Consider the following 70,125-nt stretch of genomic DNA (forward strand, 5'->3'; position numbering starts at 1 on the left):
AGTTTCCACATCCTCAGCTGAGGCATTAGTGTTGGAGATTTGGAATTTTCCAGTGGGGATCCGGGTGGTATGTTCAGAGACATCGAGTTACCCATTGGGGAACTATTGACTTATCCCATACCTGTGTCCCAGAGGGAAAATTTAACAGTAATAAAAGTCAACCAAAGCCCAGAGATTAAGATGTCACTTAGACTCCTGGTAGCTACTTCATCTGGACCCAAAGGAGAATGCTCTCACTAGGCCCCACAAGAGCCCTGGGGAAGGGGAATGGAGGGAACCTCCCACCAAATTATCAAAGCCTTATTTTGGACCTTGGTTGTGGAGGACTAAACCTCCTACCCTGTAAAGCCTGGCCAAACCTTATCTAGGAAATCGGGGGTCCTCCTTGCCAACTGGAGTGATAAACCTACCAATCTGCTGGGTTTTGTGGGAGTTTAGCTGAGATGGGGTATCAGGAAAAGTGAAACTGTGAGGTTGAGGAAAACCTGTGTAAGTGTCCCACGTGGCAGGAGCTATTGCCATGAAAAAGAAATGTTTTTCTTAGATGTACCTTTGAACCCCATAGGAATCCCATCTTTTGGAATAGGTAGTGAGCTGTAGGCAGATGTACTTACCTGGGTGGAGTCTTATTTGGTTCATTTGGTAGATCTGTGGGTTTTCTGTAGCTTATGAGGTTCACAAAAGAGATAACAACATGAGTTAACAACATGAACAATCTTAAAGTTGAGCTTTTTGTGGGGCAGAAGGAGCCAGAATTATATATTTGGATCGTATAGGGGAAAGGGAACTTTATCAATGAGAGGAAGCATGAAGCATTAGTGGATGCCGAGTTTAGGTAAGGAAGTAAGTGATCATATTCTATAAAAGCCTGTATCAGAACTGGTTGTTAGAAAATAGAAGTCTGTTTCTTTGGTTGCAAGGCTACAGTTACCTTCGCTGTCAATGTAGTCAGAAATCTGGATAAGAATAAATAATCTATAATTTAGCAGTCATATACTAATTAAAACTGACAGAGTCTATTAGCCAACAGTTCCCTGTGGTCTTTGTTGTCTTCACAGCAACCTGGACCAGTCAGTCTGGCTTTCAAGCCCAGAAGCTAAACCACAATCAAAGGCAGTAGCTAGAAGCAGGCAGAAGGAGTCCTACACAGAGAGAGCCAGGACACGAGCAAGGTGCAGAGAAACAAGTCTCATAAACAGGGTCCTGAACAGGAGGCGAGGAGTGGGGCCAGACCTAACGTACCTGCAAACCAGCACTGTAGAGGGCAAAGCAGAGGGCAGAGCACAAAGACTGGGCTGCAGAACGATCCCTTCTGAGGACTAGAAGCTAGTCCTCCTGACAGAGCCCCTGGCAGGAAGCATGGGTTGGGGCCAGAACTACTCTTCATGCAGTGAACTAGGCAAACGCTGTAGCACTGGTGGAGGAGCAGTGAGGGGAAACCCAGCCTCCAGATCACTAGCAAAGGAGTGCCAGAACAGTGACCATGTAGACACTGCTTTCTGCTTACTGTAAATTAGACCAAACCATCCCATGAGATAGGGACAACCAGACGGCAAAGACCTATAGATCCGTGAGTGAGAATAGGGATTTATTGCCCCTGCCAGTAAAGGGGCTACACTTAGAGCCGTGATCCTGAACCAGAGAGCACTTTCCCAGGCCTGGCATCCTCATCAGAAAGAAACTGTCTCAAAACGAAGCAGGGAAATCTCACCCAAGGGCAAAGATCCTAGAAAGAGGATCAAAGAAAGGATCCTTACCCCTGGGGGAGCTCTAAGTTCAGTAAGTCTTCCCTTGGGACCATGTGGATGTTTGCTATGACTAGTGGGGGAGGGAAGCTTACCAGTTATACGAAGTTTAACCTAGTGAGCATCGGGATGCAAACCTGGAGTTTCTCAATTCGGGACCAATGAAAAGATATGTCCTGGGTTTTGGCACCAACCTTAGGTAAAAGATGGGGAGTTATGCTCCATGGAGGTGCAGGGAGGTGTAGGGAAAAGGGGGATGCCTCTGGCTGACCCATGGTGGGAATCCCTTCCCTGTAGGGACCAGCCACGACTATGATACCAGATTCAGTATCATATAAAGTAGACTTTATTCAGAGAATGGGAGGAGAGTTAAGAAGGTTGTGGGAGCAGAGAAAGAGAAGAGGAGGAATAGAGAAGTAGAGAACAGCCATAAGCACGTGGAGAGAAATGGGGGAAGGGTTAGTGAGAGGAGGGACAAAGGGGGTAAGGACAAGAGGAGAGAGAGGAGGGGAAAGCAGCCTCTTTTATAGTTCCAGGACACTTTGGGGCGGAGCTTACCTGGCTGTTGCCATGTAACTGTGGGGTGGGGTTTACAGAATCCCAACAAGGGGTGTAGCAGGTGCTCATGCTGAGGTAGGAAGCAGCTGAGACAGATGAAGATGATGATGTTTCTCTCTGGGAAAAACAAGAAGTCAGACGGCAGCAGGAAACTGTGCTATTGCAAAGCTTCTCCTGCAGCCTGAGCTTCCTGTCTGCGCACCAGCCTCTGTCTTTCCACCACCCTCTCCAGATTCCCTCCACTCTCCCCAGGCTTGTCTGCGTGGGGCACTTTGAGGTCTGTGTGTTGTCACTAGGGAAGAGAAATCAAGGAGTGTGTAGGTAGATGGTGTGACACATGTGGGAAAGAAAAGGATGTTGTTCATCTGTGAGGTTTGATTTCTTTGAGGTTTTGTTTGGTTTTGGTTTTGATTTAGTTTGGTTTGCCTTTTGTTTGTTTGTTTGTTTGTCTGTTTGTTTGTTTTGTTTGAGAAAAATTTTCCGATGTAGTGCTTGCTGCCCTGTAACTGGATAGTCCAGGTTAGCTTCAAACTCAGAAAATGCACGTGTTTGTCTGTTCCTACAGCAGGGTTCACATAGGAATTCAACATGAATCCACAGCAGGACTTGGGATTAAGGAGCCAGCAGGTGGCAGTGGTGGAACAGGGCACAGGGGCAGCTGGGATCCTGAGGAGCCCACCAGAGCCTGCTGTGTAAAATGTTGTGGTCCAGCACATGACATAGGGCAATATTGTCAGGTCCAGCCCCTTCCTGTGTGACTTAGCAATTGAGTCACTGTTTACCAAGAGAGCCCAGAGATTAATGGAAAGGCAGATGTAATATGGAGGTAAGGACTCCTGACCAGGAGAGCATCCTCACACACCTCACTGCTGCTAAAAGATAAACACTCAACGTTAAGATTTGGTTCATGTGGAAGAGTGCTCACCTTCTGGGCATGGGCAGAACCCAAGGATCTATGTCCAATGAGAGATAAAGGGGCATGATGGTGCACACCTGTAACCCCAGGTCATGGGGAACCAGGCAGGAGGACCTCTTGTCATTCACGGTCATTCTCAGCTGCACAACAGGTTCAAGGACCAAGTTAGGCAACTTGAGATCGAATTTACACACACACACACACACACACACACACACCACATTCACACACACAGCTCCCTAGACCTTCCATATGAAGCCAACTCATCACAAAGGTTCTGTGCCTCAGTGTCTCCAAGGGTACTCTGGGTACAGAAATCTGTCTGTGAGTGGCTGGCGGTGAGGCCGTAAGAGATTGTTCCTGACTGGGGTCTCGGGATCTGAGGACCAAGAGACTGTGAAGAGGACAGAGAAGCAGACATGAGAGAGGACAGGCTCATAGCCAGCTGAGGGAAGGGTGGACAAAGCAATCAATACCAGAAAGTAAGGAAATGGGAAGTTACCTCTGCACATGTCACTCAGGGAGGATGATGTCACTTTCTCTGGTACAGACATGTCTTCCTGCCTTTCAGGGAGCCGATGGCACCATGTGCTGGGGAAGGCTAGAATAAACCTTAGAAACAGTCCTGATGTCACCACAGCCTCTGTCCTAACCACTCATGTCTCCACCCAAGACACAGGCCAGCTGTGTCCACTGTCAGACACATCCCAGGTCTTATGTCTTGAGTGAGACATGAGTGCTCTGAGCTGACCAACAGAAGTCTCTGTGTGGAATGGAAGACTGCAAGAACTCAGTGTGACTAAAGTCCAGTCAATCGGCCATGTTGGTGTCATGTGACATGTGCCAGGGCTTCTCTGATCTCTGCTTTCATCTTCTGAGTGAGTGTTATGGTGGGAGGAGGGAAAGCAGAAAGGCTTCCTTAGAAACTGGAGTAGCTTTAGAATACAAGAAGCCAAAGAAGATGGAGACTGAGCCACAAGGATCCAGACAGAGTCCACCAGGCCTTGGTTCTGCCTAGGAACTGTGAAGATGTCTAAAGAACATGAAATGCCAAATTGCCGATGTGAGCAGGGAGGGGGAAGGAGGAGCAGGGTAAGGAGGTCACCGTGCTGAGGCTGGGGACTGAATGTGTTTCCTCATCACCACATTCCTAACTGTGTCTGACGTGCTTTAGAGACTGACAACTTCCTTACAGGAGATTATCAGAGAGAGACCCACACAGCCACCAAGGTGGGAGACATAATGAGGAAGAGACTGAGGAGGGGGAGGGGAGGAATAGAGGGAACCCAGAAGAAAGGAGACTTGGAGAACAAGCCACTTAGGAAATGGAACATTACACATACAGAAGGTCAAGGTGTCAGAGAGGAGAAACAGCCATGCCAAGGTCTAGGCATGTCTCCCAGACAAAAATGGGGGCTGGGCCCAAGGGCCTAATGTTGTCAGTGACCACAGTGCGGATCTTCTGCAACATGGGAAAAGAAGAAGCCAGAAGAATAAAGGAAGTTGCTTGCCACAAGGAGGTGGAGATGGAGAGGGCCTGCCCCCAACGCAGTCCTCCACATGAGACGGTCTGAGCATGTGTCTCACTTTACCCTGGTTCTCTCTGGACGTTGGGCACCCCTGTGTCCCTAGGCATCCCCTTCCTGATGGCTCTGCTGTTTGTGCTTCCTGGAGGGACTCTGGCCATGGCTCAGATCCTGCTTCTTCTGCTGTCAGCAGCATGTCTGCACCCTGGTGAGTGCTGGGGACATCACTAGCAGGGACTGAACCACAGGAGGGGACAGTGGGGCTCAGAACAGTGGGTATCATGTGGACAGGTGTCTGCTAGAGAAGCCAGCCAGGCTATTTACCCCAAGAAAACTCATCCCTCAGAGAGAGCCAACCCAACCTTCCCTCCCTTTCTTGTCCCACTAGCCTTAGGGACAATTCTGTTCTATGTCCTACACCTGCCTGTGGATGATGGCCCAAGTTTTTCTGGATTTTCCTTTCCATCTTCCTCCTGTCACTGTTCTTTGCAGTGGCTTCAGATTCTCCCCATCTTTCCCAGGGAACTCAGCTGGATCCAACAGAGAAAATAACTATGGGGTCTACCAAGAATATCTCCTCTCTGGAGTCCAGGGCGGCTCCATCGAGATCCCCTTCTCCTTCTTCTTCCCCTGGAAGTTGGCAAGGGATCCACAGATGAGCATTGCCTGGAGATGGAAGAACTTCCATGGGGAATTCATCTACAACTCCTCCCAACCTCTCACACATGAGCACTTCAAGGACCGGCTCATCCTGAACTGGACACAGGGTCAGACATCCGGAGTCCTCAGAATCCTGAACTTGAAGGAGACTGACCAGGCCTCATACTTTGGTCGTGTTCATATGCAAACAACTGAGGGAGTGAAGGAATGGCAGTCGATCCCTGGGACCCATCTCAAAGTGATGCGTGGTGAGTTCATCCCAACCCTGGCTTTAGTGGCCCCTGGCTTCCTCATACCGTAGAAGTTATTAGAGAACCTTGACTTCTGATTTTTCCCAAAGATTTTTCTCATGTGTTCTCTCCCCTCCTCAGAGCTCTGCCATCTTTGGCTTTTCTCTTTTCCATAATCATCTGCAAACCTTAGCAGCTTTCTCTAAGCTGGCCCCTCAGTGCACCCTTAGATTTCTGCCCTATTTCTGGGCCTCAGCTCTTCCCAGATGACCCAGTTTCCTGCTTCTTTCTCCAAACTGGCACTACCTTCATCCTGCCCACCCCCACCCTCACTGCTAGAAATCCATGTGCATCTGGCTTCTCTAGGATGGTGCAGCCTTCCCTTGGTCCTGTGTCAGAGGATTGGTTAGATCAAAGGCTTACACCCTATCTCATGGCTTCCTCAGTAGGTAGCTTTTTGTCCCTGTGCACCTCTGGCTCTCCCTACTTCACCAATCTCTAAGGCTATGCCCTACCTCTCCCTCAGTTTCTTTTTCTCCTCCCTCATTTTCTTCTTCTCCCTCCTTCCTCCTCAACACCCCCCACGCCCTGTCTTTCCCACCTGGACCCTCATGTTCTTTCCATGGTCTGGTTTCCTGTTTACTTCACCTCCTCCACTGTAGCTGTAACTGCATCGTGAAGGGTGCACACAGGCCCAGCCTACCTACTGTGTGGGCATTACCCCAGTCTCTGCCAGTCACCACTGCTGGGCACTCACATGGTCTATGGACAGAGTGAGACCCAGAGGCCAGCAGAGCTCAACCCCTGCTCAAGGCCACGCTGAGGATGCCCAGACCTTGAAAGGGACCATTTTCCCCCAAGCTTCTCTTAGCCAGTAGATGAAAGACTTCTGCTTGAGTTCACTCTATTTCTTGCCTCCCTTCTGTCTTAATTTTGTAGAGCATGCATATCATTTAAGTTGTGTGTGTGCTCTGTGTGTGTTTGTGTGTGTCTCTGTGTGTGTGTTCTGTGTGTGTGAGTGTCTCTCTGTGTTTGTTTCTGTGTGTGTGTATTCTATGTGTGTGTCTCTCTCTCGATCATGCTCTCTATGTGTGTGTTTCTTTGTGTGTGTCTCTCTGTGTGTGTACCCTATATGTGTGTGTCTGTGTGTGTGCACTCTGTTTGTGTGTGTTTCTTTGTATGTGTGTGCTCTGTGTGTGAGTGTCTGTGTGTGTGCTCTGTGTGTGTGTGAGAGTGTCTCTCTTGTGTGTGTTTGTGTGTGTGTGTGTGTGTGTGTGTGTGTATACATATGCACCACTTTGTGCTTATGGAGACTAGAGGTAGACATTGGGGGTCCTCCTCTAGGAAGGCCCACTTCATTCCTTTGAGGCAGGGTCTCTCACTGAACCTGGAGCTCACTGGTTTGGTCTAAGACTACAAATCCCCACTGGTCCTGTCTGCATCTCCCATGGGTTGTGGGTTACAGGTTCTCACATGGCCTGACTTACAAAATAAGGTATATAATGTCTAAAGAACACCCAAGGTTGACCTCTGGCCTTCACACACACACACACACACACATACACACACATGAACATATATACACACACATGAACTCATATACAAATATGTATGTGTGCAAAATTCAATAAAACATAAATTTATGGAAAATAAAATATAAAATTAATTGCCAAATAACAATTGATCATCAGTAATTATGTTGTTAATGTGATAAATAGGCTGTCCCTTCTTCTAGGTTAGACCCACCCGCCCTCCCTGGCAAACCACTGCCCTCATCTTGACCCCTGTGCTGGTTCAGGATAAACTCCACAGCCAAACTAGCTGGGCAGCCATACATCTGTTTTCTGTGCCTCCTACAGGATTCCCTAAATGGCCTTTTCTGAATTTCCATTCTTCCCAATCCCCTCTCTCTTCCTCCTTTGATGTTCTCTCCAGACATTTTGAGATAACCCATTAGGCACTTGGTATAACAGTCACTGTAAGGCAGCCATGTCTCTCTCTGCTTCAGTCAGACACACTATGTTTTTTCTGTTTGTCCCCACATGCACACTAGACTGGCTCTGCCAATTCATTAATTAATTCTTTTAATTAACTTATAAACTTAACATTTCTGCCTGTTATTTTATTAATACATACATTATTAAAATCCACTAGGGCAACAAAGGAAATATTTCATTGAAGAAAGTTCTGGAAGCGAATAGAGATGGTAGAATCACCTCAGATGAATGCGCTCTAAGCTACTGAACCGTGTACTGCATAGTTCAGATGCTTGTCTTATATTAATATATTTACGTCAATAACACTACGTTTTTTGAAACAGTCTCAGTATGCAGTCCTAGATGGTTTAGAGCCTGCTATGTAGACTAGGCTGGCCTTGAACTCACAGAGGTCTGCCTGCCTCTGCCTCTCAAATGCTGGGATTAAAGGTGTGTACCATCTCACATGATTTTGGGGGGTGGGACACACCTGAAATCTCAGGACTTCAGAGTAGAGGCAGAGATCTGAGGTTCACAGTCGTTTTACCTCCACAGCAAGTTCAAGGCCTGTCTAGGCTACACGGGACTTTGCTTTTTAAAAGAAAATGTTAAGAGTGGTTTAAGTTTTGTGACTGTGAAGACAGACGCTCAAAATCACAGTACCCACATAGGAAGCTGGGTGGCCTGCACATGCTTGTACATTTGTAACATTGGAACGTTGGTTCCAAGAAGGTGGAGGCAGGAGGATTGCTGGTGTTTGTTGGCTTTCAACATGGCTGACACTCGAGCCCTTATTTCATGGAGAGACCACACCCTGAGGAATAGCTGGAGGATGCTGGAAGAGACACCACAAGCCTCTTCCGGTGCACATCTCCACCGTGTGTGCGCTCGTGTGCATGCTCATGCTTGTGTGCATGTGTGTATAGGGAAGGGTATGTACCCTCACACACAGCAATAGGTTCTTACCGTCTAGTTATGGTGGGTCATCGAGAGCAATGGCCATAGCCTATGATGCATTGAGGGCCCTGGGGCCTCCCTGACCAATACCGCATAGGCGGGTAAGCTGCGCCTATTTTTGGGTAATAATCCATGTCTTTAGGAACAATGTTGCCTGCACTTGCAGCTGCTTCTGTTCTAATGAGAATTGTTTTTAGAAAGAAAGTGCTTTGATGTGTGTGACTTAGAGATTGCTCTTTGTGACTGATGAGGGTCTGAGGACATCCTACCAGGATGTAGCAAGTCATCATTGCTCTCCAGATTCTCAACCTCTGCCCTTGTTCCCTTCTTCCTGTGTGAGCCTCTGAGAGCTGTTCCCCATCCCCCACAAGAGACAAGATAGCCATGTCTTCAATCCAAGAAGAACCCACCTGTCCCTTGATTATAGAGTCAAAGCTTGGACCCCGGAAGCTCTGACAAGCTAGGCCTAGCCATCTGTCCTCAAGGAGACAATTAAAGGAACAGGTCACAATGACAAGCAGAGGAAAGAGGTTTGCTCAACATGGCCAAACTGGGAAGAGGAACAAGGAGGTCCAGTGCCACTGTGCTAAGTCCATATTTGGGGTTTTGACAGATCCTGGCCTGAGGTTTAGACTTAAATGGAAGGCATAGCTAAGCAGGCCCACTTGGCCCCCGCATGGCCCCACCCACCAGTGAGCCACCATTGTCTCCAATCTCCTGCAAACTGCTCTGAGGAGTTGTCAGAACCCTGTGAACTAACAGTCTTTCTGGGAGACCAGTTCTTCCTCTGGCTGGCTTCGGGCTCCAACCTTTTTACCTTCTCCCAGCATCCCTTGGGTGGTTCCAATTCCTTGGAGTCCATTGCTTCAGTAGTCTGATGGGCAAAGAGGGCAGCAGAGGCACCTTTAGATCTTCACTCTTGCCAGGAAGTTCCATGCTGACTTCCTTGCTCTCTTCCAGCCACCACCAGCACCCCCACTACACTTCCGAGCATCACCGCTGCAAATTCTGCATTCACCCGAAATGACATCACAAAAGGCTCGAACGATGGAGTCAGCAGTGGCCCGCATCCGCAAGCCACAATTGGGTTGGTAATGGCTGCTGCTGTGTTCCTGGCTGGGGTTCTGGGATTGATAGTGTTCCTCGGGTGCAAGAGAAGGCAAGGTAAGTGGTCCAAGACTGCACCGCCGATCACACTTCCTGGGTGTTTCCACAGAACAATCTACACCAGAGTCATCGATGGCGATTGTTTACAGTGCAGATCCTAGGGCTCCGGAGATAGCTCACTCGGTAACTGTGCTGGCCGCGAAAGCATGAGGACCTGAGTTCTGACACCAATAATGCATGGAATCCCAGTGCTGGGGGTGTTGGGGTAGAGACAGGATGATCCCTAGAACTTGATGGCTAGCCATGCTAGCCCAATTGGTGAGCCTCGGGTCCCAGTGAGAGATCCTGTCTTTAAAAAGTAAATTGATGATGGTGGTGGTGGTGGTGATGGTGGTGATAATGTGGTGGTGGTGGTGATGGTGGTGATAATGTGGACAGCTACTGAGGAGTGAGGAAAGGTTGGCTTCTGGCCTCCTCCCTCTCTGTCCCTGGGGTGCAGATCTATGGTCTTTTTGTCAGCGTGGTTTTGGTTTGGATGGCTGCAGGTGTGCTCATGCCCCTCAGAATCTGCTTTAAGCGAACTCAAGTGAAACGTCTGCAGGGTCAGGTTTTCGAACCGCCCCGTCCAGTCACATCTCGGTTCTTCTCTGTTGACTTAGTCATCTGTCTCCAGCCCACTCCTTTGGCTTTCAGAGGAGAAAGGACCTGCCTGGGAGAAAGCCAGGGGGAAAGCAGAGCAGACAGGAAGTTGCCTCAGCTCGGCTGTGTCCCTTCACTTCCCAAAATCTGACTTGAAACTGGGGGATCACAAGCAGATGAAGCACCAAGTCTCTAATTCTGTGGGGGAGGGGGGATGTCCTGAGGGCTGAGTGTTCATTCTGGAAAGAGCTGTGGTGTTGACAGATGCAGTCAGAGGAGAGGTGGGTAGTTAGATGAACTCTCAAAGGAAGACAAATAATATAGAGTCAAAGAATAAATAATGACAGTCAGAAGCAGTGAAATGGCTCAGGAGGTCAAGGCACTGGCAATGACCAAAGTGTGTGTGAGCACACACATACACACACACACACACACACACACACACACACATACACACACACATACACACACACAGACACACATACATACACACATACATACACACACACATACACACACACACACATACACACACACATACACACACACAGACACACATACATACACACATACATACACACACACATACACACACACACACACACACACACACACACACACACACACACACCATGGCATGTGTATACTCACATACATGGTAAATAAATAGATATAATAAAATAAAAACAATGACAGCCAATGGTGGTCCACCCCTGCAGTCACTACACTTGGGAGGTAGAGGAAGGAAGATTTTTGAGTTCAAGACCAGCTTAGACTTTATGAGAATTTTTCTGAGCCCTGCCTCCCTTCCACAAAAGAACCAAGAAGGTGCCAGGAGCCACATAGAGGACACTTCCTGGCCTTCCAGACATACCAAGAACTCCTGTGGTGTGTGGTGCTAGTAGAGGAGACAGATGACAGGAGGGAACCTTATAAGTCAGGTCCCAAAGCCTCTGAGATCAGGTGCAAAATGAAATAAATGGCCGCCTCGGCTTCCTGCTGTGATGGCATCAATGTGTGGGGACGTTCTCAGATGGGGGTTCAAGAGGGTTACTGAGGCAGACTACTGGAGAGGAAGGAGTTTCTTTTTATAGTTATCCATTCCATGGACAAACAGAAAGATGACAGCATGTCAGGGGGCTCTAAGGAGAATTCGGGCCCCAATGTGACAGGGGCTTTAATGAGAACAGCAGGGTTTCTTTGCAGCTTTCTGAGAACTCGAGTGACTTCATAGCACAATTCTGTACCAGGAGGGAGATAGAAATGTGCCAGGGAAGGGCAGGATGTGTGGCCACTGATACCCTGTTTGATGTAAAATTACTTCCCAGGTGAGAAACCTCGGGCCTAGCTGGAAGTCTGTCACCTGGAAAATCACAGCGTCCCCCTAGTGTATCCGTGAGAGGGAACAGGTTGCTGTGGGTGCTGTGGGTGAAACAGCATCCGGAGTCTAACATTACATTCTTACGGTGTGGTGAATGGGTTGGAGGTGGGTCAGTCTACAAGGGTTTAACACAGTAGGGCTGCACAAGGAGAGGAATGGCCAGAGCCAGGAAAAGCTTGAGACAAAAGCACCCAGACATTGTGACTGGCCCGACGTGGTTCCGTGTGTCTATAACCACAATGTGTGGAAGATGCAGGAAGGAGGATCAGCGGTCCAAGGTCATCCTTGGGTTTGGAAGACCTCAAAGAAAAACAGAAATCAGTGAGTAGACTCTTAGGAGAAGTTCAGGGGAAGTGCACGAAGACATGGGACCAGAAAGCAAAAATACGTCTCAAGTTTGTTGAAAAACAGTGATGAAACCACCCAGCCACACAGGGACCACAACCACCCAGCCATATACAGACCGCAACCCCCCAGCCATATACAGACCACAACCACCCAGCCATATACAGACCGCAACCACCCAGCCATATACAGACCGCAACCACCCAGCCATATACAGACCGCAACCACCCAGCCATATACAGACCGCAACCCCCCAGCCATACAGGGACCGAAAGAGGAAGCCTGTCTGAGGGTATGTGAGGATGGTCACTTTCCCACTGCTGCATCAGGACCAAGTATAACTTGTGGAAAGAAGCGTTCGTTTTAGCTTGCGGTTCCAGGAAGAAGGTGAATAATGGTGAGCAGCTGAAGAGGACACTGGGCAGTCACATCTTCGAGCTATGCAGAAAACAGAGAAAGCTGGAAGTGAAGCGGGACAATAGGACCTCAAATCCCACACCCAGTGGCACATACCTCTTCCAGAAAGCCTGCCCCTCCTAAATGCTCTATAACCTCCCCAGCCAGGCCAAGTGTTCAAATAGATGAACCTATGGGGAAGATTTCTCATTCAAACCTCCACAGGGGCAAGTTCACAGATGAGTTGGGCATATATTACACTTGTGATGCCTATATGGATCTGACAGCTGACCTTAAAAAAAAAAAAGCTTATATTTTAAGTCAAAAGAAAGAACATAGAGAGGTGGCTCAGTGGTTAGGAATACTTGCTGCTCTCGCAGAGGATCCAAGTTTGGTTCCCAACACCCATGCGGGGCAGCTCACAACCACCTGTAAGCCTAGCTTCAGGGGTTCAGTGCTCTCTTCTGTCTTCCTTGGGCATGGGAACCCACATGATACACAGTCACACAATCACTCATACTTACAAATAAATCTTAAGCCTAAAAAGGTAAAGTAAAACATTTAGGAAAAAGGCTAAACTGAGGAGCCAGCTAACTTGTTCTCCAAAACATAGTGGGTGGCATTGTTGAAGGAAAGAAAAAGGAAAAAGCAGGGAGTAGGAAGCATCTCTCTCCTTCATAAAATGGGAAAATTAGTTAAGATGTTTATGCTAAAGGGACTGGCTCACGTGGTTAAGAGCACTGGTTGCTCTTGCAGAGGACCTGGGTTCGAGTCCCAGCACCCACACAGTGGTTCACAGTTGCCTGTAACTCCTGCTCCAGGAGATCTGATCCCTTCCCTGACTGCCACAGGAACCAGGCACACATGGGTGGGACAGACATACAAGCAGGCAAAACATTGGTGCAAGAAAAATAAGTAAAGGCATAATGTTCAAAGCATCTGCATTTCAACAACCACCAGTGGGCTTGAAATAATTCCCGTTTAAACTACAGTGGCAGTTCTTCTCCAGTTACTCCACTCTCGAAAACAAACAAAACAAGACGAAATGAAACAACATGACACCACCAACAAGATGGCCGATAATGGGGGCCTCCCACTGCCTTATCTAGGAAATTATTAAAAGTTGCAAGAGGGCTTGGAGGGATGGCTCAGGAGTTAGAGCACCGGCTGCTCTTGCAGAGAACCTGGGCTCTGTTTCTAGCAACCCTCCCCCCACATCGCAGCTCACAGTCGCCTGTGATGGACTGAAGCGTTAGGGGTATCTAACGCCCTCTCCTGAATCCTGCAGGCGTTTGTTCTCATATGCATATGCCCCCACACAGATGCACACAATCTAGAAATTCTTTTTTTTTTTTTAATTGTTTTAAGGGCTGGAGAGATGGCTCAGTGGTTAAGAGCACTGACTGCTCTACCTGAGGGTCTGAGTTCAATTCCAGAGATCTGATGCCCTCTTCTGGTGTGTCTGAAGACAGCAACAGTGTACTCATAAAACTAAAATAAATAAATCTTTTTTTTAAATGAAGCTACAGTTGTACTCAAAGGGTAAAGGAGTCGATCTCCAAGCCTAAGAACCTGAGAACCTGAGTGAAGTTCCCTGGGAGCCACTCCTGCAAGTTGACCTCTGACCTCCACACAAACTAACTTATAATAAATAAGTAGCAATTTCAAAAACCCCTAAAATCTATAGTAATTAAAACAGCACAGTATGCACCAAGACAAATAGACCAGTAGAATGAAATACAATCTAGAAAGAGGCAGTTTCTAAAGGAGCAAAAAGGAAGTGTAGTGTGAATCTGGTATGAGATGAGAGGGATCTCCAAGTAAGGTGAAGGACCAGGACCAGGATGGGAAGGAGACAGGATGGGGCATAGACCAGGCAGAGATTTGGGAGGAGGGGTTGCTAGTAAGACAACAGCCTTGCAGAGCGACTTCCAAGCTTTTCCTTGACTGCCACAGGCAGTTTCTTTGCCCAGCCCCATTCTCTGAAGGTGATCTGAACAAGAGGGCAGCACCAATGTCACACTGACACCGTTTCTTTCCCACAGGCCAGAGAACTAAAGCTGAGACCCCAGCCAGGTGAGTGCCATCTCTGCAAGAGCAGCCAGTCATCTTTTCTCCTGGACTTTTTATTTATTTACATTTTATATGTTATCCCTTTCCCGGTTTCCCCTCTGGAAACCCCCCTAATCCATCCTCATCCCCCACTGCTTCTATGAGGATGCTCCCCCACCCACCCACTAACTCCCACCTCCCACCCTGGCATTCCCCTACACTGGGGTATAAAGCCTGACAGGACCATGGACCTCTCCTCCCATTGAAGTCCAATAAGAGCCATGGGTCCTCCCATGTGTACCCTTTGTTTGGTGTTTTAGTCCCTGGGAGCTCTGGGGGGGTCTGGTTGGTTGATATTGCTGTTCTTCCTATGGGGTTGCAAACCTCTTCAGCTCCTTCAGTCCTTTCTATAACTCCTCCATTGGGGTCCCATTCTCAGTCCAATGGTTGGCTTGCCTGTGTGTGGGCATGTGTTCTCAGATGCCATCCGCTTTTTAAAAATAATTATTTGTATTACATTTTTTGTGTGCACGTGTGTGTGTGTGTGTGTGTGTGTGTGTGTAAGCTTGACATGGCATGTGTGTAGAAGACTAAGGACAAATTCTGAGAGTTGGCTCTTTCCTACTACTTTATGGATCCTTGGGGTGAAACTCGGGTTGTCAGTCTTAATGGCAAGGCCTTAACCACTAAGTCACTGCACCAGACCCCAGTTGGTTTTGTTGTTGTTGCTGTTGTCATTGTTGGAGACAGAATCTTCCACTGGTCTGGAACTCACCAACTAGACCAGATTGATTGGCCAGCGAGCACCAGGAGTCCTCCTGTCTCCACCTCCTGAGTACAGAGATTACATGCATATATAATCATGCTCAGTTCTGTATGTGATATTACATGTTCCTGTGTGTTCATGCATGTACAGATGTACATGTGCCTGTGTGTAGAGGTCAGAGGTCAATGCCATGTACTCCTTAGTCATTCTCCATTCTATTTTGTGTTCCTGCATGTATGTTGTGTTTGTCTCATATGTATGGAATCATATGTCTATGTGGTGACTCTCCTCAGTTTCTCCCCTCCTCTCACTAACCTGAAGCTCATCAGTTCAGCCAGCCTGGCCAGACAATGCGCTTCGGGGATCTACCTGTCTGCACTCCCTCTTCAAGGCTCACTTCAAGGCCCTGAATCTTTTACATGGGTCCTGGGGATCTCAACTTGGGTCTTCATGTTTGTGAAGCAGCCACTTTTACCGACTGAAGCATCTCTCTGGCCCTCTGCGTTATCTTTGAGACAGGGTCTCTCTCTGAATGGAGCTCATCAGTTAGTCTGAGCCACTTGACCAGTGAGCCCCGGGATTCATCTGCCTGGCTCCACCTCTCTAGCTTTATGTGGGTGTGGGGATCTGAACTCAGGTCTTCATGCTCATGTGTCAACCACCTTACTGAGCCACCCCAGCCCCAAATGTCTTAATTTCTTGTCCAGCCTGTAATATGTTGCCCATCTTGTTTCTATGCAGGGAGTCATTGGGAAAAAGTGAGAAATATGAGAGTGTTGGCCATGAAGGTAATCCTGTCAGCTTCTTGTTTTCACACTTGGCTCTTTTCCCAAGACTCCACACTTTCATAAGCATTCCCCTCAGTACATCCCTTCAGACCCCAGCCCCCACTGTCCTTCCATGTAACCAAGATGTCTACCTCACGTGGGAACTCCTAGCCATGTCTGCTCTCCTGTCATGCTGCCTGACTTCAGCACTCCATGTTCCTTTTTCTCTAGGGCAATGTGTGGATCCCAAAGAGAACCCTAAGGTAAGAAACTCAGACTCGGGCCTGAAGAGAGTGAAAGGGTGTCAAAGAAGGTGGTGGACAGGTGGAGGCCTTCAGTGTGGACAGGACACTTGGGCTGCAGCTGCTACTTTATAGCCCCAACCACCCCTCTGCCATCTGACCTCTCGTGTCTCCCTCAGGATAACATTGTGTATGCCTCCATCTCCGTCTCAAGACCGACCTCACCAGGAACAGCGCCCAGCCTGCCTGTCCACGGGAACCCCCAGGAAGAGACAGTGTACTCCACCATAAAGGCCAAATGAGTGGGTCGGTCTGGGTAACGCTCTTAGAGTGACCTTTGTTTATGGTGGGTAAACTCCCAGCTTCCACTACAGGCAAACACAGAAATTCGTCAGAGTCTGACCACAGAGAAACTCCCAGTTCCCTTTTCTAACTTCCTAGGCCTTTTTCACAAAAACAAAAAGGATCCACAGAATCTGATTAAATGAATCTAAGGAAAAGACTCATGTGACCCTTCTGACCCTCTAAGGACTCTCCTCCATCACTTTTTCTAGCAGCCCAGGCAAGGATCCTAAATGCTGGCAGGTAGACTCCATGATGTGCACCCACATCTGTGAGTGTAATAACCAGCACATGGTGTGACTGGTTACCATGTACCACTGCACGGACATCAGCCCAAACCCTAGATAGATGGTGCGAGACATGGAGCTAAAATAAACACCAGGTGGCTAAGGTGTTTGCCTGAGGCCAGGTAGCTCCTAGGAGGTAGCTCAGGCTCAGACATGCTTTTCTGGAGGTTCCCCCAGCTCTGGGTCTCACTGCTGTCCCCAGCTTCCTATACTCTCCAGAGAAGGCAGGTTGCCAGAGCAACACACACACATACAGAGAGAGAGAGAGAGAGAGAGAGAGAGAGAGAGAGAGAGAGAGAGAGAGAGAGAGAGAGCACAGCTAAGCAGTAATCCAAGAAACTTGCTTTATTAACACAGGCTGCACAGCTCTGACTTGAACCATGGAACAGGTCAACAACCCCAACATTTAGCAGCCACTCAGGAAGGCTGGGAAGCTCTCCCTGCTGCAGACAACAGGGGGACCAGAATGTTCTACTCCTCAAAGAGGGATGCCAGGAACTCCTCTGAGCTGCCCCTCTGCTGCATCTCCGCTCTCTCTTCCTGCTCTCCAATGTCTTCCATGAGCTGCTCCAAGTCCAGGTCACTGGAACCATCGTCATCAGGAGGGAAACTTGCTGCCTCCCGTGTCAGGGGCACCTGAGGCCCAAGCCCTTCCTTTCCAAATGGACAAGCCCCATGCTGAGCTGCTGGGGTAGAGCACTTGGACACAATTTTAATTTCTTTCTCCTCAGATAAGTTGGTGGCTAAAGCCTTGTTTTCAGGAGCTTTAAATTTTTTCTTAGGGCCTAAAGGGAATAAGGGACAAAGTTAAGAGTCAACTCATCCTGACTTTTTATAAGCAGATTTCTAAATTGTTTAAAATATATGAAAGGATAATCTTTACCAAAATATAGAATGTGGGCTTTCAGGTCACACTTGAAATCTAGCTTCATGTCAGCTGTATATTCATGTTCAATAAATTTGAAACCTGAGCCTCAGTACATTTGTATTTGAAATGTCAACAGGGCTAGAAAGATGGCTGGGCAGTTACAAGCACCTGCTACTCTTGTAGAGGACTGGGTTTCAGTTCCAATGCTCACATAGTAGCTCACCATGGCATGCACACATGCACATTCAAACATGTCGAGTATCTAATCACAGAACTGTGACTTAGTGACTTAGGTTTAAAGGGAATATCATAGAAGCGTCAAGCATATACTTAGTCAGCCCATGACTATATCAATAAACGCTCTCTACCATTTGGTTTGTTCTTGGATTTAATCAATCATAAACAATTACATTTGTTTGTTTGTTTATTTAGTTCTTTTGAGATAGGGTCTCACTATATAGCTCTGGCTGGCCTGAAACTCAGAGAGCTGCCTGCCTCTGCTCTTGAGTGCTTGAATTAAAGGCCTGCCATGCTATAAAGTTTATAAAGAATGTTCTAGGTTCATTCTGAGACATGGTCTTTCATTCAGAATTTCATTTTTCCTCCTCCTTTTCCTCTCTGTCTCCTTTTCAATGTTTTTGAAACAAAGGTCCCACTATGGAGTCCATGCTGGTCTAGAACTCGCATACAGTATAGGCCAGCCTCAACTTCATAATACTCCCACTTCAACACAGAAGCATGAAGAGTTGTTCACCTGTTCAGAAATGACCCAAGGAGAAGAGACACAGACAAGAACCTCATTCCCCACAGCTTCGAGTCTCTGAGGCTTACCTGGGTGGTCCAGGTCTGAATTCTCCTGTTCTTTCTTCCTTCTCAGTGTGGGTACAGGAGGAACTGTGGATTCACTGACCAGAGATTTCTTCACAGTTTTCTTCTTTGGAGTTCTATCTTGTCCTTCTGCTGCGCCTGTATAAACCCCAACCCCAAAAACATGAAACAAATTGTTGATAGTTGGCAAGGAAGATGGTAACCACATATTTAGCTTCTGCCTTTGTTCCATATCTCTGGCTCAGTCTACCAGGTTCCCTCAGTGGCTTCCAGTTCCAGCCATCTTGACACTGCTGCCTTTCTGTGTTTCTCCTCAGAACCAGCCTTCTCTAAGAAATCAGCCTTGGGAACTAAGCTGAACCCTACACCTTAAATCTAAGACTTTAGGAACAAGAACGAGGCACTGTGACTTCTGCCCTGGCATCAGCCTGCCCTATTCTCCCAGATCCTAGAAATAAGATTCAGTCAGGCGGCCACCTGCCAACACTTACTCTTTCTGCTCTGCCCTCCCTAGCTGTGGGACTTACCCCTTTCCAGCTGTCTTGCTTACCTCTTGACTTGGGTTTTTTGGTCTGTATTTTAGCTGGCTTGGGTCTAGGCAAAGTTGGGTCCTTCGATAGGGAAAGAACAGAAAAGGGCAAGCTGAATTACAAAACTCAAAAACTGAGAGGCAGTTTAGTCATGTGATTCCCGTGCAAACATGAAGGCCTGAGTTCAATCTCCAGAACCTACATAAAAGTCTGGGTGTGACAGAGCACACTTGTGATCTCAGACTGGAGGGGTGGAAACGGAGTATTCTGGGGGCTTGTTAACCAGCCTACCTAAATGGTCAAGCTACAGACCTATCTCAAAAAACCAAGGTGGATGGTACCTGAAAAATGACACCTGAGAACAACCTTTGACCTCCACACGCAGTTGCACACACATGCATACACACCTGCACATGTGTACTCTAGCATACATATTCTCTTTTTAGAAGAGGGGGTGCTAGAGAACGATGGGTGGGCCTCGGAAAGTTAAATTAGGTTTGACTGCAGCCTAGTTCAGCAGGAGAGAGAAAATATCAGGTCACCTTCTCATCCTATTTAGCACCAGTGAATGCAAGGATTGAATGCATAAAAAGAATCTGAGGGGGAGAGAGGTAACATAGAGACTCTGAGATGGCTTGGCGGCTGCAAACCTGACAACCTGAGTTCCACTGGAGGGACCGACATGGTGAAAAGAAAGAACCAACTCCCTCAACTTGTTCTCCAGCCCAAGTAAATAAATGTAGTAACACATCTTTTCACAAAAAAGAAAAGAGTAAACAAAAGAGAACATGAAAATGCATATTTCAAGGTGATGCCAAGAAAATGGGTGACATCTGAAGTGTGCGCAGGAGAAAGGAGTGGGGAAAGCAACTGGGGGTTTCCTGAAATTACATGAAGACCCAAAAAACACAGCACACACTGAAACTGCAACCAAGGAAATTCCTGAAGTGCTAAGAAAGTCCCACAGGGAGAGAGGAAAGCCTCCCTTCCTGGAAATCCTAATGATTGAGCCCCAGTCAGTGCCCTGAGGTGGATGGTTCATAGGGACCATGAATCTATGCCAACCACACCCTACAGGAGTCCCAAGAACTCTTTCTAAGCTTTACTTTCTTCTCTTCCTCCTCCTCCTTCTCCTCCTCTGAGTCCTTCTCTTCTTTCTCCAGACAAGGCTCAAGGCTGTTGGTCTCATGGAGCATCAAATCTAGAAGAGGGGAAAGAAGGAAGACTATGTGTCAGAGATACTTTTGGTGAACTGGGGCTGATCTCAGGAAATCTTCAAGCCCTGCCTTCTGAGTCCTGAGGAGAGTTCCCATATCACCATGTCCTACTGATCCTGACTCACACACACCCTGTCTAATCGTCCCCTCCCTCATCTGTCTGGGTCACAGTCATGAGAGCTCCCACTACAGAATCTGGACAGGGCAGAGTACAGGCTTGGCTCCTGGGGCAGGGAGTTCTCCACCCTCTGGCCCCTATTCTCTTCCTACCTTTCCCTTCCTCGCTGATGTCAGCTCCATTGTATCGACTCCAGAAACCAAACAAGTTAATTCGATCCTGGGAAACCATGAAAACAACAATGGTACCCATTCGCCCTGCCCCACACAGCTCTGCCCTGTCTTCCAGATTCTAGTTATGGCAAAATCTGCATTCATTTTCCAAACCATTATCATTTGAAATATCACTTTAGCTTTATCTGAACCCTTAAAAGAGATTAACTGTAATCTCTTTTCTAGTTTATTCATGATGGAACAAGTGACTAGGAAAGAGAAATTCACATGTCATTCTCTACCCCACCCTGCTCCTTCCAGAGGGATTTGAGGGTAAAGACCGTTTGGGCTGAGAGAAGACACCAAGTGTCCAAGGGCAGGAAGAGCAGTGGATGCCTTAGGCATCAGGGAAACCTGGCCAGGAAGGAAAGGGTGAGCTCCAAGCTGCAATAGAGAAGGCCTCCAATTTCCTGCAGTGAGGAGCAGGTGTGGGTTTCCTCTGGACTGACTGGGGCCTAGCCGGCCGGGGTGAGCTGAGCACTGTCCCACCTGAATACTGGTCTGTTCTGCCCTGTGAGCCATCGCTATGGCCGCCTCCAGCTTCTGGTTGGAGTCCTTGTTCTTGCATTTTTTCTAAAATAGAAGGTTAGGTTTGATTATAAACATGCCTTTAAGAATAGTCAACACAGAACCTTCAGTTAACTGATAATTTTTTCATTAGTCAATATGGAGAATGAGAGATAGCTCAGCAGTTAAGAACTGCTCTTCCAGAGGACCCAAGTTAGGTTCTCAGCATCCACATCAGACAGCTCATTACCGTATAAACTCCAGTTTCAGGGATCTGAAGTTTTGAGTCTCTGTAGATACCTGAATGCATGTGCTCATACACACAATTAAAAATAAAATAAATCTTTCTTAAAGAAAAAATAATCCATAATAATACTAGACACAGGATCCTAACATACTACTACCCCTCCTCCAGATGTTTTTGTTTTTGAGGCAGGATCACACTCTGTAGCTCAGTCTGGCCTAGCACTCACAGCCTACTGACCTCAGTCACAGCAATCCTCCTGAGTGCTGAATATAGACGTGAATCATTACATCTGACTTAGACATCTTAGCCACAGGTGTTCCCTCTCCTGGTACTGACACAATACTCTGTTCTTACTCTTTTGGGGCTCCCCTTCCCAGTGACATTTTGCTGTTCTCTCGGAGTGAAGCATACAGGGATTTGAAGGAAAAGAAGGTGAAAGTTCACGTGACTCCCTTTTCAGCCCTCACAGGTTCCTCTAATCCCAGCAGTTTAATACTCAACTGAATAGAAGGCCCACCACAAACATTTCTTCTCTCAACTCCATAATTCCAAAGACCATCTCACTGGGCTGTGGGATCTCTGTTCACTTTAAGGCTAGTTAAACCCAAATGAATATGGGGAGGAAGTATGATTTACTAGCCACTTTGCTTCTCAACTAGGGAAGACTGTCTCCCAGAAGACTATGTTTGGGGGCAATCAGTTGGCTGTCACAACTAGAAGAGGACAAGACACAAGGTAGAAGATTGCTAACAACTGCGTGCAGAACAGCCCTCCCCAGCAAAGGGTTATGTGAACCAAGAGCCCCACTGTGCTGAGACTGAGAAGCCCTGGGTTAATCTGGGCCCTTGCAGATGCAGCTCGAACTGATTCAGAATATGGTGTGGTGTTATGTGACTGTAATCCCAGGATTTAGGAGGTTCATCCTTAACTACACAGTGAGTTCCAGGCCAGCCTGGGGTATATGAAACCCTCTCTCAAAAAAGAAAAAAAATAACAAACAAACAAACAAACAAAATCACAAGAAGAAACTTGTTTCTTGTATCACAAGAGGTGTCCCAAGTTTGCTCACCACTCCAGCTAGCTCCAAAGACAGCTCCTGGAAGTTCTTCAGCATACGGACTGGGATCCACGCACGAGAGACCATTTCTCCAAAAAATGTCACGTGGTACTTAGACTGTAATAAAAGGTGGTATTGTTTGGATTCCTGCCCTCCCTTAGAAGTGGTAGAGTGAAGGATTCACAGGGAAGATGCTGGAGCTCATATAATCCCTAAACACTGGCTCACCCTACGACTCCTCTACTCTGACCTCAGGAACCCCAGGCAAAGTGTACTGAGCAAAACAAAAGGCCCTGCTAGGAAGCAAGTGTATCTCACTACAAGTTCATCTCTCTATGTATTTATCTTACCTCCATATCTGTCACTCCAGTTAAGTGTCTGCTGGATACATCTGTTCCTGACTCTAAACGTGTTAGGATGGATAGGTTCCCACTTGGGCCACAACCAGGAAACTCACCGGCAGGGGATCAAGATGAGAAGCAAACAGAAAGTACTCCCCCAGGTCAGGATCAGATTCTATCATGCCTGGCCACCTGGGGAAGGGGACAGTTGGGAGAGAAGGAGTTATTATCAGAACACAACCATCATGCACATGTGGGAAAGACCAAGATGTTTTGTAGAAGATCAAAAGCTATACCCTGTTAGTCCCCATTGGTGCTCACTACCAAATGACTGATATGACTTCCAGCAGAATAAAAGAGGTCTCAGTCATCCTAGCAAACCTGAGGTTACTGTCAGAAAAGAAGATGACAACTCATCCTTCCTGTCCCTTACATGCCCTCACATCTCAGCATGTTAAAATGCCTTGAAGCGGGGTGTGGCAGCATGTGCCTTACAATCTTGTACTCGGGAAACTTAGGCAGGATTTCCAGTTCAAGGGCAGCATTGTCTCAAAAACAACACAAAACCTTCTCCGTCTTTTATATCCACTCACTGAAGCAGCAACAGACCCATTTTTTCCATCCCACCCCACTTCTACCCTGAACCTGGTCTTCCAAAGCCTTCCAGCTCAGCCCTCATCTTTTCCCTCACTGATGCTCTTTCTAATGCGGCACCAGCTCTACAACAAAGGATGGCCATATCCTTCCTCCTTGCATTACTTTACCACCCACAAGTTCAAGAAGGACGTTCTCTGTCATGTAGCCCTACCATGGGTAACCGTATTGCTTGGCCCAGATGATGGATCCTGGAACATAGGAGGCATAGGCCACATCACTCTCACACCCTGTCCAGCTCTCCTCGGGAATATCACAGCGATTATAATTCAGATCTGCCAAAAGAGAAGAAACCCAGAAATAAGACACTCAACAGGAGAAACTAGGATGCAGGCCACAGAGAGGAAAGGGCAAAGGGATGTGTGCAGGCTGCAGGGATGTGGGGGAGAACAGAAACCCAGAAAGGAAATGCAACTAGAGCCGAGAGAAGGAGTGCTGCTTCCAAATACAGAAATTCCAAAGTCCTGGCACATCCCAGTGTGGCTCTACCCCCTTAGAGGTAGTGTGGGGGTCTTTTCTCTGAGAGGCTTTCTCACCTGTAAATACGTGTGCTGGACTAGATGGTCATCCTCTCTCCAAACCATCTCAAACATCCTAGAATGGTGCTAAACTCGTGGGGTCTTTCTCAGTTGCCTTTCCTGACATGTCATATATCCCTCTCTGTCTGGCACAATCCAACACTGATATTCCAGGCAGTGCTGACATAAGTGGGATTCCTCAGTGCACACATACAGCTGCCCAGTCCTCCCAAGTCTTCCTGCCACCTATCATGCCAGATTCAGCCATAGAACAGGAAGATCCACCCACAAGGACCCCTCGATGCCAACTACAACTGAGTTGCACTTAATTTTAATGAGACATGTTGGGAAAAAAACAGAGGAACAATAAAAACTAGGGGAAAACCATTTCCATCCCTTCCTACCTGGATTCTGGTCACAAGACCAGTCATCCGGGAGAACTGAAGGATCAATGTTTCCACGTAGCTGCCTCCACTTCTCACACTTGGGAGAAGAACACTGGACCCAGATGACACAGTGGCCTGTGACAGGAGAGAAACTGTGGTGAGACAAAAACACGCCCTTCCTTCTTCCATCCAACTAAATTCAATACACTTTCCTGCCAGCCCCTGAACCATCTCTCGGAGCTTGCATACTAACCAGCCAAGCCTCTGATATGAGCGGCAGGGTGAAGGCTCAGAGATAGCAATTTACTAAAAGCCAACCTAGAACTCAAGTCTTGCATTGTAATGTCTTCTACCAAACACACGCGACACTCTGTATTGACCTCAAACAGAAAGGTTGCCTTAGCTCAGCAGTTGAGAGCATGCACTCTTTTTCCAGGGTTTAGTTCCAGCACCCAGCTCACTCATGCCTTAACTTCTACTTCAGGGGATCTGATGCTCTCCCTTCTGGCACTTTGCTCATGTGCACGAACCCACATTCCTGCACACACATACACAAAATTAAAAATTAGGGGAAAAAAACATGTTAAAGCCTGTCTCTGAGTTGTAAGTGTAGCTCTGTGTTCTGTAGAATACTTTCTTAACTTTTGCAAAGCTGCATGGGTCCATTCCCAGTACCACAATGGAACAGAAAGCTTGGTGCTAGAAAACTTTCCTTGAAAGCAGGAGAGCTGAGTTAGATCTACACACTACCCACCCAAACAAAAATCAAAAACCCCACTGGGCATGGCAATGGGTGGTAACTTAGAGAGACAGTGGGAGATTCCTAAGGCTCAGTGGCTAAGTGGAAATTAGTTTCAGTCTGTGTCTATCTGTCTGTCTCTCTCTCTCAAAAAAAAAAAAAAAAAAAAAAAAAGGTGGATGGTGCCTGAGGTTGCCTGTTGGGCTGGCATCTTCCTGGGTCTGATTCTCTGATACTGCACTAGTGTTCCCTAAACACTACCCTGCATCTTTTGTGCACAGTACTCATAATTCTTATCCAAATCTTATCGGATTTATCTTTCTGCTATTCAGCTTTCTGCCTAAGCTTGCAGGGCTGAGAGATGTCTCAGTGATTAAGAGCAGAGCACACATTACCCTTAAAGAGGACTTGGGGACCTGAGTTCAGTTCCCAGCACCCACCCACATAGGGCATCTGACAACTGCAGCGCCAGAGGATTACAATATATATGCATGCACATTTAAAAATAAAACAAATTTTAAAAATGACAGTTGAACCCTTTAGGACCAATACCCTGAGTTGATCCTCCTCCACAAGACACAGGTCTGGGCCCAGCATTTCTCTCTTTACCATTTGCTTTGGGTTCCACTCAGAGGACATAGCTGTCTTTCATCAATTCCCTTTCAAGCCTCCACTTCTATTTCTCTGCTAAACTTTTCCACTGTGTTCTTTGAAACTTTGCAAGCTTGAGAAACTGTTCACACAGCATCAGCTTCTTCTGAGAACACCACCTCCTTTTGTGTGTGAGCCCATGTGTGCCTATACAGGTCAGAGATTCATAGCCAGCATTCTCCTCTATTATGGTTCATCTTATTGTTTTAGTGTCTGGGATTTGGGGGTTGTATGTATATATATGCACACACTCGTGTGTGAGTGCATGTACACACATGCACATGGGCTTTTAAAGAAGGTTGATTGATTTTTTTTTTTTTTTTTTGGAGACAAGTTTTCACTGCTTGGGTATCCTCAAACTCAGAATCTTTCTGTCTGCCTCTGCCTCCCAAGTGCCCAGATTAAAAGCATGAGCAACCATGCCTGGTAAGATTTTATTTTTATTTTTAATTGTGTGTATATAGGACTATGTTTGCACAGAGTACAGTGCTCATAGAAAAAGATGTGGGCACTGGGTGCCCTGGAACTGAAGCTAAAGTTAGTTATAAGACATCTAATCTGGGTGCTGAAGTTGAACTCAGAGCCTCTGCAAGAGCAGTAAACCCTCTTAACCACTGAGCACATCTCCAGCCCACTCCACCTTGTATTTTAAGTCAGGATCTCTCTGAACCTGGAGCTTCCTGTCTCTGCTCCCTCAGCACTGGGACTACAGTCACACATCACTGCACCTTCCTTTATCGTGGGCTTTAATAAAGGCTCGGGCTCAGATCCTCACGCTTGCTTGTCTGACTCTTCTGACAAAGCCATCTCCATAGCTGTCAATGACCACTAATGACTCTGTCCCCATTTGACACCCAACTCAGCCCCTAAGTGGAGTCTGTTCTTTCTCAGATTCCCCACATCTAGCAAGGCAGAAAGTAAATCAAACATTTATTTGCCCTGCCACTGAGCCTCTCTCTCTCTCCTGCAGAAACTATCTTGCCCTCTTGTCTCCCTTGTAAAGATGATGGGGTCCTGATCAACCTTTGCCTCTTCTCTCCCACCCTCCAGTTTAGATGATCACCACATCAAGGAATACCTCACAAGCACCCCATCTTGGTTTCTTGGCCCTTTTCCATATACCTCATTACCCATTCTTACTCCTGCATGGCCCAGCCAGTCATGTCAGAAAGCATACACACCCTCTGAGCGTTTGACATCTTCTGACACAAATGCTGTCCTCTCCGCCTCACTTGCTGAAAGAGTCCTGCAACTTTTAATGTACCTTGGTCTCCAGCCCACCAGCCCATCCACTCCAAGAGCATGAGGACCTGAGTTTGGATCTCTAGCATCCATGTTACACTCCAGGGACAGTAGTGTACATCTTTAATCCCAGTGCTAGGAAGATAAAGACAGGATCCCTGGAGTTATTGCCAGACAGGCTAGCTGAATCAGTGATGTCCAAGTTAAGTGAGAGATGTTTGTGATCGAGGACTACGTCTAAGGCTGATCTCTAGCCTAGACACACAGACAGACACACACACTCACACACACAATCATCAAACAACAGTTCTCCTGTAAGTATGCCTTGTTAAAATTTTGCCCACTGTCAATGTTTACCTTAAAACATGTTCAAATACAGGAACACCTCACCCATTTCTAATCTCATCCCATTGGAATAACTCAGAAAAGGTGACTTACATCTGGGTCTTTTCAAAGCATCATACACTATGAATGGATAATTTCTTAAGAACTTTATCTAAAAGCAAAACACTGGAGGCTGGAGAGATGGCTCAGTGGGTAAGAGTACTTGCTGTTTTTCCAGAGGGTCTTGGATCAGTTTCCAGCACTCACATGGTGGCTCACAATCATCTGTAACTCCAGTTCAAGGGGAGTTGACCTCTTTTGCTCTCTGGAGGCACCAACCACTGACACAGCTCTTGGACATACATGCAGGCAAATTATCCACACACATAAAACAAAATGTAAAACAAAACAAAAACCACTAGCTGGTCATGATGAATTACTCAGAAATGACAGTTGCTGGGTGGATAAAATGCTTGTCTAGGGAGCACGAAGCCCTGAGTCCCATCACTAGCACCTCATTAACTTGGTGCACTGGCTCAGGGCTTCCAGTCCAGCACTTAGAAGGTGGGAGGATCCAGAGTCCAAGGCATCCTCAGCTATACTGTGAGTTCAAGGCTAGCCTAGACTACATGAGGTCCTGTCTTTTAAACAAAACTAACAAGCAAAGCAAACAAAAAAAAGACACCAATTCAATTGCCCCCTAATAGCTTGCTGATTTTAGAGGTGGCCTAGCAAGACTAAAAACTGAAAAGAGAAAGGAGTTGGAAAGAGGCTGGTTTCCAGACACTGAAGGGCAGCTGCATGTATGAATTCACAGTAGTTTTGACGACATGCACAAGCCTTTCCAAACTCAAGTCAGACAAAATCCCAGTATGGAGAGGAGAGATGGACACTGAGCCCTGCCCCTACTCAAGGAACTGTTTGGTAGCTTGGTAGATGCTAAGGAAAGAGAGACAGTTTTCTTTAACAGTGAGGCCCCTGTGTAAAACCACACCCCAAGAGAGAACAGGCAGCGTTTTGTATTTGACAATTAGAGAGAAAGAGAGAGAGAGTAAAAGGTTGTGTGGGTAGGGAAGTGGGGGTGGATCTGGGAAGAGTTGAGGAAAAAAGTGACTATGATAAAATATATTTAAAATTCTCAAAGAGCTAATAAAAAATAAGAAAACTGGTTTGATGCTCACCCTGTGTGGCTGTATGACAATAGAAGCCGATGTAGCCAGCACACACACACGGAGGGTCCCAGCTGCCTGCTCATTCCTGAAAGACTAGCTTCCTGTCCTCTGCAATAGCTCACTCTCCTGTCTCCTCTCATCTTCCTGGCAGCTTCTTTTGAGATTCCTTTGCTCAGTTCTTTTCCTGTCCATCCAGTCTCAAAAGTCAGGGTTCCGAAGGTTTTCTCTCCTCACACCACACTTTCCTCTAAGCTGAGCTCATCCATTCCCATAGTTGTGAAATCTATTTTTCTTACCTGACAATACACAGTTGTATACTCTCGGCCTCTGTTACGAACCGAGTGCCACTTTGCTCTTTGACGCATCTATGGTGCTGAAGACTGATCCCAGAACCATGTACATGCTGAGCACAAGCTCCACCACTGAGCCATCCTCCCAGTCCTGAGCGTCAATTTACACGTCTCACAGAGACCTCAAATGTAATGCGCCCAAACGTTTACTCTTCTCCCGTGTCTTCTTATACTCCATTTCCCGTTGTGTAACTGATTATACCAGAGACCAACCTCTTTTGATACTTTCCTGTCTCTTACACTCCACCAACCGACAGTCATTACCTGGTCCTTACAGTCTTATCTCTAAAATGTAAAACAACACATTTCTATCTCTGCTTTCCTCACCCTCACCCAAGCCACCACTGCACGTTCTGACACTAGTGCTCGGGTACTAGTGGGTCCTCCTCCATACTCCATTCTCTGATGAGTCACGGAAGGACCATTTTCAAACATCCATTTGAAGATGTCATTCACATGGATACAACCCACCAGTGGCTTCTCACTGCCCTCAAGATAAAAATCCTCAATATTAAGTATTTTTCTTTTGAAGATTTTATTTATCTATTATTGTTATTATTGCTATTATTATCATCATCAAAGTCAGGTTTTATTTGTGTGTCCCTGACTGTCCTAAAAACTAGCTCTATAGACCAGGCCGGCCTTGAACTCAGAGATCTGCCTGCCTCTGCCTCTTGAATGCTAGGATTAAAGGCATACACCACTGCCACCTAGACCTCAAAGATTTTATCTGTGTTTGCACATGAGTGCATGTGTGTGGAGGTAAGAAAAGAGCATCAGATCCCCTACAGCTAGAATTATGGGTGACTGTAAAGTGAGACTCACACTCAGGTCCTCTGCCTACCTCTTTCCATTTTTCCAAAGCAGCCCTCATGCTGTCTCCCCGTGATCTCAGAACTCCAACCACACTGGCAGACATCAGAGACAACAATCCTCAGTGCAGCTTTCCTTCCTGAGGCTGGCTGGCTTCCTCATTCCCCTCCCCCATTCTAAATTATCAATGCCCATATATTCAGCTTGAAGAAGCTATAAAGAGCTGTCATCCCCATTCCCTGGACTTTTGGGGGGGGGGGTGAAGGTGGTTATTCTAAAGTTGTTTCTATGAAGAATTTAGAAATGGTCATAATCTTATAGGGAGGAAATGGCCAGATTGATTTGAATAGAAATAATCTTCTTTTGGTAACTAAGCTAAAGTCATAGCTTCACTGGTAAAAATCTTTCTAATTGATACAAAGTTAAAGTTATAATCTTTACAGTGCTATAGAATTTATTTGATAAGGATTTAAGGTTTATACACTGTTTTTAGTTGATTAAACATTACTAGTTAAGGGCTGAATAACAAATTCATGGTTCTAAGAGTCAATAAAAGGGTTTTTTGAGATATTTCAATTAAAAATGGCCAAGAGTATTTAAGGCTTAACAGTTCAGAAATGCTTTTTATAGTTAGATGGTTTTCAAAAATGTCAGAAATTCATAAATTATGACTTTTAATGTTACTTATCTTTTGTTGAAACATATCTGCTCCTTATAGTTCCCCTTTGGTGATTTAACAAAGAAATTGAGCGTCCCTATCTCCAGGTGAGGTATAATTTGTGGCTAGGCAGCCACTGGGCAGAAACTGCTGTTTTCATCTACAGACTAATACTGTACAGAAAAGGACACTATAGATTGTCCTAAAACTGTTTGTATTTTAATGTTAATTCTACTTCCCCAAGAAGGGCTGGCTAGTCCAGTGACTCCAACTGAACCTTCCCATTTTAATTAGTAAAATAAAGGAAAGACTGATGCAATCTTGTTGTGTAGAGGGTTTGTGGATTGTGAGTTGAATATATAAACCTGTATGAAAACCTATCGGGCCTCAGAGTTGTGCTTGTGTGAGATTTTGGGGTAGAGAAACACCCCGGGACAGAGGCAGAGAATATGCGTTAGAAAACCGCCAGGGAAGGGAATTGCGCTGACAGGCTTGGGCTGTGAGGGCGGCTCAGACCGGGCAACAGAGGTACATGCAGCTCCAAACTAAAACCAGGCTGAGGAATAAGACCTCAGGGCCCATAGAGAAATAAGCCCATATTATTTTTTACTGCAACAAAACACTTTATGCAGAATAGTCTACTGATAATCTTTGCCAAGCCAAAATTATCCGCCCTTCAAGATTTCTGCATTTCAAAGTCTGTTGGTGATCCTGGGCCAGACTTATTCATGTTGCTAACAGGAAACTGCTAGTGGAGATTTGTCTCTACAACCTCTCTCAGCTCTAGAAACCGTGTTAGGCTTCCTATGTTTTTAGATATTTGGCCATTCTCAGATTTCTGACAAGAGTTGAAAACTAATTTAGTTTTATAGCCTACCCAAGATAATTAACTTTGAGAAAATGTAGTCATTTAGAATATTTTCAAGTGGTAATAGTTGTAAAACATAGCTTACATTTAAAAGTAAAGTTTTTTTAGGTAGACAAAAGGATGATATGTAGATTTATGTTAAGGCGATACTGGATTGGACAGGAGAGAGATAGGCAGGGAAAGACGGGAGCGGGAAATGGACACATGAGAAGGAGATTCCTGGGGAGATGGAGGCAGATGCTTATGTTTCTCTCAGCGCATCTCTTCATAAATAAGGTTATTATAAAAGTTTTATAAGGAATGGAATTGTACAAGATCATTTGATTTATTTAGGTGGGCAAATTATATTTTACCAATTGGATCAGAGTGTTTGATGTGGTGACTTAATTGAGTTTAAAGAGTGTACTGGAGGAACACATAAAGCCTGCCACAGAGTTAGGGTGTATATGTGTAAGGTCTGGCAACAACCTGCCAAGGGGAATAGTGTGAGAATAATATGTTGGTGCGGTCATATCCGCCCAGGACAGAAGCAGCAGGGAGGGTAGAGTGAACTGCCTGGGAAGGGAATCATGTGGAAAATATGGCTTGCGGACCGTGTGACAGAGTCCATGTGTTTGGCTCCACACTAGAACAGCATCTGAAAAGTGAGACCCTGGGGCCGGTAAGAATAAGCCATCCTTTTAATATTTACTGCAACAGTATCTGACTACACTGCCTGCCTTTGGAGCCCTTCCCCTTAATTGAACTGCCTTGTCTAGCCTCAATGGAAGTGCTAGTATTACTGCAGCTTGATATGCCAAGGTGGGTTGATATCCATAGGAGGCTTCCCCTTTTCTGAGGGGAAAGGGTAGGGAGGGTGTGGGGAGAGAAGTTGAAAGGGAGGGACTAGGTGGAAAGGAGGGAGGGGAAGTTGTAATTGGGATGTAAAGAAAATAACTTAATTAATAAAAAAAGAAAAAATCTATTTAGATCTTTCTTTTGGGTGATTTAAGCCCTATACAAGTTGACTGCCTAGACATCACATTCCCAGCTCCTTCTGTAACATGTATTGAGTCCAGGTTTCCTACCATGCAGTCTTTCTAGAGTGCCTCTCCAAGAACATGCAAACCAATTTATGCTTTTAAAATAACAATTATGTAAATACAGGGATGGGGAGAGGACTCAGTCGGTAAATTCCTACTCATTGCAAGCCCTGAGCTTAATGTCCAAAACCCATGTAAAAAAATATGAAAAAAAAAAAAAAGATGACCACTGGGCTAGTGAGACAGCTTAGCAAGTATAGGAACCTGGCACTGAGCCTGATAATCTGTTTGATCCCTGAGACCCATATGGTGGAGATCCAACTCTTGCAAGTTGTCCTGTGGCCTCCACATGTGTCAAGCACACGCGCACACACACATATTAATTAATTAAAATTCTGGGCAGCACATGCACACACACATATTAATTAAAATTCTGGGCACACTGGCAAATATTTGTAATCTGCACTGTTGAGATGGGTACAGGTGGATTTCTGAGGCTCACTGGCCTGCCAACCTAAGCCTACTTTGTAGGTCCCAGGCTAATCAGAGCCCCTCTCTCAAAAACAATGACAGATAGTTCCTGAGGAACAACAGTTGAGGTTGCCTACTGGCCTATACACACGATTGTTTATGTATCTACACACATGAACAAATACAACATGAACTCACATATGTACACATACAAAGAGAAAACTAAACAATGTACATATAGACGCATCATCAGACACTAGCTGAATTATAATTTCACTGGTTCTTATCCTAAATGTTCTAGGTTGTTGTTTATTTTTGCAACATGGTCTCAGTTTGTATCTTTGGCTGATCTAGGGCTCACTACCTAGACTAGGCTGGCTTCAAACTCACAGAGATCCACCTGCCTCTGCCTCCCAAGTGCTGAAATTGAAGGCAAGTGCCACCAAACCCAGCTTCTGGGGTTTTTTTAAGGGTTGTTTTCATTTTGGGCTTTTTTTTAATGTATATGAGCCTGTTTTCTTCCTGACTGTTTCTTAATTTTTTATTTTTTAAGCTTAACAATGATCTATTTGAACTTACTGTATGACCTATTTTATTTCTTATAACTAAATTTCTCAAGGTCATCTTCATTATTTGATGCATTTATCATCTAACACATGAAATTGTGGTTTGTATGAAGGAAGGGTTAATCATTTCTTCGGGTTTTATTTATTTATTTGGGTTTCACACATGGATTTCTCTGGGTAACATGGATCTCCTGGAACTCACTCTGTAGACCAGGCTGTCCTTGAACTCACAGAGATGCACCTGCCTCTGCCTCCCGTGTGCTGGGATTAAAGGTATATGCCACCATACCCAGCCCAACTCATTATTTCTTTTTGTTGTTGTTGTTGTTTTGTTTTATCATTGTATTGTGAATGTGGGTACATTTATGCTGTGGTATATATGAAAATGCAAGCACGTGCATGCCACAGCAGATGTGTGGTGGTCAAAGACAACTACATCGTGCCTTCTACCTTCTTTGAGAAAGTCTCACTCTCTCCCACCTGTATATGCCAGGCTAAGTGACTATTAAGCTTAAAGGGATTCTCCTGTCTCCACCTCCTATCTCCCTGTGGCAACCCTTCATTTACATGTGTGTGCTATTGCATCCAGGTCTGTGGGAGCTCCAGGGATCTTAATGCCAGCTCTTAACCAACTATAACCTACCAATCACCTTGACCAACCCATACAACAGTCATCACTAAGACCCGACGTTTTATTGATTGTGGTGTACTTGAACATTTTCAAATCTTCATCCTCTGACTTGTCTGTGAGTGTGTTTGCCATGACTGGGTGCTCTCTCTTTCATGAAATTCTCCCCTCGCCTGACACCATTCCACTACCCTCTCCTACAGGTTTGATTTACTTCAGGGGTAAATCTTAGTTTCCTTCTGCACACCATCTAAAACACCATGTGCAGAATATGGATTCTGTGGATAAATAACCAAATAGACAAAGTCTTTCTACTTCTTCCTCTTTCCATATCTCCTAAGAAGCACTGTGCAAGATAAATAACCGTTTTGTGGTTTCCTTTAACATCCTATGCAGTGAACATATCCTCTATCTTGAATTTTCAGCCCAAGGTTCTCCACACTGAGCTGAGCTCACCAAAACCACCTTCCTCTTCATTCTGGTGACCTCTGATCTGACACTGGTCCTGAATCATTATCTTCTGTTTCTCTTTCAGACTGCATTCATGCCTGTCTTGGATTTTCTCCATTTTTTCATCTTCTGGGAAAACAAAACAAAGCTCTGTGAGGTGGGAGATATGAGAATGTCTGCAAGTAATAAAAAACAGGCAAAGAGTCACCAGGAAGCCCCAAGACTGGGGCAGAAAATTGTAGGCTGCTTCATGTCCCATTTTCTAATTTCTTGAATAAGTGCTTGAACCAGGTTTCAAAAGAGAACTGACTTGAAGCCACAGTGGAAAGAGAGAACTGACCTCCCCCCCAAATTGTTCTCTGACCTCCACATGTAAACCATGGCATCTGTATGCCCTACACTAATAGTAACATTTTTAAACATTTAAAGGATATCCGGGAGCTAGAAAGAGGACCCTACTTTGGCTCCCAGGGGATCCTCTTCTGGCTTCCATACTTACCCACATATAATGGAATACACTCACACAGACACATGTATATATACATAAAGAGAAAATAAATCTTTTTTTAAAAAAAACCATATGACGATACTTACCAGCTTTCTTCTTTTGTTTGCTTAAAGAGAGTCTATTAAATTTCTTCTTAGAGGGTTCAGTAACTGGCTGGCCTAGCTTAGATGTCCCCATCTTAGAATTTACTTCCTCTTCTACAGAAGATGAAATCTCTGGAGTACCAGGAATTACTACTACCTTCTCTCTGAAAATGATATTGTTTAGATAAAAAGTCTTCAGCGAGACACTTGCCATGCAAATTCTTTGAAAAGGAAACCAGGGGTTAAAAGTAAAACAAGAATTCTAGAGTTGAGTCAGGAGATTAGCTCTGTGGTATAGCATGCACTAGAAACCATTTAATCCCTAAAAGGCACATATAAGTGTTAGGCCTCCTAGGAGATCATGAAGTCATTTTATCCAACTCCTTGCCTATTTGCTTCCCAACTCAAAGAGGCTTCTTTCCTGAGCTAAGAGAAATCAATATACTATAATGGATGGCTACACAGACAGATTGGAAGACAGCACACCATTTACCAATGTATGTCCACCCTGTGTTTAGCCCGTCTCTCTGGAATAAACTTACGGATCAGCATTTTCCTTATCAGTGACAGAAGAAGCAACTCTTGGTTCTTTGTCAGATTTGGTAGGTCTTACTCGTTGGAAACAGGAAGTCTCTGCAAAATTAAGGCCAGACCCTAGCCCTTCCAAAATCAAGTATTACAAGCAGAAAAGAAACATGGAAAAACAAAATGCTCTAGTATTTCTCACCCCAACATTCTATATAGATAACTTACCCCTGTGATTAGAAGAGTCTACTTCGGCATTTTGTATATAATAAAACTTAAAATCATTAAAATTTAGGAAAAACTAAAATTTTTATCTTTCTGCAAGCTTTTCTATATTGATCAGCCTTGTTTCAGGGCTGATAATCCTAGTGTATGTGTACTATATTTACCTTATCTTTCCTCAGAAGACAAGTACACCTACAAATAGCTATAAGACCAATCTCCTTAGTCACATGGCCTTATAAAAAAGGCCCCTGAGCCTACATAACAGCCCTTTTAATTCTAAAAATCAAACCTAGGGCTGGAGAAATCTCTCTGTCAATAAAGTGTTTGCCTTACCGGTATGACGACCTCAGTTCAATCCTTATAAGCCATGTAATACAAAGCAAAACAAATGAAGTGTGGTGGTATACACCATGATCCCAGCACTGAGGAAACTGGAATAGGCAGATCCCAGCAACTTCCCACAAGCCTAGACAAGGAACTGGTTGGCATCCAGGCTAGGGAGTGACACTGGCTCCAAACACAAGGCAGAGCCTGAGGAATGACAACTGAGGTTGATTTCTGGCCTCAATCCACATGAACAGACACATGCATCTGTACGTGTACACATGCATACCTGCAGGCATTATCACAGATACACATGAGCCTGTGCATACATTTAAATGCAGACACACTAATAGTAATAAAAACCAAATCCATAAAAAGAAGCAAGGCAATATTAAAAATAAATAAGCCTTGACCCAGTAAGACAGCTCAGCGCCTAGCCTGAAAACCTGAGTTCAATGCCCAAGATTTACTTAGCAGAAGGAAGAAAGCAATGTCTGCAAGCTGCCCTCTCACCTATACATTTAAACCATAGCAAGGGGCATGCACTCACGCACACGCACACTACACATGCTAAAAAATAAATAAAATACACATACATATCTATACACATAAAATACATTCTCCACATCTGGGGAATACTGTCTTTCCAGGTAGACTGCAAACATATGAGTGAATTAAAACTGCATCTGAAAACTCAGGTGAGGCTGCACTGGTTCTGAAGTTAGTATCATCTGCTCTTCTAAGTCCATGCTTTCACTGTCTCTAACATGATCTAGCTGCAGATTAAATATTTCAAGTATCATTTAATCTTTTCTCAGAAGTTGGCAGAGGAAGAAGCTCTTGAACTTATACTACCCCTTAGATGACAGTCACACGGTCTAATGAAGCCCTTTCTCTTCACGCCAGGCCATACCCAAGCACTCCTGCAAGGACTTCTGTAGTACAATCTGGAAAATCTCCTCAAATTCTGCACTGGTAAGACTTTCCTGCAGAGACAAAAATAAAAAAGAATATGAAAACCATCCAGTGGGGAAAAAAGACAGCATTTTCAACTGTGGTGCTGGTCCAACTGGCAGTCAGCATACAGAAGAAGGCAAATCAAACCATTCTTATCTTCTTGTATAAAGCTCAAGTCCAAGTGAATCAAAGACCTTCACATAAAACCAGATATACTGAAAGTAATAGAAGAGAAAGTGGGGAAGAGCCTTGAACACATGGGCACAAAAAAAAAAAAAAAAAACCTCCTGAACAGAACACCAACGGCTAATGCTCTAAGATCAACAATCAACAAATGGAACCTCATAAAATTGCAAATCTTCTGTAAGGCAAAAAATACTGTCAATAGGATAAAATGGCAACCAACATATTGGCAAAAGATCTTTATCAATCCTATATCTGATAGAAGGTTAATATCTAATATATACAAAGAACTCAAGAAGTTAGACTCCAGAGAATCAAATAACCTTATTTTTAAAATGGCGTACAGAGCTAAACAAAGAATTCTCAACTGAGGAATATCAAATGGCTGAGAAGCACCTAAAGAAATGCTCAACATCCCTAGTAATCAGGGAAATGCAAATCAAAACAACCCTGAGATTCCACCTCACACCAGTCAGAGTGGCTAAAATCAAAAACTCAGGTCACAGCAGATGCTGGCAAGGATGTGGAGAAAGAGGAACATTCCTCCATTGTTGGTGGAATCGAAAGCTGGTACAACCACTCTGGAAATCAGTCTGGTGGTTCCTTAGAAAACTGGACATAGTGCTACCTGAAAACCCAGCTATTCCACCCCTGGGCATATACCCAAAAGATGCTTCAACATATAACAGACACATGCTCTACTATGTTCATAACAGCCTTATTTATAATAGCCAGAAGCTGGAAAGAACCCAGATGTCCTTCAACAGAGGAATGGATACAGAAAATGTGGTACATTTACACAATGGAGTACTACTCACCTACTAAAAGCAATGACTTCATGAAATTCTTAGGCAAATGGATGGAACTAGAAAATATCCTGAGTGAGGTAACCCAGTCACAAAAGAACACACATGCACTCACTGGTTAGTGGATATTAACCCAAAAGATTGGTATAGCCAAAGTATAATTCACAGACCACATGAAGCTCAAGAAGAAGGAAGACCAAAATATGGATGCTTCAACCCTTCTTAGAAGGGAGAACAAAATACTCACAGGAGAAAATACAAAGTGTGCAGTGGAGACTGAAGGAAAGGCCATCCAGAGACTGCCCCACCTGTGAATTCATCCCATATACATTCACCAAACCCAGACAATATTGGGGATGCCAAGAAGTGCATGCTGACAGGAGCCTGATATAACTCTGTCCAGAGAGGCTCTGCCAGAGCCTGACGAATACAGAAGCAGATGCTGGCAGCCAACCATTGGACTGAGAATGGGGACCCCAGTGGTGGAGTCAGAGAAAAAACTGAAGGAACTGAAAGGGTTTGCAACCCCATAGGATGAATGACAATATCAATCAACCAGATCCCCTAGAGCTCCCAGTGACTAAGCCACCAACCAAAGAGTACACATGGATCGACCCATGGCTCCAGTGTCATATACAGCAGAAGATCAACGGGAGAAGAGGATCTTGGTCCTGTGAAGTCTCAGTGCCCCAGTGTAGGGGAATGCCAGGATGGAGAGGTGGAAAGGAGTTGGGGGAGCACCCACATAGAAACTGGGGGGGGGGTGAATGGAATAAGAAGATTCCAGAGGGGGAACTGGGAAAGAGGATAACATTTGAAATATAAATAAAGAAAATAGTTAATTTTTAAAAAGGGGCTGGAGAGATAGATCAGTGGTTAAGAGCACACTGACTGTTCTTCCAGAGGTCCTGAGTTCAAATCCCAGCAACCACATGGCGGCTCACAACCATCTGTAAGGAGATCTGATGCCCTCTTCTGATGTGTCTGAAGACAGTGATAGTGTACTCACATAAAATAAATAAATAAATCTATTTATAAAAAAAATAGTTTCTCACTTCTGACAAGTCAGAGAGCCTTGTTTACATAAAGCCTTGTTTACATGACTATAGATTTTAAGTCAACAAGAGTCCAAAAAAATGTTACCCAGAATTCCTGGGGAGAAAGGTGCAGTAAATGGAAACTGCTTATGAACTCTGTCCATCCCTACTCTCTCATCCTATTCCACTCTTGCCCCATGATTTCTAGCTAAATGCTTTCATCCAAACATTTTGGTGTTGCATCATGGTGGCACACATCTGTAATCTCAAAACTAGGGAAACAGAGGTAGAAGAACCAGGAATTCAAGGCCAGTCTTGACTACATAGCAAGTTCACTGTCATCTTGAGCTACAAGGGACTCCATCTTAAGAATTAATGCAAAAAAAAAAAAAAAAAAAAAAAAAGAATACACACTTCATACAGCAGCACAGACACACTTGAGTCTGTTCATTTAAATTAATTTCAGCACTTGTAAAGCTGAGACAAGAGAATTACCATTGGTTATAGGCCAGCATAGGGTTACAAAGCAAGATCCAAGCCAACCTTTGCTACAAGATTCTGTCTCAAAACCAAAAGTGGTTTTTGTTTGTTTTCTTGTTTGTTTTTATTGGATATTTTCTTGACTTACATTTCAAATGTTATTTCCTTTCCCAATTTCCCCTCTGGAATCCCCCTATCCCATCCTCCCTCCCCCTGATTGTTCCCCCACCCACTCCCTCCCACCTCCCGCTCTGACATTTCCCTACACTGGGGCATTGAGCCTTCTAAGTCCTCCACTAGAAACCCCCATTGTCAGTCCAATGGTTGGTTGAGAACATCTGACTCTGTATTTGTCAGGCTCTGGCAAAGTCTCTCAGGATACAGCTATATCAGGTTCCTGTCAGCATGCACTTCTTGGCGTCCCCAATATTGAATGGGTTGGGTGAGTATATATGGGATGGATTCCCAAGTTTTAAAGAGTAAGATGAACAGTGGCAAAACATGCCTGTACCCCAGCTGTTCAGAAATAACTGCAATCCCAGAGCCAGCCCCGGAAATGGAGAAAGGCCTTTCTCAAAACAAACAAAAATGGGTGTGGTAGAACAGATCTTTAATCCCAGTAGTTGGGAGGCCAAGGCAGGCAGATATCTGTGAGTTGTAGGCCAGCCTGATCTACATAGGGAGTCCTAGGCCAGTCAGGGCTAAAAGATCCTAGGGCTGAAAGTATAACTCAGTAATAGGATGTTGCCTACCATGGAGTATTGGGTTCATTCCTTAATAACACCTCCCAAACACACACACACACAAAATTTCCTCAACATGAAAAGATTCTACTTATGTGGCTTATCCACAAAACAGAGAAAGCGAGATTGTCCCACTGGAATCCATCAGTGTGACTCATACCTTTCCTTTCTTCTCGGCTGGCTGGTCCTGACCCTTTTGTTTTTTCTCCTGGCCCCTGCTTGGACCATGTTCTATGGTTGCCTTCTGCCCCTTCTTTAAGCTGGCTTTGAGCAGGCTTGGCTTGGTCTCTGCCTCGGGAGAACTGGTCCCTGGGGTGTCCTCCTTCCATGGGTTGGGCTGAGGTTTCTCAGTATGTGATTTTTGTGTAGGTGGAGCAAAGGTTCTCTTTGTTCCTTTTTCATATTCTGAAGAAAATGCAGTTGAAATTTAGGAAACCCAGTATCTAACAGAGATTTTTGAACACTGCCTATGACATAGTCAAGTTGGAATTATATAGAAGGAGCTTTTTAACAATCCTTATCTCTTGGTCCCTCCCCGAATATCCCATTCCTCTATTCTTGAGATTACTTTAAAGCAGTTTGGAGAGCCATAAATTTGTAATTTGACAAGATTAGTTGGTTCTAACCTACTCCAAATTTGGTGCCACTGATTCAAATGATTGGTACAAGCATGTAGGAAAGTGAATTATTCAAATGTAAGTTTTTTTAAAATAGGCTCATTTTAGCTTCATGAAAATAAGTTTTTAAGAAACTATTGAACATTTAGAAATAACTCAAGGCTTAGTCTTTTTTTAAGTTTATTTTTAACTGATCAAAATGCATACAGAAATGTCTCCAAACTAAACAATACAATAAAACTGCCAAGTCCAAGTCTGATGCCACCTCTTCTATGAAAATGATACTAATCCCACCAGAAATAAAGGATAGTCTATTTCTTCTGAGCCCCTGTAACATGTTGTACTTCTCTAGTGGCATTCAGCATATTTAACTTTATATTATAAATACTTAAATGAGTTTTTCCCTATGAATTCATTCATACATTCTGTGAACATGGTTGGGTTTTTTTAAAGTATACTTAGTCTTTTTTTTTTAATTTAATTATGTGAATGTGTGTGCACTTTGTGCATTTGGATACCAATGGAGGCCATGGAACATGTAATTGCCTGGAGCTGGAGGTACAGGCAATTGTGAACTACCTGATGTGGATGCTGGTAACCATACCTGGGTCCTCTGGAAGAGCAGTCAGTGCTCTAACCACTGAGCCATCTCTCCAGTCCCATCAGGGCTGTTTCTAAGCCATATTTATTTTGCTCAATGCACTGGCAGCACAAGAACTTGAACAGAGTAAACAGAAAGAATGTGACCAGAATTTTCCTCTGAAGGAAAGGTTGGAGGCTGGAGAGATTGCTCAGTGGTTAGAGCACTGACTGCTCTTCCAGAGGTCCTCAGCTCAATCCCAGCAACCACACGGTGGCTCACAACCATCTGTAATGGGATCTGATGCCCTCTTCTGGTTTGTCTGAGGACAGCTACGGCGGACTTATATATAATAAATAAAAGGATGAACAGGAGAGAAAGGGAAGATAAATACATGAAGTGAGCCTCTCTCGTGCTTGGCTCACCTTTGTGACTCTGTAGTGCTGCCATCATTCAGTTCAGAAGCTGCACTTTCTTCCCCTGTTAGAAGAAAAGAAATTGTTACTATTTTCGCTAGACAGAATTTAAACTTCCCTTTCTTCCTGTCTTCTTGATTTAAGTTTGTCTGGGATGCTGGACAATCCTTGCGCTTCTTCCCTCCAACACTACTACCGTGTCAGCAACGAATCACATGACGGGCACAGAGAATCAAATTACCATGCTCATTTTCAAACCAGCGATCCTTGGGTTTGTGATTTGCAGTAATGGGGCTCAAACTTGGCCCTTTGTACATTGCAGCCAGCAACACTTCACCACTGAGCTATACTTCAACCCTTTTTCATTTAAGTCAGGGTTTCCATAAGCTGTTGAGGCTGGAATTTTTTTCGTAATCTTCAAACTCGGGAAGCTGTGAACTTGTGATTGCTCTCCCCTCAGTCAGCCATGAGACACAGGCCACAGTGTTTTGAACCCCTAGACTTGCACCCGGCATATGGCAGGCACTTTAACTAGATGGACATGCTAGCAGCGGTGATGGAGGCACGGGTAATACTGAAACAGTGGTGACAGGGTGTGGTCAGTGCGGGGAGCTAAGGAGAGTGCCCCTCATTTCACAAAGTTCCCCAAAAGACTTAGGAAACAAATAACTTGCCAATTCTCCAACCTAACTCATAGCTCCCTATGCATATGAATGGGTTTTTTTTATTATTATTTGAATATTCAGGCCAAAAAAGTTCCCAAAACACTGGATTCTGCCAATTGTAGCTCAGAAATATGTGGTAACCAGAAAGGGTACCCAAAGAACTTCGAATCTTCTCTTTTGCTCTTTGACTTTAACATGACAATGAGAACATCTGTGCCTGTCACAATCCGTCCTTAGCGAAGTGCTCTCAGTTGTTCTGTCTTGTACCTAACAATGGCTAACACATAATGAGCACAGAGTGTGCTCTTTACCATTTATGTATCATGGCATTTAATTCCAACAGCAAATCTATGAGATAGGTTCCAAGGTATAAGGTATCTCCCATTAGATCACAAGATGTGTTTAAAATGTACTGGCCACATTAAGCCAAATACAAAGTATTTTTAAATTATCCTTTGGCATTTTTCCACTCCGTTTCATGTATGTGTTCGTGTACACACATATATGAGTAACTGAGGTTTGCTGTTCTAAAGAAATCACTGCCCTTCTATAGTAGGAAGCATATTTTCATACCATTTGCCTCTTAACTCATCATTGCTAGTCCACACATATATTTGTTCCAGAAAAAGGCAAGGGGCTTAAGAAATGCTCAACATCCTTAGTCATCAGGGAAATGCAAATCAAAACAACTTTGACTACTTCCCACAAGTCAGAATGGCTAAGATCAAAAACTCAGATGACAGCAGATGCTGGTGAGAATGTGAAGAAAGAGGAACACTCCTCCACTGTTGGTGGGATTGCAAGCTGGTAAAACCACTTAGGAAATCAGTAGGCAGTTCCTCAGAAAATTGGAAATCGTTCTACCTGAGGATCCAGCTATACCACCCCTGGGAATATACCCAAAAGATACTTCAACATATAACAAGGACACATGTTTCACCATGTTCATAGCAGACATGTTTATAATAGCCAGAAGCTGGAAACAACCCAGATGTCCCCCAACAGAAGAATAGATACAGAAAATGTGGTACATATACACAATGGAGTACTACACAACAATTAAAAACAATGACTTCATCAAATTCGCAGGCAACTTGATGCAACTAGAAAACATCATCCTGAGTGAGGTAACCTAATCACAAAAGAACACATATGGTATGTTCTTTTGTGATTGGATGTCACACTCAAGATGATATTAGCTCAAAAGCTCACAGACCAGATGGAGTATAGAAGAAAGGAAGACCAGGGTGTGGATGCCTCAGTCCTCCGCTGAGGGGGGAACAGAATGATTGTGGGAGATGGAGGGAAAGGGGAACTGGGTAGGAAGAAATGAGGGGGGGAAATAAGGGTGGCAGTGTCAGGAACTGGAGATGTGAGAGAGGTACAGAGGGTCAGGAAATCTAATAAAAATATGTAGTGGGAGAGATGAAGAGCTGAAGATAGCCACTGGAGGGTCCCAGACACCAGGGAAACATGAGGTTCCCAGGACCCAACAGGGATGACTTTAACCAAAATTCAGAGAAGGGGGACATAGAACCTCCAGTAGATAGGCACGGATGGCCCCTGGTCGAGGGATGGGGCCACCCACCCATCTCAAAGTTTTTAACCCAGAAATGTTCCTGTCCAAAGGAAGAATGGGACAAAAAAAAATGGAACAGAGACTGAAGGAAAGGCCAACCAGGGACTGCCCCACCTGGGGATCCATCATGTCTGCAGACACCAAACCCAACACTGTTTTGGTAGTCAAGAGGAGCTTACTAACAGGAAACTAGTGTAGCAGTTCCTGAAGAAGTCTGGCCAGCAACTGACCAATGCAGATGTGGATGCTCGGAGCCAACCCTCAGACAGTGCTCAGGGAACCTGGTGGGGAGATAGCAGAAGGACTGGAGGAGTGAAGGGAGATTGCAACCCCACTGGAAGATCAGCATAGGCTGGCCCGATCACCCAGTTCTCCCAGAGTCTAGCCCACCAGCCAAGGAGTGCACCTGGAGGGATCCATGGATCCAGATACATATGTAGCAGAAGATGGACTTGACTGACAGCAACAGGAGAAGAGGCCCTTAGTCCAGAGGAGGCTTGATGCCCTAGCATAGGGGGACACTGGAGCGGTGGGGCAGAAGAGTGTGGGTGGATGGGGGAGCACTCTCATACAGGAAAAGAAGAAAGGGAAGGGTGGATGTGGGATTCGAGGTTAGAGAAGGGGCAACTGGGAAGTGAGATAGTAGTTGAGATGTAGAAAATGGAATGATTAATAAAAAATGAAAATAAAAAAGAAAATGCGTGCTTACATAACATTATATATTCATAAACTAGTCCTGAAAATACAAAGAACTGATGAAAATGTCTCTGAGGAGCACATCTAGATAGATGTAGAGTGTAAGTATGAAGCTTGCCACTGTACTCTATTCTGATGTACTTGTACACACACATGTGCACATACGTGTGAGCACACACACACAAATTTTAAAAACTATAAGCTGTTTAAGTATATAAAAAAGAATAGTCTCCACAAACTGCAAACCTTCAAATACTTAGTTTCAAAATCTATTTAAACCTATACACATCTCCCAGCTAAAGTGTTTCTGGAGCTCCAACTAACTAAGGAGATTTATAAATCACGGAGCTGGAGAACTGGCTCAGTGGTTAAAAATGCTTGTGGCTCTTCCAGAGAAGCCAACCAGCACCCATATCAGGCAGCTAACAACTGCCTGCTACTGCAGCTGCAGATTGGACCCTCTCCTGACACCTGCAATCACTGCACTCAAATGCACATACCCACACAGAGATATGTACATGTATACATAAATAGAAATATGAATAAAGGACTACAGCAGGGCATGGTGGTGCACACCTTTAACCCCAAAACTGGGGAGGCAGAGGCAGGTAGATCTCTGAGTTAGAGGCCAGCCTGGTCTACAGAGAGAGTTCTACAAGAGCCAGGGCTACATTAAAAAAAAATCCTGTATCAAAAAAAAACCAAAAAATGAAACAAAAAATAAGTTACTGATAAGTCAGGTATGATGGCACACACTTTAATACTAACACCTGGAATGCAGAAGTGGGAATATCACTGTGAGTTCACCAATAGCGTGCTGTGAATCCCAAGCTAGCCAGGGCTGCAAGAATGCAACCAACACCCCAGCTCCCCCCATCTCACACACACACACACACACACACACACACACACACACACACACACACAGAAAGGGTAAAGGAAAAAAATGAAAAAAAGAGCTAGCTCAGCAATTAAGAGCATGTTCTGTTCTTGCAGAGACCTGCCACTCAGTTCCCGTGTGTACACGGTGGTTCATAACCATCTATAGCTCCAATCCAGGGGATCAGATTCCCTTCTCTGACATTGGCAGGTACCAAGTACACAAGTGGTACACGTTCAGACCATACAGTCACAAACAAAATGAATAAATCTAATTAAATTTTTGTAAAAGAAAATGTCATGTATTATTGCACTATTACATGAATAAGATATAGCAAATCTATAAGAAGAGATACATAAGAAATAGCTCCCCTTAATTTAAAGTGGAAATGTGATGAATATTACTTTCAAAAATTGGGAAGAGAAATCCAGGAAATTACTTTCTGATAAACTAAGCTGCTGTTTCATTGGAGATGAATTTGCTTCTTCTACAATAACAAATATTAAAAAGCTGATTCAAGAGGATGGAGAGATGGCTCAAAGGTCAAGAGCACTGGCTGCTCTTCCAGAGGTCCTGAGTTCAATTCCCAGCAACCATATGGTGCCCTCTTCTGGCCTGCAGGCATATGTGCAGGCAGAATGCTGTATACATAATTTTTAAAAATCATTCTTTAAAGAATGTTCTAGTTTGAGACCTCCAGAAAGACCCTGCAGCCCCTCCAAAACAAAAGAAAAACAAAACCACACACACATGCACACTCCTGTATTTAAGAATTTCATATAAGACAACTGGGTTCTTAGCTATAATCACAGCATTTGAAAGACTGAAGGAAGTCAGTTGCTTCATCTTTGAGTCCAGTCTGGCCTACAGACTGTGAAAACAGCCAGGAATATAAGACCCTGTCTCAGAAAATAAATAAACGATTGATAGATAGACAGACAGACAGACAAATAAATAAATGCTTACAGATGACTCAGTGGGTAGGGGTGCTTGCCACCAAGACCAACAACCTGAGACTGATCTCAGATCCCACATGATTGGCAGGGGTAAACAGACAGGATGTCAGGACATGGACAGGTTGTCCTCCCCATGCTCTACGGCATGTGCCTATGCACACTCAACAAACAACAAATAAATATGGGTAATAAAAGTTTTTTAAATGAAATTCACTTAAAATTGTTCCTCTCCAGTGGTGGTGCATGACAGCACTTTGTAGACAGAGGAAAGGAGATCTCCGAGTTTAAGGCCAGCCTGGTATGCTTCAGGTCAGCCAGAGCTACAGAGAGAAACGGGGAGGGGGGGGGTCAGTGGTGGGGGCCCGAGGAGCTGGTGGGATGGCTCAAGGGTTAAGAGCACTGGCTGCTTCCAACTATCTATAAAGTAATCTGGTGCCCTCTTCTGGCCATCAGGTGTACATGCAGACCGAGCATACACACATTAAAAATATATATATACATATATATATAACAAAAATAATGATGATAATGATAGAATATTGTCTAATAGCCTATGAACTCCTACCTATTCTCATACCTGTTTGTCTTTAAGTTCACTTTGTGAGCATGCATGTGTGTTCTACAGACCCTTTAAATGTTTAAAAAAGAAAAAAAAGGAAGAGAGAGTCCATCAGATTTACCCTCACCAGATTTACTCTTAGAAGTAACTACCCAAACAAAACTTTCCACAGAAAGTTACAAATAAAATTCACGGTGACCCGTATTGGCGCAGAGCGGGAGTGGAGGTGGGGGGAGTGAAAGAAACCCCAAAGACGTGTGGTCACTCGTGAGCAAAACAGGTTCTTTCGCGACAGCTGATGTCATTTCTATTCTTGACCCCAATCGCTTCCCCTCGTGCCCCTCCACCACCTTGTCCCGCACCTCAGGCTGGTCCTGGGGGATGTCTGACTTCAAGGAGCGTGTGCTCTAGGCCTTTTCTCTGCTTACAGCTATCAAGATGAGGGGCCGTGAATACCGAACCCCACGGGGGCGGGACTGTGTGGTCTTCCAGCTTTCCTCCTTTACCAAATCTCTCAAGGACGGCCATTAAAACCAAAAATACCTCACCCCGGCGAACAGCCCTCGCCTCCCCTCAGAGCGTCAAAGGAGCGGTTTCTATTCTCTCACCCGGACCAAGAATCCCGCCATGGAGGCCTCTTCCTCCCCGCCCCAGCTCAGCCCCGCTGTCCCTCAGCTCCCCATTTCCCGCCACGATACTGGGCTATTTTGTTGTTGTTGTTTCGAGTGTTTTTGAAGATGAGGGACTCTGACGAGAAGGGGCTACGGTCCACTGTGACTCTGAAGAGAAAAATTTCTCCTCAGCCAACAGGTACCGGGATTCACCACAAGGAACACCTTCCTCTGCGGCCGCATAAAAGAAAACTACCTTCTGGAGCGACGAGGACCTAAGGCTGAGGCACGGCTCACGCTGTCGCAGCCATTCCGCACATCCCTTCCACCTCGAGGTACTTTTCCCGCCACCAGGAGAAGGCGCGAGGACTCGGACAAACCCCGCCCCCAAGCGGCGTGCGCTCAGAGGTGATGCGCATGCGCCCCGGGAAGCCGCTTCTGTGTCTGCGCAGCTGGAGTAACCCGCCATCTTCCGAATGAAAGCCTATTGAAACTACAAGTCCCATAATCCTCGCTGGCGCCTTTAGTTCCCACTCTACCCCACCCCCCATAATATGGAGCGGAGCGCCTGAAGCACTTCTTATCTCTGCCTCAAGTCGCCTTCTCCTTCCTGTTTTCATGTTATGACCCCCATCTTTTAGTTTCCGTAACGCTCTTTTATCTTGAGACCATCTTGAGCTCCCCTCCTGCCCCTACAGTGCTTTTTTCTGACAAATAGTCTGTTGACAAGGAAAACTCCGCCGCCAGCCATCAGTCTCGGCTTCGAATCAATGCTTTCCATTGGCCGAAGCAAAAGGCCCAAAACAGGTCGATAGCCTTTCCCGCCCACACTCGCTTGTGTGTCTAGTGGAGCAAAGCTGCAGCAAGAATGCTGTAAAATCCGCAACGCTCGCGGGTGGCGCTGAGGACAACAACGCCACCTCCGGCTAGGGGCCGATGCGCAGGCGCCGCACTGTAGCGGAGGCGTCCGAGGCCTGCCGCTGGTGAAGGGAAGAGAGGAAGGCGTGGTTCTCTAGATGTTCGTCTCTAGTGGAAGGAGGAGGGTCGCAAGAATGACCGTTTCAGGGGAAGAGGAATTTGGACAACCTCGATGTTTTAGTGCTTGTTTGTTCTCAATACAGAGACCATTTTAAATAACGTGTTGCATTTTATTGACAACAGTTCTTGAGACCCAGGGCTCAATTCGAATCTTCGCCTACTTTATCAATCTCCCCCTCAGGTTTTCCTAAGTCCTTCTAATTCTAATGAGATGGGCGGGAAGAAGGGGGGGTGGACTAGGTTTCTCATGAATAATTCATGAGCCCGCCTCTTTCGCTGGGAATGCACACCCCTTGGAAACGTGCTGACGCACGCTGCGTGTATCTAACCTAAGGAAACTACGTCACGCTCCCCGCCCCTAGGGCGGAGGGGGCGGAGCATCATCTCCAGCACGTGTTGCCCCTTCAACCCGCGCAAGCCCAAAAGGACTGTGCGCAGGCGCTCTCTGGGAGGGGCGGGGATGGGGGAGGAAGGAGGCGGGGCAGGGAGGTTGTTGGGTTTAGAGCCGGGCGGAGACCGCGGAGCCTCATTCCTCAGGAACAAGGGTCGGGTGTCAAGGAGACCTTTTCACACCAGCTCCCGTTCCCCGCCTACGGTGGGTGGGATCGCACGGCAGAGACAAAGGATATCAGTAGGGCTTGGACTTAGCAGCGAAGGGAAGTCGGGTGTCCGTGTGGGGCGGTGGGCGTCTCGGGCTGGGGGGAGGGTGAGGCTATTAAGGGAGGGGGCTGTATTTAAACTCTCGGAGCCGTTAAGTTGGTTCGCACTCCCGATGCGCGCGCAGCCTGGGTGGTGGCGGAGCGCGCATGCGTGGGTCCTGGGCGAGCGGAAAGCGCGCACGTCGTGCGCGCTCGCGGCGGAGTGGTAGTGGCGGCGGAGAAAAGGGTGTCAGCGCACGCGCAGTTGGTTCCTCGGCTTGTCCGGGTCTCGCGGGCATCTTGTTTTGGTCTCGCGGGCGAGCGGAGCGCGCTTGGTGTGTCGCGGGAGGGAGGTGGAGGCGCTTGGGCGCGAGGCAGAGCTGCGCGCGCACTCGGGGAAGGAGGGAGTGAGGTGGTCTTAGGAAGGGTTACAGGGGGCTTCCCCTAGATCTCTTCTCAGTACCCTCGCTTGGGGAGGGGAAATTAAGCAGGGACAGGAGATGATCGAGATGGCGGCGGAGAAGGAGCCCTTTCTGGTGCCGGCCCCACCGCCACCGCTCAAAGATGAGTCGGGCGGAGGGGGCGGCCCCGAGGTGCGATCGCACCGGGAGGCTGCCTCGGGGGAGCTGCGCGACGGGACAGAACGTGGGCCGGGCCCACGCGCGCACTCGGCCGGGGCCTCAGCCAGCGGAGGGGGCGGCCCCGAGGAACAGGCGCATGGGGAGCCCCACGGGCGAGCCGCCGCTCCTGCGGACGTGGGGGAGGAGCGCCGGGGAGGGGGCGGGACGGACCTGGGTCCCCCAGCCCCTCCTCGACCTCGCAATGGCTACCAGCCCCACAGACCACCAGGGGGTGGTGGGGGCAAAAGAAGAAATAGCTGTAACGTGGGGGGAGGGAGCGGTGGAAGCTTCAAACATCCGGCCTTCAAGAGGCGCCGGCGAGTGAATTCGGACTGCGACTCTGTGTTGCCATCCAATTTCCTTCTGGGGGGTAATATATTTGATCCACTGAACCTGAATAGCCTCCTGGATGAGGAAGTGAGTCGCGCGCTCAATGCGGAGACCCCAAAGTCATCCCCACTTCCGGCCAAGGGGCGAGACCCTGTGGAGATCCTCATCCCCAAAGATATCACTGACCCACTCAGTCTCAACACTTGCACTGATGAAGCCCATGTAGTGCTTGCCTCACCACTCAAGATTGGTCGCAAGCGCCATAGACACCGGGGACCGCACCACCAGCAGCAGCAGCAGCAGCAGCAGGCGTCTGGAGGGAATGATAGCCACGCTGTGCTGCCCACTGACCCTCTCACGCCCTCACTCCATGGGGAGGGTGCTACGCAGCAGCACAGAGGCCAGAATCGTGATGCCCCTCAACCCTATGAACTCAACACAGCCATCAACTGCAGGGATGAAGTTGTGTCTCCCCTTCCATCTGCCCTGCAGGCTTCCTCAGGCTCCCTTTCTGCCCTTCCAGCTGCCTCAGTTACCTCTGCGCCCTCTTCCTCCTCCCGACATCGCAAACGTCGCAGGACTTCCAGCAAGTCAGAGGCAGGGGCTAGAGGCGGAAGCCAGGGCTCCAAGGAAAAGGGCAAAGGGAGTGGGGGAGGCCGTCACCACCACCCACTACCTGCAACTGGCTTCAAAAAGCAACAGCTAAAGTTCCAGTATGGGAATTATTGCAAGTACTATGGCTATCGAAATCCTTCCTGTGAGGACGTGCGCCTTAGGGTATTGAAGCCCGAGTGGTTTAAAGGCCGGGACATCTTAGATCTGGGCTGCAACGTTGGCCATCTGACCCTAAGTATTGCTTGCAAATGGGGCCCAGCCCGCATGGTGGGGCTGGACATTGATCCACGGCTTATCCACTCTGCCCGCCAAAATATCCGACACTACCTGTCCGAGGAGCTTCGTCTCCAAGCTCAGACTTCTGAGGGGGACCCAGGAACAGAGGGGGAGGAAGGGACTATTACTGTCCGAAAAAGGAGCTGCTTCCCAGCCTCACTGACAGCCAGCCGGGGTCCCATCGCTGCACCCCAAGTGCCCTTGGATGGAGCAGACACATCTGTCTTCCCCAACAATGTCGTCTTCGTCACGGTAAGAGTCCAAAGGCTCTTGGAATAGGGTACAGATATGAAGATGAGATTAAATAGGGATGTGTTGGGGGGATAGCCATGACTTAGAGTTATATCCATGCATCTGTTCCTCCATACAAGAACGATCACCTGGAGAGAACAGTCTGAATTGGCCAGAGAATCTACTGGGTGTTTTCTCTCTGCTCCTATAATGTGGAAAGTGGGATCTCTACCTTCGGGCTCTAACATCTGGTCTTTTCTCATGACTACAAACAAGGATCTCATCCCCAACATAGGGGGCTGACTTGTCCTGCTTCCAACTGAGACAATCTAAACAATCCACCTTCCCTTGAGGGTAACCTCTACTGTTCAGTCCAGATGGAACCTTGTCCTCAAATCTCCTGAGGGAGCCTGAAGTTGGGTGTCTTCAGGGGAGGAGAAACACTGATATACATAGTTTGGGGCCTTGAAAGGGGCTGTTTGCCTCAGCTGCTTTTTGTTTCCCTAGATTACACAGACTTGAAATTACTGTCAGGAGCCCATAGGCTTGTCTTTCCTGTGCTGACTGAATAGTGAGAGGCGGGCAGTGAAGACAGGCCTCTCCACACGAAGGAGAGAGTGCTCAGCCTGACAGCACACGTTTCTGGCAGTGCTAGCTTCCTCCATTAAGCATGGCCATCCAGAGGAACTTTTACCAGTGGCTGAAAAAAATGTCTTCCCAGGAGGGGTGATGAGTTTATCTTCTTTAAAAAAGGGGGCTCCTAAGGTTATTTCATAGAGAAAAAATATAGACCTGAAACATGACTTCTGGAAACAGTCTCTGTCTTTAGAACCAGGCCTTTGGATGTGAGGTCTCCTGGGTGAGGGTAAAAATAAGCACAGGCTGGGGTCTTGGGGACACACGTATTCTCCAGTTAACCCTTGAGTTAATTAGCTCAATTTAAATCTCCCCAGGCTCCCTTGTAAGTTTGTTTGGCTTAGTACCAGGAGCAGGAAAGGGAGAAAACATGAAGCTGAAAGACGGGGCTATTGGGAAGAGTCTCAGAAGAAAGCCAGTAGGACTGAAATGAAGTTGTGTGTGGGACTTTCTCACACTGCTGCCTCTCATCCCATTTCTTGACATCCTTCCCCTCTTGTGGCCCACAGGGTAACTATGTCCTAGACCGAGACGAGCTGGTAGATGCTCAGAAACCGGAGTATGACGTGGTGCTCTGCTTCAGCCTCACCAAGTGGGTGCACCTCAACTGGGGTGATGAGGGGCTAAAGCGAATGTTCCGCCGGATCTACCGGCATCTGCGCCCTGGAGGTATCCTGGTCCTGGAGCCCCAACCATGGTCCTCCTACTGCAGGAGAAAGTCTCTCACAGTGAGTACAGTTTCTGTAGAGAGGAAATAATTATCTTTTTACTTTTATGGGGGAATGAGCCCCTTACCCCACACCTGGCAGGGGTGGTGTTCTCTGTACCAATGTGCTACAGCCCCAGCTCTTTTTTTTCCAAGACTGTTTTTGTGTGTAGCCTTGGCTGTCCTGAAACTTACTCTGGACCAGGGCTACAAACTCAGAAACCCCATCTGCCTCTGCCTTCTAAGAGCTGGGATTAAAGACTTATGCCACCACTAAACTGGTCAGCTCCGTTTTATTTGGGACTGACTAAGCTCTGTGGTACAGGCTGATCTTGCCTCCACCACATCCTCCAGCTCAAACTTTCTGAGCAAAGAAAAGGGTGTCATAATTGGCCAAGAAAAAAAGTAGTAAGAAGTAACCCCTTCCCTTTTTCCACAGGAAACAATCTATAAGAACTACTTTAGAATTAAGCTGAAGCCAGAACAGTTCAGTTCTTACCTGACGTCTCCAGAGGTGGGTTTCTCCAGCTATGAGCTTGTTGCCACACCGAGTAACACGTCCAGGGGTAAGAATGGCTCTTTTGTTGGCTGGGAGGGGGGTGAGGGGGCTGGTCCTGGTTGCAAGGGTACAGTCCTTGTGGAGAACTCCAAGGTTCTACCCCCCTGCCTCTCTGCTCTTCCCTTCAGGCTTCCAGCGTCCGGTGTACTTGTTCCACAAGGCCCGATCCCCCAGCCACTAAGTGGCCTTCTGGGTTAGAAGTTGTAAAGAGGCTGCCCTTGCTGCTCCTGAGGACCTGGGGGAAGAGGAAATTATCCCAAGGTCTTTCTTGTCTAACTCCAAAAAGTTTCTCCTTTTCTTGGATCTGTAAAGAGAGCTTTTCCTAAGTTGCTACCCCACATCTCCTCCCTGACGTCTCCGGCACTTGAGCAAGCCCAGCTGTGCTGGAATTACATCAGCTTCCTCTCCCAGCCTGCTGGGCTAGATGGCATGGACTGTTTGCTGACTCTGTCCTCCTAGGTCATGGGAAGGGGGAATGTCAAATTCTCTAGGCCCTTCCTCCTGCTCTCAGGAGAATTCCCGCTTCTCCTCAGCCTTTGTTCCTAGCTGCACTTACATGGACTGTGGATGGACTAAGGGTGTTAGAGGGGAAGTTTGGTAAAGAGATGCACAGGTACTGTGAAAGTCCTGCTGTCCTCGGTGGGAGGGAGCTGGGTTTGGAATGTGAGAACAGCACAATAAACTTGATAACTAGGGCAGTGGCCCCCGCACCTGTGCCGGGTACTTTCTATCAAGGTAGTGAATGGTAGTGGGTGGGAATGTGTGGTCCCTTCGCCCTATCCTAGTCTCTTGAGTGGTTTTTATTGGGTGTAGTACATGGGCCTTTTACCCCAGCACCTGAGAGGAAGAGACAGGCAGGTACTCAAGGTGTAAAGCCAGCCTGGGTTGACTGCACAGTGATTCAGTGTCTCAAAGAAGTAGGGGTTAGGAAGGTCAGTAGTTTTAGAAGTCTGTTAGTACCTGTCTTAGGGTTACTATTGCTATGAAACATCAAACAAAAGTTGGGAAAGGGATTTATTCAGCTTATGCTTCCACAGCTCAGGTGAAGGCGAAGACCAGAAGGCAGGAGCTGATGTAAAGGCCACCGAGGGGTGCTTACTGAGGTGCTTCTCGTGGCTTGCTCGTCCTTTCTTATAGGCCCCAGGACCACCAGCCCAGGGATGGCCTCACCCACAATGAGCCAAGCCCTCTCCTCATCAACCACTAATTATGAAATGTCCTATAGGCTTGCCTACAGCCTGATCTTAGAGGCATTTTCTCAGTTGAGGCTTCCCCTCCCCACCCCCAATGACTAGCTTGCATCAGGGTTGATAGAAACTAGGCAGTATAGTACTATTATACTCTTACACTGCTGCTTAAGATGGGGGTGGGTCCAAAATACCTTCCTCAAAAGAAACGCCAGATAAGTGTTCGTATGGATGTTTGAGGCAGGATAACTTTAGAGTGCTTGGCAGTGGAGGTAAAATGGAACCAGAAATAGTTAATAGCCCAGAGCCACAAGCCTGCTACAGGACCCTTGGTGGAATGAGATGCCTGGGTGGTTTGAAAAGTATAGGTCTTGGTTTTTTCAAGAGCAGCTGGAACCTTGAACACTGAGTACTCTCCCCTTAGTCCCAGACAAAATGGGCAACACTCAGATAAAAGGAAGCCAGGAAAGTCTCTTTTGAGGCAACCATCAAATGTTAAAACCCACATTTGGGTAAATACTTCTTGCTCAGAAATAGTTGAATAGCCAGGTGTAGTGGTACATGCCTTTAGTCCCAGCACTTGGGAAGCAGAGACAGGTAAGTAAGTCTCTTTAAGACCAGCTCAGTCTACACAGAGTTCCAAGGCAATCAGAGCTATGCAGAGAAACAAATACAGTTTGTACAAATAGGGCGGTGTGTGTACAATATTGTTCTGAGACAGTATCAACGAACTTAGCTTGGCCTAGAATGCCTGCTCCTGTCTGCCTCAAGTAGTCATCTCATGTAGCCAAAGTGGACTCTAAATCTAAAGCACATAGTGACTACTGTTGATCTATACTCTTGCTCACTATGGGGACTGACCCCAGGGCTTTGGACATGCTTCTCCAGATAAACTACCACTGATCTGAACCTACCCGGCCTGAAACCATATCAAAATAAGTAGTATATGTAGCAGACTGTCCTTGGACATAGAATACTTCTGCCTCAGCCTCCCGAGTGCTGGGGCGTGCGTGCCTTAGTGTCGGGCTAAGGCTCGAGTTTTAATAGTTAAAACAAAGGTGTTTTTTTTAATAGGGGAAGGCCTGACCCCACACTTGGTTGAGTGCTTTCCACTTGCCATCATGGGGTGGAGGTTTGGGGGACTTCCAACCAGAGCCTAAAGTCCTGAAGCAGTTTAATTCTATCTTAGATCCCAAAAACAGTTCCGTAATTTAGAAAGGAAGATATTTTATTCTATGAAAAAAAGTTCTAACAAAAAATAGAGACTAACAATTCCGGAGTTTTGAGGGCTATGCTTCCCAGCGCCTCAGCATCCGATGCATGAGAAAGGTATCTTCTGAAGGGCGGGGCCGGGCTTGAAGCCTTAGCGGGGGCAGCCCATCCACTGTCAAGTGCGGAGATTCGTACCACAGAGAATCTGGGTTGCACAGCATGGTCATGTCCGGCCCCGGCCCGAGCAGCTCCTGTGGGAAGGTGAGGCAGGTCACACTCCAGGTGGAGGAAGAGTCCAGGGAGTAAAGGGATGTCCGAGTCCCTGGATACCTTCGGGGGCGGAGCTCGGGGGTGCGGTGGCAGCATCGCCAGCTTCTCCCTCAGCGCCGCGTTCAGGACCTGCTCCTCCGGCACCTGCAGACTCACCAGGTCTCGGTAGAGCCGCTTAGATCGCGGCACGTTCAACCCTGCGAACGCAGGGAAGGCGGGGGTGAGGGATGCCCTTCACCCAGACCACCGCGCCGCGCCGGCCGCCTGCCCCCCTCACCCTCCGCCACGGTCTCCTCCAGGACACAGCGGGTCTGGAACGACTTTCTCAGCTGCTCCTCCACCGCTTTCGAGGCATCAAACTGGCCGCTGGCAACAGCGGCGCGCGCGTTCTGCAGCTCCAGACTCAAAGCCAGGCTGCTCTGCAGGGCCGGTGCTTCCAGCTCATGATCTTCGCCCGATGCACCGGCCGCCGGCAGCGGCTCGGACCGGACCGGGGAGGGCGGCGCCAGCTGAAAACGAACCTGGGAGTAGAGGGCGGATCGGTGAGCAGCGGATTCCGGGGCGCTCGGCGGGCAGGGGGTCAGGCCAAACGCCGCTCACCTGCCGCCCCCTCCGGCTACCGCCCCGCCGCCCCTTCCGCTGACCCGGGCTGTTCTTCCGCTGCTTCGGACTGTCAGGCAGCGGGCTCGGGCTCAGACTCAAGTCCAAGCCAGGCTCGGGCTCTGGGGCTCGGGGTTCCGGGGCTCGCGGCTCCGGAGGTGGCCCCGGAGCCTCTAGGGCCTCTTCGCTTTCAATGGACTCTAACGCGGACGTCCCAAAGCCCATCATCATCTTCTTGTTCTAGGGATTCGGGGTTTCGAGATACGGCGTCGTCTCTTTTCTCCCACCCTTGGGAGCTACCACTACCGGAAGCCGTTAGCTACTACCCACCGGAGTAAGACAACAAGCCCGCCGCGCTACTCCATTGGCGCTCTTGGACGTCATTCCCACCACTCCGCCCTCCAGCTTCCGGACGGCAACTTCCGCCCTTACACGCCAACTTCACCTTTCAGGCAGGGCGTTAGAGCGACGGTTCCCTAGGTGCTGTACGGATTCCCCTCAAGACTTCTTTTCCTTTAGGGAACGCGAATGTGACGTCCTTGCCCGTCAGACTCTTCTGCTCATTTGTTCTGGGATTAAAGTGTCAATCCTCTTTTATCTTAACAAAATCCTCACTGCTCTCGCATCTAGAGGTCCTGAGCGGCGCCCCGCCCCATAGCGGTCCTGAAGGTTTTGGTCTTTTCTGAACGCCAATCAAAAATCAAAGCTTTTCCTGTACGTGGACGCATACCATTGCAAAATCCCTGGATTCTGGTATTTGAGTACAGAAATACTATAGGAATTGACGGAATGTTGCTTTAATTTTAAGCCCATATCCTGGAGGATTAAACTCCACATCCTAGTCCTTCACCCCACCACACACACACATATACACAAGATGTTAGCAGCAAGGACAGCTTGGGAGTTGGAAGCAGAAAAGGATCAATCTGGAATTATTCAGGGCCAGTCTTGGTGAACGCATTGAGCTATCAGAGATCCCGTTAACTAAACACCAAAATTGTAACCTCTGAGTCCGTATCCTTGGACAGTTGGAAATTTGTATGCACATGTTCACCTTTATTCATAGCCCCGAACTAAAAATAAAGGGTTAGAATGTGGCACACAAATACCATAAAATAGTACTCAGCAAAAATAGAGAACAAACTATTTTTTTTTTTTTGTATAGCATCTAGAGTGCATGATACTCTTTGTCAGTCTGCAAAGGGTAGACAATGTGTGGTTTCTTTTACACTTGTCAGAAACGATAAAAGTTTGACCGGGTGAGATAGTGCAAACCTGGAATCCCAGGATTTGGAGGCAGCACAGGAGGATCTGGAATTCAGAATCATCCTCTACATAGGGAATTTAAGACCAGCCTGGGTAGAAAGGGCTGAAAGGAGAGGGAAGATAGGAGATTACAGACCTTCCTGTATTAATTTCTTGTCTGTTTGAGACAGGGTCTCACTATGCATCTCTGGCAGTCCTGGAACTCATTTTGCAGACCAGATGGCCTCAAACTCCCAGAAATCTACCTGCCTCTGTCTCCTGAATGCTGGAATTAAAGGCATGCACCACCACAGCCTGCAAAAATATGATTTGTATTTTATCTTCACATTTTTTTTTCTCTTCTGAGGTGGAGAAAGGAGCTTCCAGTTACAACATTGCCTGATTCTGTGGCTCTTCAACAAAAACAACCAAAACAAAATAAACCGTTTCTCCTCATTGAGGATCTAGATGGTCATAAAAAGTTGAATGCTCTCTCTGGAGGCTAGGTCTCTTGGGGCAGTGGCAGGAAGCAAATGTGGAACCATCCCTAGAGAATTCATGTTAAAGAGTTGTTCCTTGAGGATCAGCACTAGTGGACCCCATTCCCGCTCCCCAGAAGAAACAGGAATATCATAATCCAGAGGCTGACGCCAGGAGACAGCAGGAACGCTGGAGATGGCTCACGGGAAACTGCTGCTACACAAGCATTAGAATCAGTTCAGAGCCAGACAGTGGCGGCTCACACCTTTATTTCAGCACACGGGAAGCAGAGGCAGGCAGATCTCTGAGTTTGAGACCAGCCTCTTCCAGGACAGCCAGGGCTACACAAAGAAACCCCATCTTGAAAACCAAAAACAAGGAAGGAGGAGGAAAAAAAAAGAAGAAAAGAATAAGAATCTTATCTTAGTTTAGATTCCCGGCATTTATGTAAAACCCAGTAACCCCTGCGCTGGATTCCAGGGGCTCAATGGCCAGTCAGCGTAGCCAAAACATTGATTTCAAGGCTCACATCCAGTCCCTGCCTTAACAAGTAAGGCGGTAATGATAAAGGAAGACACCTGTTGTTCATTTCCGGTCTCTACACACATGAATGGGGAAACTGCACCTACACGCACAGGTGTACATGCAGGTGTGCACACAGCTATAGGTGTGCACACAGCTGTACACTAAGGTGTGCACACACATGCATTAAAAGAAAACCAGCAGCTTATGCTGACGGTTGTAAAAGCAGGCTGACTGGTGTGCCGTGTCTATGTTCAAATAAACCTGTGGCTGAAAGGGTTTCTGCTCTTAATGCCAAACACAGCTTGAACCTTAAAGGTAATAAGATACTTTGTTGTGAAACCAAAAGGAGAGTGACCATGGTCCAGAAACAGATTCAGATCACCCCCCAAATACCACACCACAATACAGTAACGGGGTCATAAAATTTGCATTAGCAAAGAACAAAGACAATCACAAATGAAGGTATCTCTCAAATACCCAGCTCGGAACATCAGGTAAGAGCAGAGAGGCCATCTCTGCTATAGACCTCAGGTGAGATCCAAGGATGTTCTCAGCCTTTGGGTTGGGGAAGCTGTCTGTACTTTTCTAAAAAGATTTTACCTGATAGTTTCAAAGATGTTAGGTCATATACAAGAGCTGGGCAGTGAAGGATTTATTAGGGCTAAGAAAGGTGTGTGTGTGTTATTTATAATATATACATATATATACATATATAATGTGTGTGTGTGTGTGTGTGTGTGTGTGTGTGTGTGTGTGTGTGTGTGTGTGTGTGTGAAAACCTGGGTTGGAGAGATGGCTCAGTGGTTAAGAGCACTGACTGCTCTTCCAGAGGTTCTGAGTTCAGTTCCCAGCAACCACATGGTGGCTCACAACCATCTGTGATGGGATCTGATGCCCTCTTCTGGTGTGTCTGAGGACAGCTACAGTGTACTCCTATACATTAAATAAATCTTTTTTTTAAGGCTGAAGCAAAAGAATTGAGTATAAGGCTAGCCTGAGCTACACAGTGAGACTGAGTCTTTTAAAAGCTGCGGAGCTGGAGAGATGTCAGTGGTTCCTCCAGGAGACCTGGGTTTTGTTTCCCAGCACTTGTGTGGCAGCTCACCACCATCTGTAACTCCAGTTCCAGGGGATCTAAGTCGGGTCCCAGGCATGCACTTGGTGCACAGACAAAAGCAGGCAGAACACCCATCTACATGGTATAAAAACTGTTTAAAAGTGTGTATGTGTGTGTGTTGGGTGCGGCTGGGGATATACTGGGTAAATTACTGCACAATCAGGAGGACCTGAGTTCAAAGCCCACAGAAAAACCTGGGTGTGGTGACAGGCACACAAGGGTGATCCTTGTGCTTTTGGGAAGCAGAGACAGGTAGATCCCTGAATGGCCGGCTAGCTTAGAGAAACTGCACAGCCCCAGGTCTCAGGGAGAAACCCTGTGTAGAAAAAAACCAAAGTGGAGAGTGGCCGAGAATGCCACCAGATAAACTACTGTCTCTACACACACACACACACACACAAACACACACACACATACTTTGTCTCTCTCACACACACATAACACTCACACACATGCTCTCACACACACATAACACTCACACACATGCTCTCACACTCACACACACACACTCACACTTTGTCTCTCTCACACACACATACACACACACACACTCTCACACTCTCACACAACACACACACTCACACACACACTCACACTTTGTCTCTCTCACACACAATCATTCACACACACTCTCACACACACTCTCACAACACACACACACGTTGGGGGTGGGTAGAGAGCTTGGACATGTGGCTCAGTGGTAAAGCACTTGCCTAAGGGCTGGGGTAGACCACTCACGGCGCACACACCAAGCACTGGGTTTGATCTCATATGCATAGTGCGTATGTGGATAGAGCGGTGCCTCTCAACCTTCCTGATGCCGCCCCCCCCCCTTTAGTGCAGTTCCTCATGCTGTGCTGACCCCAACCACATTATTTCCATAGTTACTTCATAACTGTAATTTTGCTACTGTTACACATCCTAGTGTAAATATCCGTGTTTCCCGATGGTCTTAGGCGACTTACCCCCTACCCCCAGCAAAACGGGTCGAGACCCACAGGTTGAGAACCATTGGGTTGTGCCTTAGTTTTTTGTTTTTCTTTTTTTTTAAGTAAAGTGGTTATCCCTGCCTGTTGCTCTTTACTGCCCCCTTGTGGTCAGGGTACAAAGTACAACTTACAAGTAACTTCTCTGTGTGTATAGTTGTGTACTCTTGTGTGTGTGCGTGTGCGTGTGCGTGTGCGTGTGTGTGTGCGCACGTGTCTATGTTAGCATATGTACATATGAAAGGATCAGAGGACAGCTATATTTCTGGAGTCTTTTCTCCTTCAGCCATGTGGGTTCCAGGAGTTATATTTAGGCTGTCAGGCTCAGTGGCAGGAGCCTTCACCTGCTGAGCCATCTCACTGGCCCTCCACCTCGGTTTTTGAAACAGGGTCTCTTGCTGAACCTGAAGCTTACCCATTCTGCTAGACTGGCTGGCTGGTGTATGTGCTGCTGGGCCTGTCACTTTACAGAGTGCTGACCATTCAAACTCAGGTCCTTAGGCAGCTGAAGATGACCTTGAACTTCTGATTCGCCCACCTCTACCTCCCTGGTGCTGGGATTACAGGAATGCACTACACTGCCTAGTTTGCACAGCACTGGGGATTGAAGCCAAGGCTTTGCATTCTGGGTAAGGGCTCTCTGGCATCTGAGCTGAAGCCTGAGACTTCCAGGGCCATCTTGCAGAACAGCTGCCAGCCCTTCCCTACCCCCAGTCCTTCCCCTGCTCCTCTCTCCTTGCCTTTCTCCTCTCTCCCCTCTTTTCTCCTACCCTAGGAGCATGCAGATACCTTTAAGTTTCCCTAGCTTCAAGCATCGCAGCCAACCCCAAACCCTGCGAAACCTCAAATCCCCAAAAGTTTCCATGTGCATTTCCTTGGGGCGCTACCTCTGCATATGAGAGAAAGGGGAGAGCAGGACTGGGACCCCAGGATGCCCCTCTCTTGTTGCCTCCCAATTGTTATCCACCCTCTTCATAGGACTGTCCCCCCCACCCTCAGCTAATGAATCACAGCTCCTACTTGGCCTCCTCAGCCCACCCTGACCCCTATTCTTCCCTAGCCTTGCTCACAGCCTATGTGGCTTCCAGACAACCCTGGGAAGCATCATTGCTCTCAGCAAGGTACAGGCAAAGGAACCAAATTTCTTCCCCAGCAGATGATGAATCTCCTGCAACCCCAGTGGGCATCCTCAGAATCACAACCTCCAAGCCCAGTGTGACATCACACTCTTGCCAGCACGGCATATAAGAGACGGAAGGAACAGTAGTTTGAGATCGTCTTCAATCTGCGGATTGAGGTTGACTCCAGCCTGGGCTGCATGATGTCCTACTCGGTACAAGTGCCTGCCACTAAGGCTGGATTCAATCCTTGTGATTTACGTGGTAGAGAGAACCAATTCCCGCCAAGTTGTCACCCAGTCACGTGAACACTCTGGCACACACCCTCTCACTCACATACATACAGTGGCAACAAAATAAGAAATTAAAAAGGTAATAGAAATAACTCAAATTATTTGTGGGCACCCAGGGACGTGGCTCCCTTGGTTAAATGTCTGTCTAGCATGCTAACTTACATAAAGAGTTGGAGGCCAGATGGGAGCGCGTGAGTCTTCGTCTCAAAAAAAAACAGAAGGAAGGGCTGGAGACTGCTCAGCACTTAAAGCCCCTGCTGCTCTTACAGAGGCCGGATTTGAGTCCCAGCACCCACATTAGATGGCTTGCACCTGCCTGTAACTCCAGCTCCATGGGATCCATCGCCCTTTTCTGACATGTGTGTGCATGTGCACACACACACACACACACACACACACACATTCTTAACTGGAGGGCCTTGGATGAGTCCCTAGACCAAGCTGTCTCGTGGAATTGCTTGGAGAAAAGTCAGGGCCGCAGGCCAGTGGGCGTGATGCTGTTGCTATGGTTACTGGCTAGCCAGAGCAGTCAAAGGCAGAGGACGGTGTGGAGATGTAAGGACAGGACCCCATGGAGTCTCCACCCTGCCTCTCATTCACAAGCCCAGACGACATCTTCTCAGAAACATCTGGTATTTACTTCTCAATATTTAGATAATTTTTTTTTTTTTTTTACAAATTGAATAAACACAGAGAAGGGGAGTATGTTCAACCCCAGGCCTGGTCTTGTGACAGTTTGGTCAGACGTCTCCTCACCAGCAGCTCTGGCCTGAGAACCATTGAACCCTTCCTGTCAACCTTCCGTAAGAGTGAGGTGGGGGCTTTCAAAGGATCTGGGGCTCCCCTGGCTAGAGGGGACTTCGGGCATCATGTTTGAGGCCCTGCACTGGATCAGAGTGACGGGAAGTATGGGAGGCATGGGACCGCATCCGGCGACGTCTGCGCCTCTCCTGTCTGCGGGCCAGCTCTCTCAGTTGTTTGCGAATGACCCAGAGCACCAGGTACACTTCCCGCAGCATCTCAGCCTCTGGCATCCCCAAGGCCGACTGCGACCTCGTATGGGAGGAAACTGAGGCAACATTGATAGAAGACTGTAAAAGAAAGAATTATGGGGGTGTCAAGAGAGGATAGATGGACCAGCAAATAAACAGTAAAGGGTTAGACTCCTTTTACCTCCCCCATCAGATTAGCAAAGGCATCGCCTCCTCCAGGAAGTACTTCCAGCTTGTACTAGGTGATGGTCCTTTCTACCCTTATGTTTGCCCTGAGGTTCCATGCTTCTTTTGTTTTCTTTCTTCCTCTCTCCCTCCCTCCTTCCCTTTCTTCTCTTCACTTAGAAGTAGTAAACTCATGTATCTCAGTTCAGACTTGACATTGCTATGTAGCCAAGGGTGGCCTTGAATTCCTGACCCTTCTTTCTCAACCCCCTCCACCATGATGGTGCTGAAGATGAAACCCAGAGTCTCACGCTTGGCGAGCACAGCAAAGAGAACCCATCCCAGTGTTAGTTGGTGACAATCTTTCATAGCCCAAGCTGGCTTTGAATTCATAGTTCAACCTCAGCCTCTGAGTGCTAAGATTTTAGGCATGAACATCAGTCCAGACTCATTTTTTTCTTTGATTCTCTCCTTCCTCTCTCTCTCTGTTTTTCCTTCCATCCCTTACTTCGAGAATTTGTCTTCCTTTCTGTTTGGTTTGTTTTTTAAGACAAAGTCTCACGCTGTTAATCCAGGCTATCCCCAAACTTGAAGATTCCTCCTGCCTCCACTTCCTGAATGCTGGAATTACAGATGTGAGCCACCTGTGTTTTCTCTTTTCTTTCTTTTCTCTCCCTTTTCTTTTTTTCTTTTTGTTTGTTTGGGGGGGGGGCTGGCGGTGTTGTTTGGTTTTTCAAGGCAGGGCTTCACTGTGTAGCTCTGGCTGTCCTGGAACTCACTCTAGACCAGGCTGGACTTGAACTCACAGAGATTTCCCCTTGCCTCTTGTCTCCCACGTGCTGGGATTAAAGACCCACCACAGCCAAGCAACCTATTTTCTCTCACCAAGAATAATTTGCAAGACACAGGGGCAAAGGAAATAGCTTTAGTGGGTCAGATCAAACGTCAGGACCTAGAGCTGATTCCTAGCACCACACAATAAAGCAAGCAGGGCACAAGAGGGCTCTCTGGCCAGTCAGAACTCTGCGTGGTAGTGCAGAGTCTCAGCACTTGGGAGGGAGAAGGCAAAATGAGGCCATTTTGGTCTACATAGAGAGTTCCAGGTCAGCCAGGGTCATAATAACATCCTGTATTTAAAAAAAAAAAAAAAAAAAGCAGGGCTGGAGAGATGGCTCAGTGGTTAAGAGCATTGACTGCTCTTCCAGAGGTCCTGAGTTCAAATTCCAGCAACCACATGGTGGCTCACAACCATCTGTAATAAGATCTGATCCCCTCTTCTGGTGTGTCAGAAGACAGCTACAATGTACTTAACTAAATGAATAAATAAATAAATACATAAATAATTTTAAAAAAGCAGAGAATAGTAAAGAAAAATACCCAAATAACAGAGGAAAGTAGCCAGGCATAGTGGCAAAAACACCTTTAATCCCAATGCTCAGGAGGCAGAGGCAGGTGGCTCTCTGTGATTTTGAGGCAAGTCTACATATACATAGTGAATTACAGAAACAGCTACATAGTGAAGCCCTGCTTTGAAAACAACAAAAAGATTTGTGTTATCATTCTTTTAAATTATGTGTATGCGTGCATCTGGGGGTGGGGAGGGAGGGTGTGTATTTGAGTGCAGTGCCCACAGAAACCACAAGAGGGCAGTGGGTTCACTGGAGTAACTGATGGTCCTGAGCGCTCTGGGTGGGTGCTGGGAACCAAAGGCTCCTCTACAAGAGAAGTGTGCTTGCCTTAAGAAAAAGAAGGTGTGTGTGCTTGCCTGTACACATGTACGTGCTCCACATGCCTGTCTGATGCCTGAGATCACAAGAGGGCTTCAGATCGCCTGGAACTGGAGTCCCAGAGAGCTATGAGCTACCATGTACAGGCTGGGAATTGAACCCAGGGCCTCTCAAAGAGCAGGCAGGGCTCTTAACTGCTGAGCCAACTCTACCACCCTCAGACATCCCTAGTTTTACTTTTAGTCCTGTGTATGTTGTGTGCATGCGTGCATATGTGCTGAACTCTGCAAGACTTTGTCACGTATGCAGAATTGTGTAACTACGGTCAAGATCAGCACGAGACTCACTAATGTTACCCTTCTGTTGTGAAGGTAATCTCAGATCGGTTGCTTTCATCCCTTTGCTGTCTTGTCTCTCACTAGCCCTAGCAGTACTGGGCCTCTGAGGCCTCTGACATGTCACCACTGAACTAGAGCCTCAGCTAATGTCCTCCTATAACCTCCCCCACAAGGCATCTGGCCACCACCAAACCACTTAACATGTCCTAAGTTTCTACATTTTATCTCAATAATGGTTTAGAGAAACTAGCAGATGGCAGCATGCTTGTATAGCAAGTAAAAAAAAAAGCCAAAGGTTTCATCCACACTACCACATACACTGGGTGTGGAGGTGCACACTTATAACACACCCAGGATGGGGTGTGGGGTGGCACCCAGAGGGCCAGGAATTCAAGGCTACAATCAATACACAGGAAGTTTGACACCAGCCTGCAGGAGACCTTGGTCTAGGAAAGAAATTAAAAATAAATATAGAAAGATTATGTCATCCAATTAAACATCTCCAGGGCTTTTGTTCTTAGGGTTAAATTCAAATTTTACTACCTGGCCATCTACCCTGCCATTCACTGGTGGACAGTACCTATTCAAATAGATCCTTAGCTCTCCCATAACATAAGCCCCACCCCAGCCCCACCCCCAACCCCACCCCCTACCCCGCCTCTCCCTGTGCCCTCACCGCCCCCAGTTATTCCATTTCCCCCTTAATTTTCACCAAGGCAATCAAACTCCTTCGGGCCTCAGTTTCCCCCTCTCTTCATCTATGGAAGCATATCTGATGCTCCATGCCCAGTTCTTCATAAGATCCCTTCCTTTGGACCAAGTCCCCTCTACCTGTAGCCTTACTCTATTTGAGTATAAATCCAACACTGTTTGTTCCCATCTGTAGTCTCTCCGTTCTGGGTTAACACATCGCTCACCACCGTCTCTGGTGCTTCACAAAGGTTCTTCTGGTTCTTCACCAGAAGAGGTGCTACAAAGGCCTGACTCTGCACACGGGAAGGAGGGAGCTGGACACGGAGCTTGGGCGTGAAGTCCTGGGTAGTATTTGCTGGTAATCCCAACACCGAGGAGAGAGGGGCAGTTGCTAAAGTGTTTGCAGTACAAGCCTAAATTCAGATTCCCAAATTCTTAAAACCCATGTGGAAAGCCAGGTACCAAAGCCGGTGGTGGTGGTGGTGGTGGTGGTGGTGTGCTTTTAATCCCAGCACGTGGGAGACAGAGGCAGGCAGATCTCTGAGTCTGAGGCTAATTCAGGACAGCCAGGAGTACATACAGAGAAATCCTGTTTCAAAAACAAACAAACAGGCTGGATACCATAGCCTGCGCATTCGTGACCCTAGCTCTCCTCCATTGAAAGGGAAGGAGGCAGGAGAGTTCCCAGAAATGCTCAGGACAGCCATCTATAGCACTGAGCCACAAACCAGACACCCCGTGGAGGGGATGGAAGGACGGCTCAGTGGTTAAGAACCTTGCTGTTGTTGAAGGGGACTGGAGCTCAGCTGTAGCTCAGCTGTAGCACACGTGTGCATAAACACAGAATAAGGCAACAGGAAAAGACTGACACCCCAAGGTTGTCCTCTGATTTCCACAGCGTGTTCCAGCGCAGGTACACTTAGACACACGGAGAGAGGGAGAGTTCTAAAACAGAAAATGGGAGGAACTCGGGGTTCGGGGAGTGATACTCATCATCCCAGCACTTGAGAGGTGGAGTTAAGAGGATCTCAGTTTGAGGGCAGCCATGCCAGCTAGAATACATGTTGAGAGGCTGTCTCAAATAATTAATTAATTAATTAATTAATTAAACAGAATAAAGATAGCGGGGGGCCAGAGAGATGGCTTAGCAGGTAAACATACTTGCTTTTCTCGCAGATGAAAAGTACCTGCAATCAGGTTGCTAACAGTCGCCTGAAACTCCAGGGTCTCTGACAATCTTTTATGGTCCCTTTTGGACAACTGCACACACGTGGTGCACACATAGACAAAGTCCTGAAACTCTGTTGACCAGGCCGACCTCGAACTCAGGAGATCAACCTGCCTCTGCCTCCTGATTCCGGGATTAAGGTGTGTGCTGCTAACTGTCCAGCTTCTAAATGGCCTTTTTTTTAAAAAAATCAGAAATAAATTTAGGTAGGCATTAATTGCGGCTATCCTCAGCGACATAACAAGTTCCAGGCAATTCTGGACGATACCCTGTCTAGAAAAATAAAACAAAAACCCCAGTGATGGAATGGGACCAGCGATGGAGCGGGTCCGAGGAGAAAGGAGTCTCGGGTTAGCAACAGAACAGGACATACCTTCAACCTACACAACCGCCAGCCAGACTGCAGCACAGAGAACATAAACGTAGAAATTGAGTGGACTGCGGTCATCAGGGAACGGCTGTGACCACTTGAGTGGCTCTTTGGATCATGCCTAGATCTTTCCTTGACTAAGGCCAGCATACTGGGTTTGAGCACCCCCGGGCCCACATCCAGGTCAGGGACCATGGCCTCTCTGTGGGCCTTGAGCAACTTTACATGGTCACAGTCCTTGGAAGCCTTCTGTGGTTCCTTCAACGGACGCTTCTCACAATGACCGGACTTGCCTGGCTTGGCTGGGCGTTTCCAGAACAGGACCTAAGAAATTAGACACAGAGTGGACTGGATAGCTCAGTGGTGACAGTGCCTGCCAGGCAGGCCTAACAATCTGAGGTGGGTCCTTGGCTCCTATAATGAGAGAAGAAAACCAGTTCCCCAAAGCTGTCTGTGTTGTGACATACATGGGCATTCCTTGTAATAGAAACAAAACACCCGAGAGAAAAAGAGACCCCACTGTAAAGACAACAACGTGACTTTCCTGTCACCCTTCCCTAGTCCCTCCCCACTCATCTTATAGCCTCCCCTCCTGTCCTGTTTTGTGGAGTTACAAGAGGCCAAAAAACAAGGAACAAAGCGGTAAGGACTGCAGCCCAAATGAAATGAACCAGAACTCCCAACTCATGGCCATGTTGTGTTCGTAAAACTCACCCAGCTGGGGACCTTTTTCCAAAGTTGTCTAATCCATCTCAAGAACCTCATGACCACGGCAATCTCTCTTGACACCACAAGTCCAAAGTATGGCACAAAGCCAGCATTTGAGGTGTAGAAGGGAAAAGGCTATGGGCCAGTGGCCACCACCGGAGAAGACTTTCGGGTACTGAGGAGCTTCAAGCACAGTATCGAAGGAAGAAATAAAAAATCCAAAAGGGGCGTGCCCCCCAATGACTCATGACAGGCCCTTCCTCCCCTCCCTGGGACAGGGAGAGGAGTCGAAGTGATGAGAACTTGGAGTGAGGGAGTGTTCTAGATCATTGTGAGAGCTGTCTGGCCCCAACCCCCCAAGGACCTTCCAAGACCTTTAGAGCCAATCATTGATGGCCTTGTCCCTTCTGGCCCAAGAACCAGGATAATGAAATTGACGTTGATTGAGAGCCCAGATACATTTTAGGCATTCTCTGTGGATTTTGCTAGGTGATTTTTACAACGGTACTTCAAGGTAAGTGTTTGGGGAGAGAATACAAGATTCCTAAGAACTGGATCTGAGGGGACTGGAAAGATGGCTCAGCCATTAAGAGCACTTGCTGCTTTTCCAGAGGACAGGGACTCTAGCCCCAGCACCCAGACAGTAGCTTAAAATCACCTATAACTCCTGTTCTAGGAGATCCAACGCGCTCTTGTGGCCTCCACAGGGGCTATGCACCTACGTGGTGTAGACATGCATGCAGGCAAAACACCCATCCACATAACAAAAATGAACTGGTGATCTAGACATATGCCCAGAATCCTAGCGCTTGGGCAGCGAGGCAGGAGGATCAGAAGCTAAAAGCCAACTGGATCTGAGGGGACTGGAAAATGGCTCCTTTAGTAAAGAGCTTGCCACCCAAGCATGAGGACTTGCACCCTGCGCCTCAACCCTATAATGGTGCATGTCTAATTCTAGGGGGTCGCAGAGACAAAAGGATCGCTGGGGCTTGCTGGCCAGTCAGTCTAGTTCAATCCCTTAATGCTAGCTCCACTGAGAGCCTGTCTCAGAGGCAGGTGGATCAAGAGTTCAAGATCAGCCTGGTCTACAGAGAGGACAGTCAGGAACAAACAGACAAGAACTGTGGAAAGTGACCAGATGGTTTCTGGTCTCTCAATGCATGTGTACACAGTACAAATCAGTCTCAGCCACATAGTGAGTTCAAGACCATCATAGGCTATCTCGACAGCTAAAGGCTGAGGCGGTGAGTCAATGGGTAAGAGCTGCTGCTGGCTATCCAAGGGAGCCTCAGTTGGGAGTCAGACCCTACAGACAGAGTAACAGATGTTTGCAATACCAGCGCTCCTAAAAGGAGATGAGAGGCCGAGATGAAGGACAGACCCTGTCTCAAAGGTCAAAGGTGAAGACGGATGCCCAGGCTTATCCTCTGGTCTCCACATGTGGGCAATGGCACACAGCGAAC

The 70,125-nt window shown here is 46.8% G+C and overlaps 5 protein-coding genes across 5 annotated transcripts; 2 read left to right on the top strand and 3 right to left on the bottom strand.

Moving 5' to 3' along the window:
* Positions 1-4,865: 4,865 nt before the first annotated feature.
* On the top strand, positions 4,866-16,565 carry LOC308439460 (paired immunoglobulin-like type 2 receptor alpha; the record flags this gene model as incomplete). Its single annotated transcript, XM_080941271.1, has 7 exons — positions 4,866-4,953; positions 5,267-5,650; positions 9,529-9,732; positions 14,482-14,512; positions 15,996-16,042; positions 16,253-16,284; positions 16,443-16,565. The coding sequence occupies 7 exons, from the start codon at positions 4,866-4,868 to the stop codon at positions 16,563-16,565; spliced, it is 909 nt and encodes a 302-aa protein (XP_080797397.1).
* A 798-nt stretch (positions 16,566-17,363) lies between these two features.
* Positions 17,364-41,850, bottom strand: ZCWPW1 (zinc finger CW-type and PWWP domain containing 1; the record flags this gene model as incomplete). Its single annotated transcript, XM_080941038.1, has 16 exons — positions 17,364-17,677; positions 18,592-18,726; positions 19,139-19,199; positions 20,225-20,319; positions 20,606-20,672; positions 21,155-21,238; positions 22,489-22,593; positions 22,934-23,009; positions 23,626-23,746; positions 24,394-24,510; positions 34,336-34,458; positions 34,924-35,084; positions 35,463-35,580; positions 36,908-36,980; positions 40,361-40,605; positions 41,823-41,850. 16 exons carry the CDS (start codon positions 41,848-41,850, stop codon positions 17,364-17,366), a joined length of 1,923 nt encoding a protein of 640 aa, XP_080797164.1.
* Positions 41,851-49,512: 7,662 nt separating this feature from the next.
* Positions 49,513-54,110, top strand: MEPCE (methylphosphate capping enzyme). Its single transcript, XM_080940541.1, has 4 exons — positions 49,513-51,528; positions 52,653-52,871; positions 53,289-53,415; positions 53,537-54,110. Exons 1-4 carry the CDS (start codon positions 49,936-49,938, stop codon positions 53,587-53,589), a joined length of 1,992 nt encoding a protein of 663 aa, XP_080796667.1. The 5' UTR covers positions 49,513-49,935; the 3' UTR covers positions 53,590-54,110.
* A 1,774-nt stretch (positions 54,111-55,884) lies between these two features.
* PPP1R35 (protein phosphatase 1 regulatory subunit 35) lies at positions 55,885-56,940 on the bottom strand (the record flags this gene model as incomplete). Its single annotated transcript, XM_080941385.1, has 4 exons — positions 56,678-56,940; positions 56,355-56,598; positions 56,138-56,274; positions 55,885-56,058 (listed from the first exon to the last, which is right to left on the bottom strand). The coding sequence occupies exons 1-4, from the start codon at positions 56,906-56,908 to the stop codon at positions 55,885-55,887; spliced, it is 786 nt and encodes a 261-aa protein (XP_080797511.1). The 5' UTR covers positions 56,909-56,940.
* A 6,349-nt stretch (positions 56,941-63,289) lies between these two features.
* On the bottom strand, positions 63,290-68,719 carry SPACDR (sperm acrosome developmental regulator; the record flags this gene model as incomplete). Its single annotated transcript, XM_080940464.1, has 3 exons — positions 63,290-63,532; positions 67,958-68,278; positions 68,669-68,719. The coding sequence occupies 3 exons, from the start codon at positions 68,717-68,719 to the stop codon at positions 63,290-63,292; spliced, it is 615 nt and encodes a 204-aa protein (XP_080796590.1).
* Positions 68,720-70,125: the final 1,406 nt, after the last annotated feature.

The sequence above is a fragment of the Micromys minutus genome (genome assembly GCF_963924665.1).
Source record: "Micromys minutus genome assembly, chromosome: 29".
Lineage (NCBI taxonomy): Eukaryota > Metazoa > Chordata > Mammalia > Rodentia > Muridae > Micromys > Micromys minutus.

Bases quoted from the DNA above. Each gene is read 5' to 3' on its own strand.
- MEPCE (XM_080940541.1), top strand. From the start codon at position 49,936: ATGATCGAGATGGCGGCGGAGAAGGAGCCCTTTCTGGTGCCGGCCCCA. The intron at 51,529-52,652 runs GTAAGAGTCCAA...TGTGGCCCACAG, and splicing joins ACAATGTCGTCTTCGTCACG to GGTAACTATGTCCTAGACCG. The intron at 52,872-53,288 runs GTGAGTACAGTT...CTTTTTCCACAG, and splicing joins GCAGGAGAAAGTCTCTCACA to GAAACAATCTATAAGAACTA.